This window comes from Capricornis sumatraensis, chromosome 7 (genome assembly GCF_032405125.1).
Source record: "Capricornis sumatraensis isolate serow.1 chromosome 7, serow.2, whole genome shotgun sequence".
Classification (NCBI taxonomy): Eukaryota; Metazoa; Chordata; class Mammalia; order Artiodactyla; family Bovidae; genus Capricornis; species Capricornis sumatraensis.
In genome coordinates, this window is record NC_091075.1 from 27,922,127 (window position 1) to 27,989,750 (window position 67,624).

General features: G+C 39.6%; 1 protein-coding gene across 1 annotated transcript; it reads left to right on the top strand.

Annotated features, from left to right (window-relative positions):
• Positions 1 to 10,864: 10,864 nt before the first annotated feature.
• Positions 10,865 to 29,754, top strand: LOC138082337 (alcohol dehydrogenase E chain). The gene is made up of 9 exons (XM_068975617.1): positions 10,865 to 10,996; positions 14,390 to 14,491; positions 15,265 to 15,403; positions 17,341 to 17,428; positions 17,525 to 17,744; positions 20,253 to 20,513; positions 25,700 to 25,835; positions 26,639 to 26,777; positions 29,469 to 29,754. Exons 1-9 carry the CDS (start codon positions 10,979 to 10,981, stop codon positions 29,491 to 29,493), a joined length of 1,128 nt encoding a protein of 375 aa, XP_068831718.1. The 5' UTR covers positions 10,865 to 10,978; the 3' UTR covers positions 29,494 to 29,754.
• The last annotated feature ends 37,870 nt before the right edge of the window (positions 29,755 to 67,624 follow it).

Sequence of the window (67,624 nt, forward strand, 5' to 3'; positions counted from 1 at the left end):
CACTCTTCCCTTGGGACCCAAAAGTCTTGAGGTCAAGCACCAAACCTTCCCTCACAATGGATTCAACAGAACTGAAGCAGTCCGCTTCAGCCAGCCTGCCTGTCACAGATAACCTTGACAGGGCTGGAGCCAAGGGTACAACTGGATGTGGCGGGTAGGTCCGAGAATTTCTTGGTTGACACAGGGGCTACCTGCTCTATCCTGACCTTCTACTCTGGAAGCGTCTTCTCCCAAACCTGTACCATTTTGCTACAGGAAAAAAAAAAAAAAAAACTACAAAAAGATTCTCCTGGGTACTTCTGTGTTGCTGGGACGAACAAATATTTCCCCACCAGTTTCTGGTGGCCTCTGAGTGCCTTACTCCCTTATTGGGAAGAGATCTCAACCTGCCTTTGAAATCTTGCAACTATTGCAGTCCTGATAGAAGATGGTTTAAAACTCTCTCAGGGGCAAACTATTTTTTACCAGTCATCAAGTGAAACAACTCCTGAATGGGAAAGGCCATTTATGGATGTCTGATCAAAGAATCCTCAGATAACAAGTAGGGCTGATGGAAAATCCAGGCCTTCCTATATCTCCTTGTGAGGTTCTTAACCCAGCCACCCTCTGCCTATCCCCAAGGACTCTCTCTCCTTTTAATCTTGCCTAAAAACTTTGGACCACTGGACAAACCCAGAGGGGGATTGTCAGAAAATCCTCTGACCAATCCTGAGGAAATCTGGTACACTGATGGGAGCAGCTTTGTCTTGGATGGGAAAAGAAGAGCTGGATATGCAGCAGTCTCCAATTTTGAGACCCTAGAGGCTAAACATTTGCCCCTAGGTACTTCAGCCCAGTTAGCTGAGCTCATAGCCCTGACTTGAGCTTTGGAGCTGGGAAAAGGAAAAAGAGTCACCATTTACACTGACTCCAAGTATGCCTTTCTGGTGCTACATGCACATGCTGCCATTTGGAAAGAAAGAGGCCACTTGACCACCCGAGGGTCCCAAATCAATCAAATCCTTAGGCTTTTGGAGGCAGTCCATCTGCCCACTGAGGTTTCAGTCTCCCATTGTAAAGCACACCAAAAAGTGAGCACGGAAGAGGCATGAGGGTACCAGGCAGCTGATCAGGCAGCTAAGAGCAGCATTACAGAACAATGACCTAATAGGGGTTGCCACCCTAGTTCCACAGACTAATTTTCCAGAAACTCCTTCATATACTGAAGGTGAGACTCTTAAAGCTAAAAGTGAGGGCTTTCAAGAAGATCAAATGGGGTGGTTCCTAAAGGAGGGACTCCTTTTTCTGTCTGGAAACCTCCAATGGAAGTTGGTTAACTCTTTGCATGCCACCATTTAGAGAAGAAGGTCCTCCAAAGGTTACTAAAAAGGTCCTTCAGAGGAACAGGCCTCCAAATGACTATAAGGCAAGTGGTCCTCTCTTGTCCCACTTGCCAATTAAACAACTCCCAAGGAACTCAAAGACCCCAGCTGGCCCAGCCCATCCAACGACATGGGACATACCTAGGAGAGGCTGGCAGATGGACTTCACCCAGATGCCAGTTTCTCAAGAGTATAAATACCTATTAGTCATGATAGATACATTCACAGAATGGATTAAAAGCTTTCCCACCTGGACTGAGAAGGCTGAGGAGATGGTTAAAAAAAAAAAACAAAACAAAACAGCTCCATGAAATCATTCTGAGATTTGGTCTGCCTAGGTCATTACAAAATGACAATGGAACATCATTTACTTCTAAGTTCACCCAAGAGGTCTCTAAAGCCTTGGGCATTATTTATTATCTCTATTGTGCCTGGAGACCTCACCCCACTCCAGTACTCTTGCCTGGAAAATCCCATGGGTGGAGGAGCCTGGAAGGCTGCAGTCCAAGGGGTCGCTGAGGGTCGGAAACGACTGAGCAGCTTCACTTTCACTTTTCACTTTCATGCATTGGAGAAGGAAATGGCAACCCATTCCAGTATTCTTGCCTGGAGAATCCCAGGGATGGGGGAGCCTGGTGGGCTGCCCCGAGTCTGGGGTTGGACAGAGTCGGACACAACTGAAGCAACTTAGCAGTAGTGGAGAGAGCCAACCAATTCTTAAAATCAGTGATAAAAAAGATAACCCAGGAGACCTCCCTGGGATGGAAGGAGGCTTTACCAATAGCTCTCCTCCACACCCGTATTGCCCCTAAAGAATAGGTTCATCTTAGTCCTTATGAGATGCTATATGGGAGACCTTTGGTTTATGTCAATGACCTCTTCCTAGATCCAGAGGCTCAGACCCTCTGGTCTTACACCATGGCCATTGGGCAATTCGAACAAGATATACGCTTATGGGATGTCAACCAGGACCCAAAAGATTCTAAAGAGTCACCACTATATGCTCCAGGGACTCTAAAGTCTGGAAAGATGGGTCCCCAAAGGCTCAACTCCAGCCCACATGGAAGGGCCCTTACCCTGTAATACTTTCTACCCCCACAGCAGTCAAAGCACCAGGACATGACTCCTGGGTTCACTGCTCATGAGTAAAGCATGAAAGAAAACAGAAGAAAACACTCAGTATACCTGTCAGCAAGCTACAACATGCAGTGCCGGTTCAACAAGGATACACAAGACTACAACCAGCCACAGAAAATACCACTCGCCCTTAGAGGGACACCAGTATAAGGACTCTGAGGCCTGATACTAGCAAGAGGGGGAGGTCCAATGCCCCTTGCCACCCGAGTTCAGCAGGAAGTAGCCAGAGAGACCTCGACACCCTTATTCCCAAAGAATTAGACCTCCCATCTCTTGAAGGGAGAATGTCAGGTAGTTAGAATAGGAAAAGGAAGTCCAGAATGGTGGTGGCTAAAAGGCAAAGCAGGGAAAAGCCCACAAAAATAAACAAAGGAAGCTCCAAGGACCAGAGTGAGACCCTCGGCTGAAGCAGACAGCCCTTCTGGCTAGCCCAATTTACATAGGGCAGGCTCAAGGGGAGGAGAAGAAACATATAAAAAGAGGAGCCAAAACTGAGCCTCAGGCCCCTCTTCTCTTTGTGTCTTTTGGATGGGGGGTGGAGCCCCACCCCTCATACCTGGAGGATGTGTTTTCCTTTGCTTGCCGAATAAAACTGAGCTGTAACACTGGTCCATCCATTTCTTCAAATTTTTGCTGTTGCAAGACAGAACCAAATAAACTACAAACTCCCCTGACAGAAGTGTTCTGGAAAACTTCTACTTGTTGACACATGGAGGGTGCACAGAACATTGCAGGTCAGGCCCATAGAAATCTGTCACGGGAAAGAGCAACTGGGCCTTGTTAGTCATCTCTAGGGGCTTCTCTGTTGACAATTCTAGGTCTTTGCCTTTCTTCTCACATCCGTTAAACACACTCATCCCAGTGCTTTCTGTTTCAACAAATTAAGACCATAAACAAGATATCAACTCAGTTGGCATTAACATTTATTTGAGGGTCTGCTTCTGGAATCAATCTTGGTGCCAAGAGCTGTATCAACGTGTCCAGTTAGGAAAACAGAAAACTCTACATTTCAAATAAAATGAATTTAATACAGAAAATGGGTTATAGGGTTGTCGGAAGCCTGCAAGGGCATACTGAGATCATTAAGCCTCAGAAGGGTTGGGAGAGTGAAAAAAAAAAAAAAAAATGCGGTAGGGTAGCCAGAATGGAAACCTGAGCAAAAGGGCCCCCCAGGATTGTGACTTAGGCCTCTGAAGACAGGGTGCAGCACAGTGGTTGCTCAGAAGACAAAGCTCACGCTCACTCTGCCAAGAAAGCTGCTCAACTGCTACTGCCGTTGCTGCCTCTGAGGCATGAAGCAAGCCTGGAGCCCCGAGCGCCTAAAAGCACCTGGCCAATGGACCCAACTGTGTGACACGTATAACAGTAATGAGAACTGGAAAAAAAGTCTCCTTCCCCTTTTCCTGTGTTCAGATCTCTGTGACAGAAACTTTAGAGAAGCTACATATCAAGGGACTTGGGGAAACTGATTTTGCAAAGGCACAGTCCCAATGTCACAGAGCAGACTATGAAAGTGTAAACTATGACAACAGATCAATATTAAAAGCAAAACTGTAGGGAATATGCTATGCACAGGCCTGTATTAACATGGCTTCCTTGAAAAGTAAGAATGACTTTCTCATCAACCGCAGGCAAAGAGCTGGGAGCAGTAAAAAGTACATCTTGGAAAGATGTCTTGAAAACAAGATGTTGAAATACTCATGTGACTGATGGAAAACCATTAGTGACTGTTCCCATAGCCAGAGTCTTGAGGGAGTTGCTGAGAAAGGGTGTCACTAGCTGAAGGACTAAACAAAGTTATGAAAGGCCTGAAGGTTTGACACTGAGGACTGTGCATTGTGTATCTTTATCCCCGATCTAAGATTGTAGAGAACAGATATCTCTAGAGCATGTACAGAAAGTAGATGTTAACAATAAAAGGCATGCTAGGATTAGGATTCCGGCTTTTGCCTATGAATGGCATCAGCCCCATGATCCCCACTTTATTTCTGAGTCTTATTTTTCTTTATTCTTTTGCAGCACCACTCCCTCAGGTCGGTTCGTTGCTGGGTTGGTCCCAACACAAAACATTTATACCTATTTAATGCCAAGCTCCACTCATCCCAACTTCCCTCTAGGAAAGGACAGGGCATCTCTCTGCATCTGCTCTGTCACTGCCCATCTGCTCTTGCATGCTGTCTGCTTTATCCAGGAGAGAGCTTAGCATCTTAAGCATAGCTGTTTTAAATTCACAGTCCAATAAGTCCAGTATCTTTGCCATATCTGAGTCTGCTTTTGAGGCTTACTCTGTTGCTTTCAGTACACTTTGTAATTTTTTCTTGATATCTGGACATGTTATATTGGGTAAAAAGGAACTGCTGAAAATAGGAATGCAGTGGTGAGGTGTGAGAGAGGGGAGGACTCTATGGTTCTACAGTCTTTCAGTGAGCCTGGGCCCCTGCACTGTGCACTTCATCAGGGCTTCTCAGCCCGCCTCTCAACCCCCCCCCCTTAGGTGGGACAAGATGGCCAGAGCTGGCTGGGGTTGGGTGTTTCCCTTTGCCCAGGTAATCTAGGCTCTCATGACAACCCCAGAAGGTTAGGCTTTGGTGAACTAGCTTCTCCTGAGGGAAGGCATTGTTCTTGTTGTTCAGTTGCCAAGTTGTCTCTTTGCGACCCCATGGACTGCAGCACGCCAGGCTTCCCTATGCCTCACTGTCTCTTGGAGTTTGCCCAAGTTCACATCCATTGAGTCAGTGAGGCCATCCAATCATCTCATCCTCTGTTGCCCTTCTCATGCCTTCAATCTTTTCCAGCACCAAGCTCTTTTTCAATGAGTCAGTTCTTCACATCAGGTGGCCAAAGTATTGAACTCATTTCCAGTGAGTTGGCTTTTTGCACCAGGTGACCAAAGTCAGCTTCAGCATCAGTCCTTCTAATGAGTATTTAGAGTTTATTTCCTTTAGGACTGATGGGTTTGATCTCCTAACTGTCCAAGGGATTCTCAACAGTCTTTTCCAGCACCAGTTCGCCTTCTGTATGGTCCGGGTCTCACATTAATACATGACTAGTGGAAAGATCACAGGCCTGTTAAGAAGAACAAAATATACTGGCCTATTTCAAAAAGGCTTTTCTCCCCTTGCAGGAAGCAGGAGTGGATTTTTCTCCTATAACTGAGAATCTGGACAAGATCCAGGAGGCAAAACTCACAAAAGTGTGGGAGTCTCCTTCTGACTGGATCCCCCCTGAAGTTGTTTAACTTCCTCAGTTTTTAACTGAGCCTCACCAATTCATCAGTTACAATTCAGGTCTTCTTACACAATGCTGGTTCCTGCAGAAGTTGCTACACCTGTAAGTTGTGATGCTTTGTACTCACCTGTTGATTTCTCCAATTTGGGGTGAACCATTCTGCCCTGAGACCTTATTTCTCTTATGGATCTATGAAGAGTTGATTTCTCAGTTTGTTCAACATTTTGCTTGCTGTTAGGATGGTGTGGTGACTTCCAAGCTTCTTGCATGACAGACTGAAAACCAGAAGTTCTCTGACCTCTCTTTGCATACTCTTTAAATCTATACACTGAGTCATTTTATATTGCCTATTACATTCCCAACTGGACATTCCTCTCAGAATATTTCAAGGTTATCTAGAATTCAACATGTTCAAATCAACTTCCCCTGTTAGTCAGTCAAACCACTTTCTCCCACACATTCGCACTGGAACACTGGAGTTTTTCAGATTTTATCACCTGTACTCTACTTTTTCCTTTGTAATTTCTCTTTTCATCCTTTGCTACTTTCACTAAGTCCTGGGACTCGAGCAGTAAACAGATGAGTGTGGACTTTGGAGCTGAATTGTTCAAATCCTGATTCTGCCCCATGCTGGCTGAAGAACTTGGTTTTGGGCCTCCATTTCGTCATCTGTAAAAAGGAATACAGCACTGCATAGGATTGATTTGAGAATTTTTAGTAAATATAAAGCACTTAGAATAGTGCCTGGCATATACAAAACATACATAATTGTTAACTACTAGTATTATCATTATTATTCTTTATTAAAAACTTTGGGGACTTGCTAGAGGTCCTTCCAATGCTGGGGGTGAGGATTAAGAGTTCCCTTTCCATCCATGGTTGGGAAGCTAAGATCCCACATGCCTCTTGGCCAAAAACCCAAAAGAGAAAACAGAAAAAATACTGTAACAAACTCAATAAACACTTAAAAAAAAAAGACCTTTGGAGAAAACTTCTTAGAGACTTATCTCAATCTTTTTTTTAAATTTAGTATCTTCAGTTACCTATCTACAAAAGGTGATGTATGATAATACTGTGCTAATAAAAATTAAACCAAACAATGTAAAGAAAGCACTAATAAAGTAATCACTCAATAAAAGTTGGCTATTATTAGTTATATAATGTGATGATCAATAAAAATACTATCCTGTGGAAAATCACCATAGAGTCTTCTTCATCATTAAACAACTGTTTTTAGTGTATAGATCACATCTTCCCCTGGTACATACTTTCATATTATTGAAGTGTGGAATTCATACTATTTCGCATTACTTTAAAATTTTTATATGATATCACTTATATGCAGAATCTAAAAACATGATACAAATGAACTTATTTACAAAACAGAAATAGACCCACAGACATAGAAAATAAACATGGTTACCAAAGGGGGATGGGGAAAGGGATAAATTAGGAGTTTGGGATTAATAGATACACACTATTATATATAAAGGAGGTAACCAACAAGGACCTACTATATAGCACAGGGAGCTCTCGGCAATATTTTGTAATAATTTACAAGGGAAAAGAATCTGAAAAAGAAAAGATAGATAGATATATATAACTGAGCCACTTTGCTGTATACCTGAAATTAACACAACATTGTAAATCAACTATACTTAATTTTTCAAAAATCATTGCTTAATATTTTTGTGTCTGTATCATCTCAAAAATTATATTTACATAGCATTTCAGCACACTGATCCACAATATTTCACTAAGACACCTACATATTAAGATCGTTCAAGTTTGGAACTCAGGGAAAACTGTCAAGAAAATCTGCATGGCTTTGCCTTAACACTTCTCTGAGATTATTTCCTAGCACTTTTCACAAGATCTATAAACAAATATTTTAAACATTCTCTACATGTTTTTTTAGGTCATGGTCAGGGGTCAAAGTTGCCAAAATATTTTCTAATTTGGGGGAAAAAGAGATAACTTTAACCCCTTCACTAACTTAGGCTTCAATGTCAAAGTAAAATATTAAGTAAATACTTGATTTATGGTATTGGATTTGAGCAGATTAAACATTTTGCCATAGCAACTTTAATGTTTGGCTGTTACTAATCTTTCTCTTTATCTGTTCAAACTCCACAATAGTTGAAGCTGTTAGATTATTTATGCAACAATGAGAAGTATTGTTATCTTTTTCCTTTCCAAATATCTTTTAAGTAAATATTGACCACATTGCTTTGCCAAGTCATTTGGCCTATAAAATAAGGAATTTGAATTGGATTTCTAATCTCCTTGCTAGATAAAGTATTCTTTCTCAGGCCTTATATAATGTGGGGGCTACCTTTTTGGACAGATAAATATCTTACTCAAACCCTGTTCTGCCCTGCTTTATTTTTATAAAGTAGTGGGGAAAATATAGGCTTCTGAATTGAACAGACTTGGCTAGGATTCTGCCACTGCCACTTTCCAACTTCATGATACTTAGAGATGGTATAACTTTACACCTGCTAAACCTCAACCCTCTGTTTTATACTGATTATTTCATGACTGGACACCTGATATAGACTGATGTTTGCATTCCCCAAAATTCATAAGTTTGAACCTAATCCCCAGTAGCTGGTATTTAGAGGCAGGGCCTTTGGGAGGTAATAAGGTCAGGAGGGTAGAGGTCTCAAGAGTGAGATTGGTGCTCTTATAAAAGAGGCCCTAGAGATTTTGTTTGCTCCTTAAACCATGTGAGGACACAGTGAAAAGATGGTCATCTGTGAACAGGAAGTAGGCTCTCCCCTGACATCGAATCTGCCAGCACCTTGACTTTGGACTCTCCAGCCTCCAGAACTGTAAAAAATTAACGTTTGCTGTTTAAACTACCCAGTCTATGATATTTTTGATACATTAATAGCAGCTAAGACAGACTAAAATACTACCTGACCCAACTGCTTGACAGAGAGACTTTAATTAAAAGACAGAAGCCAGGGCCAGGCTATGTTCAAAGAGAGAGGGAGAATCAAAGATGTGAAATAGTCATTTAGCCCTGATATTCCATATACAATTTACTTCTTGTCCTTTGATGCTTATGTGATTGTCTATTATATTTATACCCTAACACTCTTATTAATGGGCTTCCCAAGCAGTGCTAGTGGTAAAGAACCTCCTTGCCAATGTAGGAGACGTAAGAGATGCGGGTTTAATCCCTGGCTTTGGAAGATCCCCTGGAGGAGGGCATGGCAACCCAGTCCAGTATTCTTGCCTGGAGAATCCCATGGACAGAGGAGCCTGATGGGCTACGGTCCATAGACAGGGTCACAAAGAGTTGGGCACAACTGAAAGGACTTAGAATGCATTCATTCTTATTAACATCAGCCTGAGTATCTTGATGTTCTTGAAGCCAATATTTCTGATCTAGAAAGGATACTTAGGGACCTATAATTTCTGAGCTTCTCTTATTTAATCTATGAAATGGGAATAATAAGAGTATTTTCTTTGTAGAATTGCTCTGAGGATTGTAGGTGAGAATGCATGAAAAACTCCCAGGGGAGTTCTAGAAATATAGTAGATGCTCAGTTAATTGTGGCCTTTAGCTTCCTGCAAATTTATATCTCATAAATAAACCAACAGTTTATTAAGAATTTACATTATTCCCAATACCCTATCCTTCCATTATCCTATAAACAAGTCAAGCCAATGAGTCTTTTGAATTGCTTGGGACATATCAGCCCTTTGATACCACCCAGAATCTCTGAGAAGTGGTCAGACTCCCTTTTTTTGCACTGCTGTCCTTTACGAGTCAAGGTGAGTGAGAGCAGTGTGGTAGCCATTCCGTAGAATTGGTGTCACCATTCCATAGAAGAGGTGTCTAGTCAATGATTATAAGACCACAGTGAGACAGAAGACCTTTCGACCCTCTCTGCTGGGTGGACAGTGTAGCTGTACTATGGCTTTCCATATCTGCATATGTAAAGTTGGCAACAGACAATAGTGTTGTTCCCTTGACAATTCTAGAGAAACATACCCTTTTTGTTAACATATGTTGACAGACTAAATCTAATTAAGTAGTTGAATGCACCATATCCTCCAAGTGTTGGTAAAAGACTTGAGATTTAGTAAAAATCAAGCTCATATTCTCTTTCTCATACTCACTGCACTGAACAAATAACAATGGAAATTCACAGTGAGTTTTCTTGAATAATTGCCAAAATGATCATTATTTAGTTTCTAACTGAAAGGTCTACAAAGCCTCCTCTGAGTTCTTCAGACAGGATGCTCACTGTCTGATATAGAACATTACAGATCGTCTGACTTGGTTTGCTATGTCTTTTCCCCCCATAGATTATGAGTTTACTTTTATGGATGAACATTGTAGCTGATATTTATTAAAGGCCGTTCTATTTGTCAGGGTCCCTAAGTGCTTTAAGAAGATTAACTCATTTGTTCATCAAACAACCTTTCCAGGTGACACGACTGTTCATCTTCATTTTATAGATAAGGAAACTAAGGCCAAGGACAGTTAAATAACAAGTCCAATTCATACAGCTCGTAAGGACAGGGTCAGCTCAACTCCAAGGTCATGCTATAACCATGGCCTCATACTGCCTCTTGGCACAGGTAGAGGTCACATCTTATCCATCACTGTCACCCCACAGTACCCACTTGAATATCTGGAACAGGGAGGGTCCCAGTCAGTTTTGATTGATACTGTATGGGGCAGAAATGCCACTTTTGCTGTCACTGACTGGTGTCTGATTTCTCTGTTGTGAAGAGCAGGAGTGTGCTGGAACAAACACATTGCTCGAGCTTGTAGCTCTCTCTGTCCTATGCCTTTTGTGCTGCTTTCTTACCCTTCCTTCTTGCTAACTGTGTTATGTAGATTTGAAATTGGAGCTCAGTTTACACAAAGGGAAAACAGAACTCTGAACATCCTATGTGGGAATGAGAGAGGAGAAACATGTAATCCAGAAAAAAAAAAGTTACATATAAGAAAATATTTAACTAATGAAGTCAAGATGTTATTTGAAATTAGCATATTGCAAACAAAGTTAATGTTTGAGTGCTGGTTCAGTGCCCTGTTATTGTTGATTTGACTGGGTCTAAGAATGAGCTGATGGGCAGGGCTTAAAGATACCAGATCACATGTGGGGAACAGGGTGCTATTCAAGCATATAAAAAATCTGTGCAAGCTATCTCTTGTATGTACTTGAACAGGAAAGAGTCTGTAAGTCTGTAATTCACATCTCCTGCCAGCAGAGAAAAGAAGAAGCATGAGCACAGCAGGAAAAGTAAGGCAAATTTTTTTTTTCTAGAATTATTCCAATCAATGTAATACTCATGTTTGACTGCTCGAAAGGAAAATTTCCTTTATTCAGGAGGCCATCAACCTGTGTGTTAGCCGCTCAGTTGTGTCTGACTCTTTTGCAACCCCAAGGACTATAGCTTGCCAGGCTCCTCTGTCTATGGAAATTCCCAGGCAAGAATACTGGAGTGGTTTGCCATTTCCTTCTCCAGGGGATCTTCCCGGCCCAGAAACGGAACCCATGTCTCCTGCATCTCCTGCATTGGCGGGCAGATCCTTTACCACTGAGTCACCTGGGAAGCAACCACGTAATACATAGAGATACACTATTTAATGAATAACAAAATCCATATATAAATTAGAAATAATTTATAGTGAAATACAACTTAGGATCTATGCTTCAATATACAAAGTATATTAAACTACAATTGAGAAGGGCAGTACCTAAACATCTTTGAGAAATATGTAGAGCATCTATACCTACTAAAGTCTATATTTCCTATATTAAGTAAATGTGAAATAGTCATAGCCAATCATGAGTAATTTTCAAGTCTAAAGTTAGAAATGAAATGTTTTTATCAAGAAGTTATGTGTATTAAGATTTCGTAATATAAATGTGTTATTCTTTATCATATAACTTAAATAATATTATTATTTATAATATAAATGTTATTCTCTTTAATCATAATCATTCTTTTTATGAATACAGGAAAGCTAAATGTGACAAAACTTTTATTGCTCTCAAAGCATTAGAATCATCAAGGCTAAGCAAACCGATTGAGATGCAGACGTTGAAATGGACTTATGGACACAGCAGGGGACGGAGAGGGTGGGGGGACTTGGGAGAGGAGCCGCAGACACACCGCCGTGCGTGAGACAGGCAGCTGCCGTAAAGCGCGGGGAGCCGAGCTCAGTGCTCTGTGATGACCTAAAGGGGTGGGATGGGGGGCACGTAGTAAGAGGGAGATTCTGGAGGGATAGGATATATGTATATGTATAGCTGATTCACACTGTTGTACAGGAGAAACTAATACAACACTGTAAAGCAATTATACTCCAATCAAAAAACAAAAAATTTTTAAAGATAAAGCAAACCAGAATCAACATGCAAATTCTGATTTTAAAGGGTCCTATTATGGCACAATTTAGGGAATTCCCATAGAAATGTTGTCTTCATGCAAAAGCCAATGTGAATTTACTACTACTACTACTAATAATAATGCTGATACAGTTTGAACCACTATTTACACTGAGAACAGATTTATTTGTTTCTAAGCCTTCCACAGACTCGTGTTTATTTGTTCAATGTGCTTACAGGTACAGAGAAGATACACATGGTTGTTCAATACGATCAATTCATGTTGTTTAAATGCTTAATGGCAAAAGCCTGTGCAATTGTTTCTAGTAGGTTTGCTGTGTTAGGAGTGAACTGTGCAATATAATATCTTGCTACAATGGCAGGCCTATATAGTGTGGCTTTTATCAGGCCTATATATATAACAGGCCTATATCAATAAGGCTGGTTGGAAATCATACAGATGATCAGTTGGGAGTTTTCTTATTTTAACTTTATTTTCATGCATTACTGATTGGCATTTACAGTAGCATATTATATTCCAAATGAAGAATAGTTAAGAAAAAGAAAATTTTAATTTTTTAAAACTCAGAGTTCAGAGATCAAAAGGGTAGGCCAAATGCATTAATTAAATCTATAAATTACAGGCAATTAATCCCCCTTCCTCAGGTACAACATCAATAACTTTTAGCTATATAATAACACTTCACTTATGTTTAACCTTCTGGCATTATATTTTCTTCAAATGCTAAATGATAATAGTAATAATACCTACTTTCATAACATGGTTGTGAGAATTTAATAAACTAATACTGGAAAGCATTTAAAATAGTGCCTGGTACATAGAAATAACTCACTAAATATTAATCACTGCTATTACTGTTATCTAACTGCTAATCTTTTGTTAATCTTTTACTATCATCAAGTAGTGGAAGATAAAATGGTAGTCATTCTTCGGACACCCAGGTTTGTAACTTTGGGAAAAGTACTCATCAGTTATTGAGCCAGTCGAGCCTCAAGCTTTTCATCTGAAAAATAAAACTAATGATTCAGTAATACTACCCCGTGAAGTTTAAAAGTCAAACTCGTATTTCACCCAACACAGCCACTTGTGCCTGCTACATCATTGGAACCCCAATATTCAATACCTCTCTACCATTAGTGTATTATATCCAAGTACTCTTCTATTTACTGTGGCTTTGGCCATGATGAACACTTTGCAAAGTGGAAGGATTTGGTGCATGCTGCTGCTGCTGCTGCTAAGTCGCTTCAGTCATGTCCGACTCTGTGCGACCCCATAGATGGCAGCCCACCAGGCTCCGCCATCCCTGGGAGTTTCCAGGCAAGAGTACTGGAGTGGGGTGCCATTGCCTTCTCCGATTTGGTGTATACATAGTAAAAATAAATTATCAAATAAATTTCAATTTAATTTTTATCATGTGTGTAGTATGTTGTTAATTCTCTTTAGAAAAAACTCTCAATTACACAAGCTTTGTAAAAGTGAAGACAACCCTTATGTTACATTCCCAAGCACTAAACATATATGCTTAGCTTTTATTTGTAAGAACATCTGTAGGTAAGCTATGCTAGCTAGAAAGTCAAACACTGCTCTCCCATTTTTAAGTGTATGTGTGTGTGTGTGTGTGTGTAGTTTTAATCTCTACAATTTTAGGCTAAAATCCAATCTGAAAGAAATCTCTATTCATAAATTATATAACAAAACAGAGCTGCCAAATCTGACTTTCACATGAGTGATGCAAACAAGTAGCCCATAGAAGAAATAGAGAGAGAAATCAAAGGAGCAGGCAAATAGAGAAAGAAATTCTAGGCTGGGAGGCTTAGGAATTCTAAAGTCAAATCATTTTGGCTTAAGTGGAGAATTGAGCAAGAGGGAAATGAGTTTCATGTGAACAGACACTGAATCTGGTAGTAATATGATAGTGATTTAGAACTTCATGGACAAGACAACAGCTTTGGATAAACAACCAATTTCAGAACCACATTAGGAAATAGAACCTTTAAAGGGAAAAACAATGATGATCTGTCTTCACAGAAGAATATATTCCACTTTTATCTCAATGTCTTCCTATAGTTAATTCTGTTTCTCTTTCCTTGTGTTATTGCCTTACACATTTTTATAAAAAGTCACTATTATTCTTTTTGCAAATCAGAGGTTGTTTATGTTCATGGAACAATATTAAGTTTCAGACATGGGCCTAGATGGTACATGTAAAAAGATCAAAGGCACAATCCCTGAATTCAAGGCTGGGAGAAAATGGTGTCATCTTTCTGCTCAATTTTCAGGTAATAAAATGCAAAGCAGCTGTGCTGTGGGAGCTCAAGAAACCATTTTCCATTGAGGAAGTGGAGGTTGCACCCCCTAAGGCCCATGAAGTTCGTATTAAGGTAAAATTTTTTTCCATTTCTATTTAATCTTAGGTTTAAATTTTTCAGAATGTAACAATGAAAGTAACCAAAGTACTTGTAATATAGTCATCCAGATAGTGGAATTACATTTGTTGTCAAAGGAAGCTGTAAATCAAAACTGTTAAAAATTTTAAAAAGAGACCAAAGAGTTTGTACAGTATAATCCTAATGAAACGAAGAAGAACTTATGTGGTGGCTCAGCAGTAAAGAATCTGCCTGCCAACACAGGAAACATGGGTTCGATCCTTGCATTGGGAATATCCCCTGGAGAAGAAAATGGCAACCCACTCCAGTATTCTTGATTGGGAAATCCCGTGGACAGAGGAGCCTGGTGGACTACAGTCCATGGAATCGCCAAGAGTCAGATATGACTTAGCAACTAAATAACAACAACAACAAAAGTGCAAAGGAGTATATATCATTTAAAATCAATTAGCATTATGTGGTGGCACTTAAGTAACTTTATTTTCTTATCTGCATTTTCTGTCAAAAAGACTGCATATTATATGACTTCAATAGTTCAGAAACAATTATTTCACAGATTACTCTAAATTGTTTAATGCATAAAAGGAAAGTAGAGCGTTATCAGGCTGAATAACTTCAGGTACATTTGAAACTGTATTTGGAAGAGTAGAAATTATTAGCAAAATGCTTTAAAATTCTTCAATGCAATTTCAGGAAAATGAGTATGTTAAGTCCATCTGAGGGTCATAGTCTTATCTGAATCTAATCAAGCCCCCTTTACCCTATAGATGGTGGCCACAGGAATCTGTCGCTCAGATGACCATGTGGTTAATGGATCTCTGGTCACACGTCTTCCTGTGATATTAGGCCATGAGGCAGCCGGCATTGTGGAGAGCGTTGGAGAAGGGGTGACTACAGTAAGACCAGGTACAGAATTCACACTTAGGAAATGTGCCTTGGTTCAGGGCCCCAAGATGATGTAGCCTGGATAATGACACTGAAGTAATGAGAGATGAAAGAACATGTTTAAGGCTGAGCTGGGACAGAGCGCTCTTTCTTTTCCCCCTTCCTGCCTGACTCAGGCATGTATGCATCCATGCACTACTGTGTTCTCTACATCAGCAAGTATTTCTTGAAGACCTACTAGATGGCAGGCACCATGTTAGATCCTGGGAATACATGAGGATTGAAAGAGACCCAGTGTCTGCCAGGGTAGAGTTCATAATCAGTTATTTCCCATGTTAGTGTTGCCAAGCACTGTCTTCTACCAGGTCCAAAGAAAACTACTGATAAGACAGAAAAAACGTGTCTAGACATAGTGGAGACAAACATAATCAGTGTTTTGAACCTATTCAGTGCTGACTTCACACAGTGGGGATTGTGAGCTCTGGACTGAATCAACGTAATCTCTTCTCAGGTGGGAAGTGGAGCCCATTTACAGGTTTCCCCTTGGAATATATGGCCACTTTTCCTTAAACCATGATTAAACGTGACTGGTTACCAAGAACTGTTTTTCTTGAACATTTACTGTATCCTGTTATTATATATTAATACAGACAAATATTTTTAGAGGTAAACAGTGAATAAACAGAAAATTTCCATGCCATCATTGCATATAGTCTCTTAAATGTTATTTTTCTGAGTCTTTTGAATAAGCAGTATGGATGCTTAAAAATAAAAATTATTTTTAATTCTAAAAAATCACTTTAGCTAGTGGATTTGACCTCCCTACTTACAAAATGCTTAATTGACCTGTAAATTGAAAACAATAAAAGAAGTTGTCTGGTTTGAGTTTCAGCTCTTAGTATTTCCTTTAGTTAGAAATCTATTAATAACAAATGACACCCCTACTTTTCACCCCTGCTCCCTCCACCAGTAAAAATAAATTATCTATAAATCATCAGCTACAAACATTTGAAAGTCAGTTCCTATCCTAAAAGAAAGTGTAAAACTCATTACTGAGGGTTGAGGTTTTCAGAAGAATGTCTTAAATTCTTACTTGTCCTGTTTTTGTTTGTTTTCCTTTAAAAAGAATTAATTTTTTAAAAGAAGGATTCATTTCATAATAGAGATAAGCATAATCACTTTGAAAAGCCAGGAAATGGGTGTTGAGGTTCTTATTTTTATTGTATTATTATTACTATTAGGGTTACTGTACTATTACTATAAACTATTACCAGATTATCTAGTGGAACTATGGCAGACTGCTCACAACTTAAATATATATTTATACTTATATTAGTAGTAAGAATATTTAAGGTTTAACTGCTGCTGCTGCTGCTGCTGCTAAGTCGCTTCAGTCGTGTCCGACTCTGTGTGACCCCAGAGCCGGCAGCCCACCAGGTTCCCCCGTACCTGGGATTCTCCAGGCAAGAACACTAGAGTGGGTTGTCATTTCCTTCTCCAATGCATGAAAGTGAAAAGTGAAAGGGAAGTCACTCAGTCGTGTCCGACTCCTAGTGACCCCATGGACTGCAGCCTACTAGGCTCCTCGGTCCATGGGATTTTCCAGGCAAGAGTACTGGAGTGGGGTGCCAAGGTTTAACTACTAAATATTAAATGAAATCATATCTATAAAATCCCTAAGAGAAAGGGCACACAATAAAAGAGAAATATCAACACAGTGGAACTGCTTTTAAAAATCATGTTTTCCACATTTGCAATTTCTTTGGGCATCTTCAGCATATATAAACCCAAACCGATGACAATACTGACAGGTGATGACCAAGAAATCAAGCTGACAGGACCCTATTCTTGGAGACTTCTCAAAGTCAAGTGCCTCTAATACATAAGCGTAAGCGTTAAGTTCTTACTTAATTTCTTTAATTCTTGGTAAGAAGAATCTGTTTTATCCTCATCCCCAGGTGATAAAGTCATCCCACTCTTTGTTCCCCAGTGTGGAAAGTGCAATGTTTGTAAACACCCGGAAGCCAACCTCTGCCTGAAACTCGAGTGAGTATCTGTTACTCTCCTTAGCAGTGAAGGAATCTGCATGTTAGTTATGTGCCTGTCTTATACCCTCTTGTGTTTGTGTGTTGCACTGACCAGCCTGAATGAGCCTCAGGGGACCCTCAATGATGGTACCTGCAGGTTCACCTGCAGAGGGAAGCCCATCCGCCACTTCCTCGGCACCAGCACCTTCACCCAGTACACAGTGGTGGACGAGATGTCAGTGGCCAAGATCCATGCAGACTCACCACTGGAGAAAGTCTGTCTCATTGGCTGTGGATTTTCTACTGGTTATGGGTCTGCGGTCAAAGTTGCCAAGGTAGGAATAACAATGAGTAATTAAAACCAGCTACACTCAGACTGTCAGGAGCTAAAAGCAAAGCAGCTTCTCACAGGAATCTGAGATCATTCTTCACAGATTTATTGGAAGCTTTCCCCTCTTCTACCATAATAGCCTTGCTATGCTCCACAGAATTGAGGATATTGATTAAAAGTAGAAGATACCCTCAGAAGGAATTGAGGGCATGTCCTAGAAAATTTATCTGTTATCACAAATGAAAAGCTCTTGATAATTAAGAAAAAGTAAAGGTGTTTTCCATAATTATTCTTCTGTATATGTTCTTTGTGGTATTACTAAATTTTAGACCTAGGAGTTCATTTTATCATTCATTTATTGCCTACATGAGCCATGCACAGTAGGTTCTGCTAAGTTTTGAGGAAGCAAAAGTAAACAAAATGAAGGGGCTGACTATGAGGAGCATTTAGTTCATGGATCCTCTCCTCCCAGAATTAGGATCAACAGGAGATTCCAGAGCCTGACCTGATATCCTAATATACCTCCAAACTGAGGGTCACAAACATGCCCACTCTGTGTATCTCTATGAGGAAAGCAATAAAGCTTCAATGATGCATGAAGCATTTATTCCACTGCTCTACTTCCTCCCCAGCCACGAACAATACAGACTTCAACGTGGTAGGTTTTAAGGAGAAATTCTTTAAAGTCTCCTTTTCCTAAAAGGTTGGAAATCTAGTAGTATCCTTTTGTTTTATGAACTGACACCCAGAGACATAAAGCCATTTGCCCCAAATCTTACAGGTAGTTAACATGACAACTGCAAGTAGCCTCCTCAAAACTCCTACTGAATCACAAACCATAGTATATATTTACCAACACTTTTAAATCACAATCACAAGCCTCATATTTTTCTAAGGTAAAAAAGTGGTATCGTACCCCCACAGAAAGTTTTCTTGGGACGGGAGGAACATTTTACCCACAGTGAAGTCTGACTATAACAGACTAGGTTTATTAAACAGTCCCTTAGGTAAGTTAAACTATTGTAAGCATGTGTTTTCCAAATTTCTGTGACCTTAGCACTAAGTCCTTGTGCAACTACATCATCTGAACAGATTGTCTAATCCACCTGCACACAGAGTGGAATCGAAGGGTACCTGTGATAATGAATTTCATCCATTATTAAACTATAAACCAGCTTTTCATTGCATTATTTTTCATTTGTGTATTTTTTAAAGCAGGGATAAAGACCCATTAAGAACATGTTGGTCTCAAGCTGTATTATCTTAAAATTACCTGTTAAATTTCCCCTGTTGTTAAGTTTGCTTAAGCTGGGGATAACTCTTCTATGCTTCACAGCTTATTTCTGCTCTCATTATACGTCATGACTACTGAAAGTTATTGAACCAAGGTGTTAATTATTGAGGGTTCAGCTGGATTATTTTTGCAGTCTCCTCTCTTCCATTTATTATTTAATTTCCCTAGAATTGTGTTTATGTATGTGTGATGGACTGAAGCTGGCTATCAATAGATGTGAGCCACTAGATTTTCAAGAGGGGAGTTGCTAGCATCTAGAGCTCAATGGTCATCCAGTCCACTGGCTCCCAGCCTGGGTTTCCCACTGGAGTCGCTTGGAGACATGGTCTTGCCTGCAGAGTTGTTGTCGTTGTTTAGTCGCTAAGTCATGTCCTACCCTCTGTGACCCTATGGACTGAAGCTTACCAGGCTCCTCTGTCCATGGGAATTTCCAGGCAAGCATACTGGAGTGGATTGCATATCTTTTTCCACTTGCTGGCACAGAGTCTGATTTAATTGCTTATGGGCTGTGACCTGGGTATTGAGATTTTTTTAAAGCTCCCTAGGTGAGTCTAAGCTAAGCTAAGTCACTTCAGTCATGTCTGACTCTGTGCGACCCCATAGACGGCAGCCCACTAGCCTCTGCTGTCCCTGGGATTCTCCAGGCAAGAACACTGGAGTGGGTTGCCATTTCCTTCTCCAATGCATGAAAGTGAAAAGTGAAAGTGAAGTCGCTCAGTCGTATCCTACTCTTAGCGACCCCGTGGACTGCAGCCTAATCAGGCTCCTCCATCCATGGGATTTTCTAACGTCCCGGAAAATTAGAGAAACACTAATCTAATTCAAACCTGTCATTTCAAGTGTGAGGCAGCTAAAGTCAAAAGAGGTTTGACAAAAGGTTGACATAATTTGAGTAACTTCTGACAAGAAATAAAGCATGGCACTTTATACAATTTAGGCTCTTTCTAACAATTGTTTTGTTTATTGTTGTTTAGTTGCTAAGTCATGTCCGACTCTTTGTTAGCCCATGGACTGTAGCCCACCAGGCTCCTCTGTCCATGGGATTTCCCAGGCAAGAATACTAGAGTGTGTTGCCATTTCCTTCTCCAGGGGATCTTCCTGACCCAGGGATCGCGCTCACGTCTCCTGCATTGGCAGGCGGATTCTTTACCACTGAGGCACCTGGAAAGCCCTTAACAATCATTACTTAATCCATTTTCACATTTTCTGAAAACACAGGTCACCCAGGGCTCCACCTGTGCCGTGTTTGGCCTTGGAGGAGTTGGCCTGTCTGTTATCATGGGCTGCAAAGCAGCTGGAGCAGCCAGGATCATTGCAGTGGACATCAACAAAGACAAATTTGCAAGGGCCAAACAGGTGGGTGCCACTGAGTGCATCAACCCTCAGGACTACGAGAAACCCATCGAGGAGGTGCTGAGAGAAGTGAGTGGTGGAGGTGTGGATTTTTCATTTGAAGTCATCGGTCGGCTTGACACCATGGTATGTACTTTGAAATGTCTCAAGACATCAACTTCTGCATTCTAGAGTCTTCTTTAATGTGGTGGAGTATAAACATTATATATAAAGCGTATTTTAAAAACTATGATGATTTTCCATCTCCTATTTGTTACCTGGGTTGCTTAATTTATTATGATGAGGAATCTCATTCCATCAGTCAAAAAAAAATGCAAAAAAACATGTCATGAGTATCGTGTCCTTTTTAGAGAGGGAAGGGGGTTTTTACTGAGCCATCATAAATTTAATTTTTAGTTTCAAAAATTCAAACTCAAGTAAGTAGAAAGAATATGAATTCTGTTCTCAAGCTGGCAGGTTTGATTTTTCAACACATTCTTAACAAAAACATGATTTAACAATATTTGTATGTTTTAATGAATTCTATTTTTTCCAAAGACCATACTTTAACCAAAAAAAAAAAAAAAAACCCACAAAGAGCAACTTTAGGCTCCCTATCATTTTATTAACAGAAAATATGCCTCATTTTACCACAACAGACAGCACAGTGCCTGGTACATAAAAAGCATCCAAATCTGTGTGCTGAACTGAATAATTTAAAAGGTCAACAGGTTTTCCCACCAAAATTTTAAGTGATGTGTGTATTATAGTGTTGTTTGTGGATTAAACGAGATGACACATGTAACATATTTAGCAAGTGCCACCTGTCAGTGGTAAGCTCTTAATAAATGTTATCTGGTGTTGTCAAAAGGAAGTACCATTTCCAGTTGTGTAAAACTTGCATCAACTTTAAAATATACATGATATTTCCCTTCTCCAGGGGATCTTCCCAACCCAAGGATTGAACCCAGGTCTCCTGCATTGCAGGCCTTCTTTACCGTGTCACCATCAGGGAAACCTCATACATGATACTACTTTCAAATAATTACAGATATCATCAATTGCAACAGAGAACACGTCTCTAGCTATATTTCCCCTAACCAGAATTCTCTAGAATCCTAATGAAAACACCCCCAGAGACCAACACAGACAATCACCCTCTTTAGGTTCTCCTGTAAGTCCCAGCAGTGTTGGTAATAGGAAGCAGCACCTTAAGAGTAAAGCCTTTTGCAGCCTTGAGCAGGAACAATTTATTCCATAGATGATTGATGTTCTAAGGCTGTCGCTTTCCAAGGCTGTCACTTGCTCCTTATGCAATTTTTAATATGGTTTTTCCTTCATTTTCTCTTGTGGAATTGGATTATTTTAAGTATCTGATAGCCACATGTCCTGAGGTTCTCTGATTTTCCAAGTGTCATACTCCAAAATCAAAGGATCAATTACTATATATTTCTGGGGTTGGGGGGTGTTTTCCTAAACAACTTTCATACTACACACATGTCTAAAAACCTGACTGGAGGGAAAAGTCTTTCTTTTTAAGTTTCAGAGTAAAAATAAATAAATAAAAGCTCACAGAAGGTCAAAGCACATTTAAAACATGCCCATTTTGACCAACAGCTATATTGCTGTTTTGGCCAACAGGTTGCTCCTTGGAAGAAACGCTATGACCAACCTAGACAGCTTATTAAAAAGCAGAGACATTACTTTGCCAACAAAACTCCATCTAGTCAAAGCTATGGTTTTTCCAGTAGTCATGTATGGATGTGAGAGTGGGACTATAAAGAAAGGTCAGCATGGAAGAATTGATGCTTTTGAACTGTGGTGTTGGAGAAGACTCTTGAGAATCTCTTGGACTGCAAGGAGATCCAACCAGTCCATCCTACAGGAAATCAGTCCTGAATATTCATTGGAAGGACTGATGCTAAAGCTGAAACTCCAATTCTTTGGCTACCAGATGTGAAGAACTTACTCATTAGAAAAGACCCTGATGCTGGGAGACATTGAAGGCAGGACGAGAAGGGGATGACAGAGGATGAGATGGTTGGGTGGCATCACCGACACAATGGACATGAGTTTGAGTAGGCTCTGGGAGTTGGTGATGGACAGGGAAGCCTGGCATGCTGCAGTCCCTGGGGTCGCAAAGAGTCAGAAATGACTGAGCAACTGAACTGAACTGAACTGAACATCATTAATTAGAAGGGAAAACAAATCAAAATCTCAAAGGGATTATTGCCTCATACTTGTTCGAATGAATATTATTTTAAAAAAAAAAGCAATAGCAAGTGTTGAAGAGTGTGTGGAAGAAAGGGAATTTTGTGCACTGTTGGTGGGAATGTAAAATAGCCACTATGAAAAGCGGTATAATTGCTTCTCAAAAGATTTAAGATAGATGTTTTATCATATGATCCAGCAATCCCACTTCTGGGAATATATACAAAGAAAATAAACTCACTATCTTAGACATGTGCATCCCCATGTTCATTGCAGCATTATTCATAATAGCCAAGATATGGAAACAACCTAAATGTCCATATGGATGAATAGATAAAGAAATTGTGAGGCATGTGTGTGTTTGTGTGTGTATATACATGTGAATTGTATACATGTATATATGTATATATATGAATGAATATTATTTGGCCATAGAAAAGAAGTATTGACATTTGCAAAAACTTGGAAAAATCTGGAGGACATTATGCAAAGTGAAACAAGCCAGACACAGAAAGACAGTATTGTATGATCTTTCCTATATGTGCAGTCTAAAAAAAATCAAATTCTTAGAACCACTGAGTAGAACAGTGGTTGCCAGCAGCTGGAGGAAATAGGGGAGGAATAATGGGTAAATGTCAGAGAGTACAAAGTCTCAGTTATGAGCAAGTTCTGGAGACATCCACGTACAGCATGGCTCAGTTCAGTTGCTCAATCATGCCTGACTCTCTGCGACCCCGTGTATCACAGCACGCCAGGCCTCCCTGTCCATCAACAACTCCCGGAGTTCACTCAGACTCGCGTCCATCGAGTCAGTGATGCCATCCAGCCATCTCATCCTCTGCTGTCCCCTTCTCCTCCTGCCCACAATCCCTCCCAGCATCAGAGTCTTTTCCAGTGAGTCAACTCTTCACATGAGGTGCCCAAAATACTGGAGTTTCAGCTTTAGCATCATTCTTTCCAAAGAAATCCCAGGGCTGATCTCCTTTAGAATGGACTGGTTGGATCTCCTTGCAGTCCAAGGGACTCTCAAGAGTCTTCTCCAACACCACAGTTCAAAAGCATCAGTTCTTCGGCCCTTGGCTTTCTTCACAGTCCAGCTCTCGCATCCATACATGACCACAGGAAAAACCATAGCCTTGACTAGACGGACCTTTGTTGGCAAAGTAATGTTTCTGCTTTTCAATATGCTATCTAGGTTGGTCATAACTTTCCTTCCAAGGAGTTTGCATCTTTTAATTTCATGGCTGCAGTCACCATCTGCAGTGATTTTGGAGCCCCCCAAAATAAAGACTGACACTGTTTCCACTGTTTCCCCTTCTATTTGCCATGAAGTGATGGGACCAGATGCCATGATCTTCATTTTCTGAATGTTGAGCTTTAAGCCAACTTTTTCACTCTCCTCTTTCACTTTCATCAAGAAGCTCTTTAGCTCTTCTTCACTTTCTGCCATAGGGTGGAGTCATCTGCATATCTGAGGTTATTGATATTTCTCCCGACAATCTTGATTCCAGCTTGTGCTTCATCCAGCCCAGCGTTTCTCATGATGTACTCTGCATAGAAGTTAAATAAGCAGGGTGACAATATACAGCCTTGACGTACTTCTTTTCCTATTTGGAACCAGTCTGTTGTTCCATGTCCAGTTCTGACTGTTGCTTCCTGACCTGCATACAAGTTTCTCAGAGGAAGGTCAGGTGGTCTGGTATTCCCATCTCTTGAAGAATTTTCCACAGTTTGTTGTGATCCACACTGTCAAAGACTTTGGCATAGTCAATAAAGCAGAAATAGATGTTTTTCTGGAACTCGCTTGCTTTTCCAATGATCCAGTGGGTGTTGGCAGTTTGATCTCTGGTTCCTCTGCCTTTTCTAAAACCAGTTTGAACATTTGGCAGTTCATGGTTCATGTATTGCTGAAGCCTGGCTTGGAGAATTTTGAGCATTACTTTACTAGCGTGTGAGATGAGTGCAATTGTGTGGTAGTTTGAGCATTCTTTGGCATTGCCTTTCTTTGAGATTGGAATGAAAACCGACCTTTTCCAGTCCTGTGGCCACTGCTGAGTTTTCCAAATTTGCTGGCATATTGAGTGCAGCATTTTCACAGCATTATCTTTTAGGATTTGAAATAGCTCAACTGGAATTCTATCACCTCCACTAGCTTTGTTCATAGTGATGCTTCCTAAGTCCCACTTCACTTCGCATTCCAGGGTGTCTGGCTCTAGGTGAATGATCACACCATCGTGATATCTGGGTCATGAAGATTTTTTTTGTACAGTTCTTCTGTGTACTCTTGCCGCCTCTTCTTAATATCTTCTGCTTCTGTTAGGTCCATACAATTTCTGTTCTTTATTGAGCCCATCTTTGCATGAAATATTCCTTTGGTATCTCTGATTTTCTTGAAGAGATCTCTAGTCTTTCCCATTCTATTGTTTTCCTCTATTTCTTTGCACTGATCTGATGCTTATATCTCTCCTTTTCTCCCTTGCTTTTCATTTTTCTTCTTTTCATAGCTATTTGTAAGGCCTCCTCAGGCAGCCATTTTGCCTTTTTGCATTTCTTTTTCTTGGGGATGGTCTTTAGGGTAAATGTACATAAATTAGGAAAAAAGTGCCCCTTAGAAATGGGCAGTAGAAATATGGATCCATTAGAAAGGGAGACCATCAAGAGGAGAGGAGAGAAATATTAATGATGTAACTGACCATGTATCTGGTTCACCATCAAAATACCTAGTTCAAAGTACTGAGTGCAAGATATCTACTTAATAATTAAATGAGTTAACCATTTCAGATTGCTCTGGCATCACATGATGATAAGCGTTACCTTTATTTGAAGAATTAGATTATATATATGTAATGATATTTGCATCTTTATTATTTTTCTAAAAAAGAGTTAAGTACATAAAACATACAATTTCATTCATCTACTGTTTCATTCAAAAATATTTTCTGGACATCTTCTAAAGCCACGTGTAGTGGCTTTAGGAAATAATGGGAAGTGAAGAAAAAGCTAATCTCTTCCAGCCACACATTCACAATTTAACTAGATCCATAGCACATGATACTGTGTATCACAAATGGGGACTACCAGAGAATCCACTTTAATGATGCTACATATTAATTTTATTCCAGATGTCTGCCTTGCTCTGCTGTCAAGAAGCATATGGCGTAAGCGTCATTGTCGGAGTACCTCCGCATGCCCAAAATATCTCTATGAACCCCATGTTGTTGTTGACTGGACGTACCTGGAAAGGAGCTATTTTTGGTGGTACGTTGTGAGGCTTGAGGGCCAAATTCTTACTAACGTCAGGAATTCTTTCCTTTTGCAAGTGACAAGGCCAGGCTGGTGCATGGTGATGACCCAGAGTGATGTTATGGGGAGGGAGGTGGGTGGGGCGTTCATGTTTGGGAACACATGTACACCTGTGGTGGATTCATGTCAATGTATGGCAAAACCAATACAGTATTGTAAAGTAAAATAAAGTAAAAAAATAAATAAATAAAAATAAAAATAAAATAAAGTTACCGTAAATATTTTTTTAAAAATGCAATGTAGTTTAAAAATACGCTAAGATTCCTTTATATCTATAGGCTCCAAATCAACTAGATGTGGAACTAATGTACCCAAAAAGTCCCAAGGTAGATTTTAATGGTGTCCCCATAAACTGACTAGGATCTTTCAGCATCATTTTTTTTGATACTGGTGACTGCATAATACACTGAGATACCTAGGAGGATCCAGGAAACCCATAGCAACAATTTATGTCTGCACTCACTGCCCAGATGTAGACAACTGCTAAATTTTCTTCTTGACTCTGAGAATAACCATCTAAACTATAGTTTCTCTATGAGGGAACTAATAACTAAAGGCTCTGGTTTGTTGGGTGGAGAGATTTTTTAAAAAGTCAAATCGTTTCAAAAGGATATTGAAACACACTCTCTTATTAACCTCAGCAACAGTAGTCTGTGGACATTTTATAAACTTTCATTTAAATTTTATGTAGAAAGTCTTGTGTCTAATCCTCTATTTATATCTGGATGAATCTAACATTGATGACACTTTCTTTTCAGGCTTCAAAAGTAAGGAATCTGTCCCCAAACTTGTGACTGATTTCATGGCTAAGAAGTTTCCACTGGATCAGTTAATTACCCATGTTTTACCATTTGAAAAAATAAATGAAGGATTTGACCTGCTTCGTTCTGGAAAGAGGTAGATTTTAAGTTTTAATGGGGTTTGACTAACAGAGAAAAAAAGGTAGAAGGATGAGAGAAAGGCCAGGATGGAGTGCCTTGGTTTTCCATTCCCAGCTCAGTCTCTGCACATAGAACACATAAGATCATATTGCAAGAAACTAAAATGCTTTGCATTTCCTGTTCTGCTGAAGCCAAATTATGTTGGTTGGTCACAGCAAATCTGAATAATCAGACCCTATCTTCACAAGAGATTCTCTGCTTTGCAAGGAAAAAGAGTCAGAGACACATAGTCATATAACATGGAGTTATCCCAGTCCCTGCCTGGCCACTTAAAATGGTTGACTATTAATAGCTACAAATTTAAATTAAATTCCAGACATCCCAGAAACTCATTATGGAAGTCAATGGAGCTATATAGGCATCATTTTCTATGCATATATTACTTTTTTCAAAAAATGCTGACTTATTTTTACTCTTTTTTTCTATTTACAAAGGATTTTTCACAAATAAAAATTATTGCAAAGAGGAAGGGTACAAAATGCTATTTTAAATGTTTAAATCTACATTTTCTTCAAAACTTACAAAATCAAGTCAGTTCTATTTTCTACCTCTAATATTAATTTTTTACAAACACCTAAAAAGAAGAATTTCATCACTTGCATTTATAAATGAGACACAGTTAGTTATAGGCAGTTTTACCTAACTCCCACCTTCTTGTTCCATAGTCTCTGCTCTCTCTGTGACTTCACACTTCTTCTCTTGAGGTTTTTTGGTTTTAAACACTATTTCTTAAACAGTCATACACATAACATGTACTAGACATTTAGTCTGATAAATATTATTGAAGAAGGAAAGAAACTAACATCCAAACAGTACCAGATCACATCCTTTCTAAAAAGCAGTTTGGTCATGTGGATTAGTTCAGTTCAGTTCAGTTCAGTCGCTCGGTCGTGTCCGACTCTGCGACCCCATGAATCGCAGCACACCAGGCCTCCCTGTCCATCACCAACTCCCGGAGTCCACTCAGACTCACGTCCATCGAGTCAGTGATGCCATCCAGCCATCTCATCCTCTGTCGTCCCCTTCTCCTCCTGCCCACAATCCCTCCCAGCATCAGAGTCTTTTCCAATGAGTCAACACTTCGCATGAGGTGGCCAAGAACTGGAGTTTCAGTTTCAGCATCATTCCTTCCAAAGAACACCCAGGGCTGATCTCCTTTAGGATGGACTGGTTGGATCTCCTTGCAGTCCAAGGGACTCTCGAGAGTCTTCTCCAACACCACAGTTCAAAAGCATCAGTTCTTCGGTGCTCAGCTTTCTTCACAGTCCAACTCTCACATCCATACATGACCACTGGAAAAACCATAGCCTTGACTAGACAGACTTTTGTTTAAGAAACCTCAAAAAAAGAGACTTAGATCCTATGTCCCAGCAATTACATTTCTGAGAATCTATTCTACAGAAATTATGAGATATGCAAATGTACATATGTTTAAGCATGTTTATTATCTATAACAGCAAAAATTGGAAACATCCTAAAAGCTGAACATCAAAGGAACAATTAAATAAATTCCAAACATTACTTGAAATTAATTAAGCCATTTAAAACGAAATGATTTCATTACATTGGGAAATTCTCCTGATGTGATTTTAGGTTATAGAGTAGAGAATACAGAACTTATATATACAATACAGTTCCAAGTTTTCAATCAGAGCAATAAAAACTTACTTATGTTTAGAAAAAAGATAATCAAAATTCAAGAAAATATTAACAATGATTATTTCTAAATTGTGGGATTACAGGTTATTTTTGTTTTTTTTATATTGTCCTTTAGTTTCTAAATTATCTATATACATTTTTCATATAAATGTATATATATACACACATATATACTAATATATTAATAATTTTTTAAGATACATAGATCATCTTTTTCTAAAGCATTTATCCATCAGAAGATGGTTTTTAGAAAGGACATTATTTCCAGTAAAATGTTACATTTCTGATCTTCCAAAGAATAAAATCTCTCCAAACACAAATTAACTTTTTTTCTCCTTTTAAGTCTTCTTAAGCATTTCTTTATCTAAGCTCCGTTAAAATTTCAACATGGTCTTAACTTTATTACATTATCAACACTTTTAGGCACATTATCTATCATCTTGTAATTTGTGCAACTTTATATTTGGATTTAAATCCCAGGAGCCCACACTAGATGTATGTTTGAAAGTAAGGTACAAATCTCTCTAAGTCTCTGTATCTATCATCTCTAAAACGGAAATAATATTAGAACCTGCCACATAGTGTTGTTTAAGTAGAGGTTTAAATGATAAAATACATGATGAGCATCTACAGGATGACAGATAGCATGAACTTATTATATGTAATTATAATTGTTGTTTTGTGTTTGTTATTATATAAGGAATGTAGACTTTCAAAATGATATTTTGAAAATCTAATACATAATGAAGCCTAAATGACAGTCGTACTCAGAATGTTATAACTGAGGTTCAGGTTGGAGAAAGACAACAGAAAGAAAAGATGAGCTGAACTTTTACTTGACTTGAGTGCATTAGGGATGGGAATGGAATAGCAGGAAAAAAAGATAGCTTTTCAAAGAGACAAACTGAATGCTCTTTGTACTTTCACATGGAAGAGTGCATATTATCTAAACACTAAAACAATTTCTATCTCTTATTTTCTGTTTCAGTGTCCGTACCATCCTGACATTTTGAGACCATACACACACCTTCACTTGTAGCAGTCTTCTGCCTCCTCTATCATCTGAAACATCACCCAAACATCATCAATAATTCTGTTCTTCAGAGGTACTACCAACAAATTGCACGTGGGAGCTTTCCAAAAGAAATAAAAATCAATGTGAAATCATTTTTCAAGCAAATTTTAAAAATTTAAGTGAGAGCTAGATAAACCATCATATGTGTAATTGAGTCTAATAAAGTCTCCTTAATCGTTCTACTCATGTTGAATCATGTCATCTTCAGACTGAGGAATGATATTTCTTTTGACTTCGTACTTTTTGTGTCTTGGCCACCCTCAGTCTTTTAGCCTTAGTCATTGAGAAGGACCTCATTATACTTGCCCTCAACATACATGTGATGGGGTATTGTACTCAAAATCTTCTACCTGTACTTCCACTGTCTGTATTTTCCTCTTTAGGAAATGTAGCAAAACCCTATAGTAAAAACTATAGTTTGAAAAAGAATAGACTCTGATTTATAAATGGAGAAGGTCCAGAAATTCTAAATGCAGGAAATTTTTTAAGGTAAATATCACACATGTTTAAGGTGAAGGGAAGTGTTTTTATACTGCAGTTTCACACCACATGTGATAAATGTGAGGTTTGAATACTAAATCTGAAAACTGAACTATTCTTAGAATCATATTCCAAAAAGTCTAATTTTTACTCAAGAAAGTAGTTTATTGGTTAAAAGATCTTAATTATTATCATTGTCAGTTCAGTTCAGTCTCACAGCCGTGTCCAACTCTTTGCGACCCCATGAATCGCAGCACGCCAGGCCTCCCTGTCCATCACCAACTCCTGGACTTCACTCAGACTTGCGTCCATCGAGTCAGTGATGCCATCCAGCCATCTCATCCTCTGTCGTCCCCTTCTTCTCCTGCCCCCAATCCCTCCCAGCATCAGAGTCTCTTCCAATGAGTCAACTCTTCGCGTGAGGTGGTCAAAGTACTGGAGTTTCAGCTTTAGCATCATTCTTTCCAAAGAAATCCTAGGGCTGATCTCCTTCCGAATGGACTGGTTGGATCTCCTTGCAGTCCAAGGGACTCTCAAGAGTCTTCTCCAACACCACAGTTCAAAAGCATCAATTCTTCGGCACTCAGCCTTCTTCATAGTCCAACTCTCACATCCATACATGACTACCAGAAAAACCATAACCTTGACTAGATGGATCTTAGTTGGCAAAGTAATGTCTCTGCTATTGAATATGCTATCTAGGTTGCTCATAACTTTTCTTCCAAGGACTTTGCGTCTTTTAATTTCATGGCTGCAGTCACCATCTGCAGTGATTTTGGAGCCCAAAAAAATAAAGTCTGCCACTGTTTCCACATCTATTTCCCATGAAGTGATGGGACCAGATGCCATGATCTTCGTTTTCTGAATGTTGTCATTGTAACTGTAGTTAACTGAAAATGAGCCATAAGGTAGCTAAAAAGTAATATGGCAACTTGAAGTCTAGGGATGGGAATAAAGCAGCTGTGGACACAGCATGTAGAATGGGTAACTAAGAAATGGCACAAACATCCAAAGCAATAGATTTTCTATGTACATACACATATAGATGTACGTTTTTGCAAAAATATCTTTGAACAAGAACTCTTCTATTAACTACCATGACTTAAGTCTGCAACCCTGAAATATTTCATCGTTTTGAACATGTGAAAGCCTATGGTACCCACTCATTAATACTTTCTCTAGGGAAGATTTACATTTTGAGCTTCATCTCTAAATGTGTAATGAAAACTTATTCATGTAAAGAATTTTAGCTATCTTGAAAACATGTGACTTGCTTCGATGTTGTAGAAAGTACTCTAGACTTAGAGCAAGTAATCTACCACTTGTTTGTGACCTTCAGTAAATTACTCACCCTCTCTAAGCCCATTTTATCCTTTGTTTTAAGAAATTATGAACCAGTTACAGCTTCACAGAAAATCAGATGGAATGATGCTAGTGAAAAGGCTTTGTCAACTATGAACTGCCATGTAAATGTAGGGAACAGTTTCATTGTCTTCTCAGAGACATTGAAGGAGATATTTAGGGTTGGAGGAGCTTTCAGAATGTCCCTAAGTTTTCAGAATCTCCTAACATCACGAAACACTATGTTCTCGTTTTGATGGGTGCTCCAGTGCTTTTATATTGGTGCTGATAATGTGAGATACTGAGGACAAAGAGATGGTTCTAAAGGCCCATGTCACATAGTGGGCATAAAATCCTGCTGGTTGCACAGAGGTCTGCATCCAGTTCCTTCCTCCCAGGCTGTGGAGCGCAGGTGGAGCGCAGGTTGGTGAGCATATCAGTGTTCTCACAGAGGGGCACGATGCTCCATGACGTGTATGAGAGGGAGGTAGGGGTGCCTTCTGCACCCAAGACTTCCTCTTCATTCACGTTGACATTGGCAGGGAAGCGGACATTGAAATCAAAGGAGAAAAATGGAACCACAGAGTGGCTGGATGCTGTAATGGCACACATGGTCAGTGTGTCCTGCTGGCCTTCAGCAATAATTTTGACTCTAGAATCAAGAATTTCCATAGTTGCTGGTTTCCTTTAAAAACTGTTAACTATGAATATATATAAGATTGCACTCACTTTCAGCCAACCACAAAATGCTTAGTCAAAATGAAGAAAATTTTCAGAATTTGTAGAAAAGTAATTTCATGTTGATGGTTTAATAGCATTGATACAGTGACTTAGCTCCTCCAAAAATAGTAAATAAAAAGTAATATAATTAAATTATATAGTATAATAATATAATAAAATTAATCCTTTGCTACTTTACAAATCACACAAGCTACTCTAGAATTAGAAAGTCATTTTGACAGAAGCATTCAAAAATTACTCACAAGTTAAAGTAGAGTAAGAGCAGCTATGTATTTAATAATTATATTCTTAGACACCTGACTACTCAATTCCATTAGCAAATGATTATTGAATGAATAACCTCTACTAAGTAGTCCCCCCAAAATGTTAAATTGATAATTTTATTGAAGTAAATAAAATTACATTTATCTGAAAAAATACCCAGCAATGTTCAGGAAACGGGACATTGCATAGGAAGAGAAACCAAACTCAGTGTGGCAAGAATAAAACTAGAATGAGTACACTATACTCACTCAAGGCCAAACACCATTTTGACTAAATTAATGGTCGTACATGTGTCCTTGTTCTGCTCATTTCATCCACTTTGGATTCAAGGTCCAGAAGATCATCTGTATAATATTATCTCAGTCATCAAAAGAAACTAGAGGTTTCTTTTGCTGAATAACTCACAAGGTAATAAATTAGTCACAACAAAGGAATTACAGGGGTTTCCTTGTCCAGTCTTGCTCTTTGAAGTATTTGCCATGTCAGCAAATAACTTAGTAGATTTATTATGAACAACCAGTCAGAAATCATCAGATAATTCTTACCTAAAAATGATATTTAACTACCATTCACCAACAAACCAATAATTTACGGTGTTTGGGAGATGCCTAATTGCCTTAAAGGGTTATAACTACAACTTTGAAGCGAAGAGAAATTTAGTACATTCTAAATTTAAATAATGAGTGTTTCCGAGCTAATTTCAAATTTCAGAATGGGTGAGAGAGAGATTGGGAAAAAAACTTGAGGGCTGAATATTTCTTTTGTTACTGACTTTTAATTGTGATGAGTACCTTTATGGTTTATCCTCCTAGCAACTTTCAAAAATATATTACAATATTATCAGCTTTATTCTCTATGCTGTATATTACATCAGGATATCTTTAAACTGAAAGCTTGTACTTTTTATCCTTATACCTATTTCACCCACCCCCAACCTCCACCCGTGGTAAACATTCTGTTCTTTATATCTTTGTGTTTAGTTTTTTGAATTTCCATGTGCAAATGAGACTATTTCAGGCAGTTCAGTTGCTCAGTTGTGTTCAACTCTCTATGACCTCATGGACGGCAGCACACCCAGGCTTCCATGTCCTTCACTGTCTCCTGGAGCTTGCTTAAACTCATGCCCATCAAGTTGGTGATACCATCCAATCATCTCATCCTACGTTGTCCCCTTTTCCTCCTGCCTTCAATCTTTTCCAGCATCAGGATCTTTTCCAGTGTGTCAATTTTTCTCATCAGGTGACCAAAGTACTGAGTTTCAGCTTTCGCATCAGTCCTTCCAATGAATATTTAGGACTGATCTCCTTGCAGTCCAAGGGACTCTCCAGAGTTTTCTCCAATACCATAGTTCAAAAGCATCAACTTCTTCAGGGATCAGCTTTCTTTATTGTCCAACTCTCACATCCATACATGACTACTGGAAAAACCATAGCTTTGACTAGATGGACCTTTAGAGGCAAAGTAATGTCTCTGTTTTTTAATATGCTGTTGAGATTGGTTATAGCTTTTCTTCCAAGGAGCAAGCATCTTTTAATTTCATGGTGGCAGTCACCATCTGCAGTGATTTTGGAGTCCCCCAAAATAAAGTCTGTCACTGTTTCCATTGTTTCCCCATCTATTTGCCATGAAGTGATAGGACTGGATGCCATGATCTTTGTTTTTTGAATGTTGAATTTTAAGCCAACTTTTTCACTCTCCTCTTTCACTTTCATCAGGAGGCTCTTGAGTTCCCCTTTGCTTTCTGCCATAAGGGTGGTGTCATCTGTATATCTGAGGTGATTGATATTTCTCCTGGCAATCTTGATTCCAGCTTGTGCTTCCTCCAGCCCAGCATTTTGTGTGATGTACTCTGCATATAAGTTAAATAAGCAGGGTGACAATATACAGCCTTGACATACTCCTTTCCCAATTTGGAACCAGTCTGTTGTTCCATGTCCAGTTCTAACTAATGCTTCTTGACTTGCATACAGATTTCTCAAGAGGCAGGTAAGGTGGTCTGGTATTCCCATCTCTTTTAGAATTTTCCAGTTTGTTGTGATCTACATAGTCCAAGGCTTTAGTGTGATCAATAAAGCAGAAATAGATGTTTCTCTGGAAATCTCTTGCTTTTTCAGTGATCCAGCAGATGTTAGCAATTTGATCTCTGGTTCCTCTGTCTTTTCTAAATCCAGCTTGAACATCTGGAAGTTCATGAGGTTCATCTGGAGGTTCACAGAATATTGAAGCCTGACTTGGAGAATTTTGAACATTACTTTGCTAGCATGTGAAATGAGTGCAAATTGTGTGGTAGTTTGAACATTCTTTGGTGTTGCCCTTCTTTGGGATTGAAATGAAAACTGACATTTTCCAGGTCAAGGCCACTGCTGAGTTTTCAAAATTTGCTGGTATATTGAGTGCAGCACTTTCACAGAATCATCTCTTAGGATTTGAAATAGCTCAACTGGATTCCATAACCTCCACTAGCCTTGCTCATAGTGATGCTTCCTAAGGCCTTCTTGACTTCACATTCCAGGATGTCTGGCTCTAGGTGAATGATCACACCATTGTGGGTATTTGGGTCATGAAGATTTTTTGTGTGTAATTCTTCTGTGTGTTCTTGCCATCTCTTCCTAATATCTTCTGCTCCTGTTAGGTCCATACCATTTCTGTCCTTTGTTGTGCTCATCTTTGCATGAAATGTTCCCTTGGTATCTCTAATTTTCTTGAAGAGATCTCTAGTCTTCCCATTCTATTTTTTTTTTTCCTCTATTTCTTTGCATTGATCACTGAGGAAGGCTTTCTTATCTCTTCTTGCTCTTTTTTGGAACTCTGCATTCAAATGGGTATATCTTTCCTCGTCTCCTTTGCCTTTAGCTTCTCTTCTTTTCTCAGCTATTTGTAAGGCTTCCTCAGACAACCATTTTTCCTTTTTGCATTTCTTTTTCTTGTGGATGGTCTTGATCACTTCCTCCTATACAATGTCACGAACCTCCATCCATAGTTCTCAGGCACTCTATCAGATCTAATCCCTTGAATCTATTTGTCACTTCCACTGTATAATCATAAGGGATTTGATTTAGGTCATACCTGAATGGTCTAGTGGTTTTCCCTACTTCCTTCAATTTGAGTCTGAATTAGGCAATAAGGAGACTATTTAGTATCTGCCTTTCTCTGTCTGACTTATTTCACCTAGGTTAACGTCCCTGTGGTCCATCCATGTTGTCACAAGTGGCAAGTATTCATTCTTCTTTAGAGTTTCTTTATAGCTGAATAAAATTCCACTATATATACATAGTAGAGTATATATTATTGATTCACACTTAGGTTTTTTCTATGCTTGGCTATTATAAATAGTACTGCAATGAACATGTAGGTGGATGTATCTTTTCCAGTTAGTGCTTTTGTTTTCTTCAGCTAAATACCGAGAAGTAGAATTACTGGACCATATGATAGCTCTATTTTAAATTTTTGAAGAACCCCCATACTATTTTCATAGTGGCTGCATCAGTTTCTACATTCCCACAAACACTGTGCAAGCATTCCTTTTTCCCATATCCTTGCCAATACTTGTTTTTGCTGTTGTTGTTCAGTCACTCATTTGTGTCTGACTCTTTCCAGTCCCTAGGACTGCAGCATGCCAGACTCCCTGTCCTTCACCATCTCACAGAGCATGCTCAAACTCATGTCCATTGAGTTGGTGATGCCATCCTTTGTTTTCCCCTTCTCCTCCTGCCCTCAGTCTTTCCCAGAATCAGGGTCTTTTCCAATGAGTTGGCTCTTTGCATCAGGTGTCCAAAGTATTAGAGCTTCAGCTTCAGCATCAGTCCTTCCAATGACTCTCCAGGGTTGATTTCCTTTAGGATTGACTGGTTTGATCTCCTTGCTCTAGAGGACTCTCTAGAGTCCTCTCCAGTACCATAGTTCAAAAGCATCAATTCTTTGGTGCTCAGCCTTCTTTATGGTCCAACTCTCATACTGTACATGACTACTGGAAAAACCAAGCTTTGACTATATGGAACTTTATCAGCAAAGTGATGTCTCTGCTTTTTAATACACTGTCTAGCTTTGTCATAGCTTTTCATCCAATGAGCAAGAGTCTTTTAATTTTATGACTGCAGTCACCGTCCACCATGATTTTGGAGCCCAAGAAAATAAAGCCTGTCACTGTTTCCATTTTTTTCCCCATTTATTTGCCATAAAGTGAAAGGACTAGGTGTGATGATCTTAGTTTTTTGAAAGCTGGATCTTAAGCCTGTTCTTTTATTTCTTGTCTTTTTGGTAATAGTCGTTCTAACAAGTGTGAAGTGATATCTTACTGTGGTTTTGATTTCATTTACCTGATGATTAGTAATATCAAGCTCCTTTTCATGTGTCTGTTGGGCATTTGAATGTCTTCTTTGGAAAAATTTTTCTTTATGTTCTCTGAACATTTTTAATCCAGTTGTTTGGTTTTTTGCTATTGAATTGTACGAGTTCTTTATATCTTTACTTGGATAGTAAAGCCTTATTAGATAGATTTGCAAATATTTCCTTCCAAACAGCAAGTTGTTTTTTCATTTTTCATTATTAGTCTCTTTGTTGTGGAGGGTTTTTAGTTTGATGTAGCTCCACTTGTTTATTTTTAATTTTATTACTTTTGCTTTTGGTGTCAAACACACATACACAGATCATCACCAAGTTCAATGTCAAGGAGATTACTGCCTATGTTTTCTTCTATTTTTATGGTTTTAGGTAAAGGATGCTGTTTTCTTTTTCTTTCTGTTAGTTCATTATTTAGTTCAGTAGAGTTCAGTCTCTCAGTTGTGTCCGACTCTTTGCAACCCCATGAATCACAGCACACCAGGCCTCCCTGTCCATCACCAACTCCCAGAGTTCACTCAGACTCACGTCCATCGAGTCAGTGATGCCATCCAGCCATCTCATCCTCTGTCGTCCCCTTCTCTTCCTGCCCCCAATCCCTCCCAGCATCAGAGTCTTTTCCAATGAGTCAACTCTTCGCATGAAGTGGCCAAAGTACTGGAGTTTCAGCTTTAGCATCATTCTTTCCAAAGAAATCCCAGGGCTGATCTCCTTCAGAATGGACTGGTTGGATCTCCTTGCAGTCCAAGGGACTCTCAAGAGTCTTCACCAACACCACAGTTCAAAAGCATCAATTCTTCGGCGCTCAGCCTTCTTCACAGTCCAACTCTCAAATCCATGCATGGCCACTGGAAAAACCATAACCTTGACTAGATGGACCTTTGTTAGCAAAGTAATGTCTCTGCTTTTCAATATGCTATCTAGGTTGGTCATAATTTTTCTTCCAAGTAGTAAACGTCTTTTAATTTCATGGCTACAATCACCATCTGCAGTGATTTTGCAGCCCAAAAAAATAAAGTCTGCCACTGTTTCCACTGTTTCCCCATCTATTTCCCATGAAGTGATGCGACCAGATGCCATGATCTTCGTTTTCTGAATGTTGAGCTGTAAGCCACCTTTTTCACTCTCCTCTTTCACTTTCTTCAAGAGGCTTTTTAGTTCCTCTTCACTTTCTGCCATAAGGTTGGTGTCATCTGCATATCTGAGGTTATTGATTTTAGTTGAGGTGATTGATTTTAGTTGAGGTTAGTTCATTATAACTGTATGTAAATGTAACAGATTTCTGTATATTGATTTTATATCCTGCATATTTACTGTATTTATTCTAACAGTTTTATGATAGAGTCATTAGGGTTTTCTGTATAGACTATCATCTCATTTGCAAATAGTGACAGTTTTACTTCTCCCTTTATAATTTAGATGACTTTTCTTTTTCTTGCCTAATTGCTCTGGCTAGGTCTTCCAATACTGTGTTGAATAAAAGTGGCAGTAGTGGGCATCCTTGTCCTGTTTCTGATCTCCAAGGAAATGTTTTCAGATATTCACTGCTGAGTATTGTGTCACTGGGTTTGTCATTTGTGGCCTTTATTGTGGTACATTCCCTCTATACCCACTCTGTTGAAAGTTTTTTTTTTTTTAATCATAAATAGATGTTGAATTTTATCAAATGCTTTTTCTGCATTTGTTAAGATGTTTATATAATTTTTACCTTGCATTTTGATAATGTAGTATGTCACATTGATTGATTTTTGAATGTTGAACCATCCTTGTATCTCTGGAATAAATTTCGTTTGATTGTGGTATATGATACTTTTATATATTTTTGAATTCAGTTTACGAATATTTTGCTAAGGATTTTTGCATCTATATTTACCAGGGATATTGGCCTGTAATCCCCTTTTCTTGTGGTATCCTTGCCTGATTTTGGTATCGGAGTAATGCTGGCCTCATAAAATGAGCTTGGAAGTGTTCCCTTCTATTTTTAGGGAGAGTTTGAGAAGGATTGCTATTAGTGCTTGAATGTTTGGTAGAATTCATCAATGTAATTGTCTGGTCCTGGACTTTTCTCATAGGGAGGTTTGTGATTATTTCTTTTTTCACGGTATATGATTCTTTTAATGTACAGTTCAATTCGGTTTGCTAATATTCTGTTGAGAATTTTTGTATTTTTTAAATCAGGTATATTGGCCTGTATTTTTTTTTTTTTCCTTGTAGTGTCTTTATCTGGTGTTGGTATCAGGGTAATGTTGGTCTCATAAAATGAGTTTGAAAGTGTTCCCTTCTCATCAGTTTGTTTTTTTAACTTTTTATTTTATATTGGAGTGTAGCCAATCAACAGTGCTGTGATAGTTTCAGGTAGACAGCAAAGGTGTTCAACCATACATATACATGTATCCATTCTCCCCAGACTCCAGGAGGCTTGTGATTATTCATTCAACCTCTTTACTAGTAATCAGTCTGTTCAGGTTTTCTATTTCTTCCTGATTTAGTCCTGGGGGATAGTATGTTTCCCCAAATTTACCCATTTCTTCTAGGTTGATAATTTGGTTGGTATATGAGTATTCCTAGTAGTCTCTCATTATCCTTTGTATTTCTATGTTTATTTATTTGAGCCCTTTCTTGTTTTCTTGTTAAGTCTAGCTAAAGGTTTGGTATATGAGTATTCCTGGTAGTCTCTCATTATCCTTTGTATTTCTATGTTTATTTATTTGAACCCTTTCTTGTTTTCTTGCTAAGTCTAGCTAAAGTTTTGTCAATTTTGCTTGTCTTCTCAAAGTACCAGCTCTTGCCAGATACAGATTCTTTTCAAGTGCATATGGAATATTCTCTAGTATTAACCACAGACTAGGGCACAAAACAGGCCTTGACCAATTTAAGAGTATAGAAATTATTTCAAGCATCTTTTCTGACCACAATGGCATGAAACTACATGCCACAGAAAATCAAACACAGATAAAGAAATGAGAAAAACAATTGCATGGAGACTAAAAAAAATCAATGGGTCAAAGATGAACTCAAAGAAGAAATTGAAGAATACCTTGAGACAAATAACAGTGAAAACACAGCCACACAAAATCTACAGAATGCAGCAAAAGCAGTTCTTAGAAAGACATTCCTATTGATTCAGGTGTCTTTAAAACAAACAAGAGTCTCAAATAAACCACCTAACCCAGTACCTAAAGGAATTAGAAAAAAAGAACAAACAAAACCTAAAGTCAGCAGAAAGAAGGAGATACAAAAGGTCAGAGAGGTAATACATAAAATAGAGATTTTTAAAAATAGAAATAATCAATAAAACCAAGAACTGTCAAAAAATTGACAAACCTCTGGCCAGGCTCACCAAGATTAAGAAAGAGAAGACCCAATTAAACAAAATAAGAAACAAAGAGGAGTAATAATAATAGATGCTGTAGAAATACAGAAAAAAATCATAAGAGAATACCTAGAACAATTATAACAATTATATGCTAACAAATTTGGCAACCTCAAAGAAATGGACAACCTCCTAGAAACATACAGCCCACCAAAACTGAACAAAGAAGAAATAGGTAATTTGAACAGCCTGATCAGTAGAAGTGAAACAAGATTGCAATTTTAAAACTCCCTACAGGATCTAACTTGGGCTAGCAAACCAGACTGTGGGATAGCTACCACGCGAAAAGCTCGAATATAAGACACCGCCAGGACCGCGCACAGAACAAAGGACTGAACGGACATAGCCGCTGCAGACCATCCCCGCCAGGGACAGGCAGCCAGAGCCGTAAGGGCTGGAAAGGGGCAATTGCAGCCCCGGAGAGACTCTACCTACCAAACTGCAAGCAGGCTTCTTTGTTAAGACTTCTGGGGGTGCTGGACAGTCACCATCTGCCTCACAAGGGGCACCATTGGTACACCCAGAAAACTGAGCAGCAGAGACAGAAAAGGTGACTAGTTGCAGCGATGGCACTCGCCAAACTCCTGAGCTACTCGGTCCTGGGAAGGGCACAAAACGCAGTTCCAACCGAATCTGAGCCTCGGAGGGCTACCTGAGCACCGAACCTGAGCAGCTTAGACCGGGGAAATGCACGCAGCCTAGGGCTGGCCTCAGACGGTTCCCGGCTGAGCATCGTAGAACCGGAGCGGTTTGTGCGCCGCGAGAAGGGACAGGTCCAGCGGGGCTGAGACACTGTGTGCACACGACAGTGCTATTTGTTTGCAGCATCCCCCTCTCCCCATAGCGCGACTGAACTACTGAGCCTAAAAGACCAGCAAACAGAAGAAGTTAAACAGAGGGAACCGCCTTGGAAGTGACCCCACACTGCCCATCAGAGAAGGGCCAGATATATCTTTACTATTTTTACAATCATTCCTTTTTCTTCCCCCCACCCCTTTTTTTTCCTTTTTTTTTCTTGCGTTTTTTTCCTAACTTTTTAAAAAATTATTGTCTTCTATTTCTCCTCTAATTTTTATTTCTATAACCTACTATTACTTTTCAAAAAAAAAGACTATTTTTTTAAGGCAAATACCATATATAGTCTTTATGTGGTGTGGTTGGAGTTTTTAAAAAATTCTTGTGGCTTTTTTTTTCTTTCTTTTTCCTTTTTTCCTTCTGCTTCTTCTTTTTTTTTTTTAATATTGTATTTTTGAAAATCCAACCTCTACTCTAGATTTTTAAACTTTGCTTTTTGGTTTCTGTTGTCAATTTTGTACATTTAAAAATCCAAACTTCACTACCCAATTTTACCTGAGAGCAAGATTACTGGCTTGACCACTCTCTCCTCCTTTGGACTCTCCTTTTTCTCCACCAGGTGGCCTCTGTCTCTTTCCTCCCCCATCTCTTCTCTATCTAACTCTGTGAATCTCTGTGTGTTCCAGATGGTGGAGAACACCTAAGGAACTGGTTACTGGCAGGATTTGTCTTTCTCCTTTTCATTCCTCTCTCTTATCCTCCTGGCCACCTCTGTCTACTTCCTCCCTCTCCTCTTCCCCGTATAACTCCGTAAATACCTCTGAGCGGGCCAGACTATAGATCGCACATAAGGAAGGGACTACTGGCTAGCTTGCTCTCTCCTCTTTTGATCTCACCGCATCTCATTCCAGTTACCTCTAACTACCCCCTCCATCTTCTCTTCTCCTTGTAACTCAGTGAACCTCTCTGAGTGTCCCTCAATGTGGAGAAACTTTTCATCTTTAACCTAGATGTTTTATCATCGGTGCTGTATAGATGGAGAAGTCTAGAGGCTACTGTAAAAATAAAACTGAAAACCAGAAGCAGGAGGCTTAAGTCCAAAGCCTGAGAACATCAGAGAACTCCTGAATTCAGGGAACATTAAGCAATAGGAGCTCATCAAACACCTCCATACCTACACTGAAACCAAGCTCCACCCAAGGGCCAACAAGTTCCAGAGCAAGACATATCATGCAAATTCTCCAGCAACACAGGAACACACCCCTGAGCTTCAATATACAGGCAGCTCAAAGCTACTCCAAAACCTTTGACGTCTCATAGCCCATTACTGGTCACTCCACTGCACTCCAGAGAGAAGAAACCCAGCTCCACCCACCAGAACTCCAACACAAGCCTCCCTAACCAGGAAACCTTGACAAGCCACTGATACAACCCCACCCACAGTGAGGAAGCTCCATAATAAAGAGAACTCCACAAATTACTAGAATATTAAAAGAACACCCCAAACGCAGCAATATAAACAAGATGAAGAGATAGAGGAATACCCAGCAGGTTAAGGAACAGGAGAAATGCCCACCAAACCAAACAAAAGAGGAAGAGATAGGGAATCTACCTGAGAAAGAATTCCGAATATTGATAGTGAAAATGATCCAAAATCTTAAAATCAAAATGGAATCACAGACAAATAGCCTGGAGACAAGGACTGAGAAGATGCAAGAAAGGTTTAACAAGGACCTAGAGAAATAAAAAAGAGTCAATATGTAATGAATAATGCAATAAATGAGATCAGAAACACTCTGGAGGCAACAAATAGTAGAATAACGGAGGCAGAAGATAGGATTAGTGAAATAGAAGATAGAATGGTAGAAATAAATGAATCAGAGAGAAAAAAAGAAAAACGAATTAAAAGAAATGAGGACAATCTCAGAAACCTCCAGGACAACATGAAACGCTCCAACATTCGAAGTATAGGAGTCCCAGAAGAAGAAGACAGAAAGAAAGACCATGAGAAAATCCTTGAGGAGATAATAGTTGAAAACTTCCCTAAAATGGGGAAGGAAATAATCACCCAAGTCCAAGAAACACAGAGAGTTCCAAATAGGATAAACCCAAGGCGAAACACCCCAAGACACATATTAATCAAATTAACAAAGATCAAACACAAAGAACAAATATTAAAAGCAGCAAGGGAAAAACAACAAATAACACACAAGGGGATTCCCATAAGGATAACAGCTGATCTTTCAATAGAAACTCTTCAGGCCAGGAGGGAATGGCAAGACATACTTAAGGTGATGAAAGAAAATAACCTACAGCCCAGACTACTGTACCCAGCAAGGATCTCATTCAAATATGAAGGAGAAATCAAAAGCTTTACAGAGAAGCAAAAGCTGAGAGAATTCAGCACCACCAAACCAGCTCTCCAACAAATTCTAAAGGATATTCTCTAGACAGGAAACACAAAAAGGGTGTATAAACCCGAACCCGAAACAATAAAGTAAATGGTAACGGGATCATACTTATCAATAATTACCTTAAATGTAAATGGGTTGAATGCCCCAACCAAAAGACAAAGATTGGCCGAATGGATACAAAAACAAGACCCCTCTATATGCTGCTTACAAGAGACCCACCTCAAAACAAGGGACGCATACAGATTGAAAGTGAAGGGCTGGAAAAAAGATATTCCACACAAATAGAGACCAAAAGAAAGCAGGAGTGGCAATACTCATATCTGATAAAATAGACTTTAAAACAAAGGCTGTGAAAAGAGATAAAGAAGGCCACTACATAATGATCAAAGGATCAATCCAAGAAGAAGATATAACAATTATAAATATATATGCACCCAATATAGGAGCGCTGCAATATGTAAGACAAATGCTAACAAGTATGAAAGGGGAAATTAACAATAACACAATAATAACGGGAGACTTTAATACCCCACTCACACCTATGAACAGATCAATTAAACAGAAAATTAACAAAGAAACGCAAACTTTAAATGATACATTAGACCAGTTAGACCTAATTGATATCTATAGGACATTTCACCCCAAAACAATGAATTTCACCTTTTTCTCAAGTGCTCATGGAACCTTCTCCAGGATAGACAACATCCCGGGCCATAAATCTAACCTTGATAAATTTAAAAAAATCGAAATCATTCCAACCATCTTTTCTGACCATAATGCATTAAGATTAGATCTCAATTACAGAAGAAAAACTATTAAAAATTATAACATATGGAGGTTGAACAACACACTTCTGAATAACCAACAAATCACAGAAGAAATCAAAAAAGAAATCAAAATATGCATAGAAACTAATGAAAATGAAAACACAACAACCCAAAACCTGTGGGACACTATAAAAGCAGTGCTAAGAGGAAAGTTCATAGCACTACAGGCATACCTCAAGAAACAAGAAACAAGTCAAATAAATAACCTAACTCTACACCTAAAGCAACTAGAAAAGGAAGAATTGGAGAACCCCAGAGTTAGTAGAAGGAAAGAAATCTTAAAATTAGGGCAAAAATAAATGCAAAAGAAACAAAAGAGACCATAGCAAAAATCAACAAAGCTAAAAGCTGGTTCTTTGAAAGGATAAATAAAATTGACAAACCATTAGCCAGACTCATCAAGAAGCAAAGAGAGAAAAATCAAATCAATAAAATTAAAAATGAAAATGGAGAGATCACAACAGACAACACAGAAATACAAAGGATCATAAGAGACTACTATGAGCAATTATATGCCAATAAAATGGACAACGTGGAAGAAATGGACAAATTCTTAGAAAAGTACAATACTCCAAAACTGAACCAGGAAGAAATAGAAAATCTTAACAGACCCATCACAAGCACGGAAATTGAAACTGTAATCAGAAATCTTCCAGCAGACAAAAGCCCAGGTCCAGATGGCTTCACAGCTGAATTCTAACAAAAATTTAGAGAAGAGCTAACACCTATCCTCCTCAAACTCTTCCAGAAAATTGCAGAGGAAGGTAAACTTCCAAACTCATTCTATGAGGCCACCATCACCCTAATACCAAAACCTGGCAAAGATACTACAAAAAAGGAAAACTACAGGCCAATATCATTGATGAACATAGATGCAAAAATCCTGAACAAAATTCTAGCAATCAGAATCCAACAACACATTAAAAAGATCATACACCATGACCAAGTGGGCTTTATCCCAGGGATGCAAGGATTCTTCAATATCCGCAAATCAATCAATGTAATTCACCACATTAACAAATTGAAAAATAAAAGCCATATAATTATCTCAATAGATGCAGAGAAGGCCTTTGACAAAATTCAACATCCATTTATGATAAAAACTCTCCAGAAAGCAGGAATAGAAGGCACATACCTCAACATAATAAAAGCTATATATGACAAACCCACAGCAAACATTATCCTTCAGTGGTGAAAAATTGAAAGCATTTCCCCTAAAGTCAGGAACAAGACAAGGGCGCCCACTTTCACCGCTACTATTCAACACAGTTCTGGAAGTTTTGACTATAGCAATCAGAGAAGAAAAAGAAATAAAAAGAATCCAAATTGGAAAAGAAGAAGTAAAACTCTCATTGTTTGCAGATGACATGATCCTCTACATAGAAAACCCTAAAGACTCCACCAGAAAATTACTAGAGGTAATCAATGAATATAGTAAAGTTGCAGGATATAAAATCAACACACAGAAATCCCTTGCATTCCTATACACTAATAATGAGAAAGTAGAAAAAGAAATTAAGGAAACAATTCCATTCACCATTGCAACGAAAAGAATAAAATACTTAGGAATATATCTACTTAAAGAAACCAAAGACCTATATATAGAAAATTATAAAACACTGGTAAAAGAAATCAAAGAGGACACTAATAGATGGAGAAATATACCATATTCATGGATCAGAAGAATCAATATAGTGAAAATGAGTATACTACCCAAAGCAATTTAGAAATTCAATGCAATCCCTATGAAGCTACCAGCCATACTTTTCACAGAACTAGAACAAATAATTTCAAGATTTGTATGGAAATACAAAAGAAACCTCAAATAGCCAAAGCAATCTTGAGAAAGAAGAATGGAACTGGAGGAATCAACTTGCCTGACTTCAGGCTCTACTACAAAGCCACAGTCATCAAGACAGTATGGTACTGGCACAAAGACAGAAATATAGATCAATGGAACAAAATAGAAAGCCCAGAGATAAATCCACACACATATGGACACCTTATCTTTGACAAAGGAGGCAAGAATATACAATGGAGTAAAGATAATCTCTTTAACAAGTGGTGCTGGGAAAACTGGTCAACCACTTGTAGAATGAAACTAGATCACTTTCTAACACCGCACACAAAAATAAACTCAAAATGGATTAAAGATCTAAATGTAAGACCAGAAACTATAAAACTCCTAGAGGAGAACATAGGCAAAACACTCTCAGACATAAATCACAGCAGGATCCTCTATGATCCACCTCCCAGAATTCTGGAAATAAAAGCAAAAATAAACAAATGGGATCTAATTAAAATTAAAAGCTTCTGCACAACAAAGGAAACTATAAGCAAGGTGAAAAGACAGCCTTCGGAATGGGAGAAAATAATAGCAAATGAAGCAACTGACAAACAACTAATCTCAAAAATATACAAGCAACTTATGCAGCTCAATTCTAGAAAAATAAACGACCCAATCAAAAAATGGGCCAAAGAACTAAATAGACATTTCTCCAAAGAAGACATACGGATGGCTAACAAACACATGAAAAGATGCTCAACATCACTTATTATCAGAGAAATGCAAATCAAAACCACAATGAGGTACCACTTCACACCAGTCAGAATGGCTGCGATCCAAAAATCTGCAAGCAATAAATGCTGGAGAGGGTGTGGAGAAAAGGGAACCCTCCTACACTGTTGGTGGGAATGCAAACTAGTGCAACCACTATGGAGAACAGTGTGGAGATTCCTTTAAAAATTGCAAATAGAACTGCCATATGACCCAGCAATCCACTGCTGGCATACACACCGAGGAAACCAGAATTGAAAGAGACACATGTACCCCAGTGTTCATCGCAGCACTGTTTATAATAGTCAGGACATGGAAACAACCTAGATGTCCATCAGCAGCTGAATGGATAAGAAAGCTGTGGTACATATACACAATGGAGTATTACTCAGCTGTTTGAAAGAATACATTTGAATCAGTTCTGTTGAGATGGATGAAACTGGAGCCGATTATACAGAGTGAAGTAAGCCAGAAAGAAAAACATCAATACAGTATACTAACACATATATATGGAATTTAGAAAGATGGCAATGATGACCCTGTATGCAAGACACCAAAAAAGACACAGATGTGTATAGCGGACTTCTGGACTCAGAGGGAGAGGGAGAGGTTGGGATGATTTGGGAGAATGGCATTGAAACGTGTATACTATCATGTAAGATTCGAATCACCAGTCTATGTCCGATGCAGGATACAGCATGCTTGGGGCTGGTGCATGGGGATGACCCAGAGGGATGTTGTGGGGAGGGAGGTGGGAGGGGGGTTCATGTTTGGGATCGCATGTACACCCGTGGTGGATTCATGTCAATGTATGGCAAAACCAATACACTATTGTAAAGTAAAATAAAGTAAAAATAAAAATTCAAAAATAAATAAATAAATAAAACTCTCTACAAACTAAAGTCCAGGACCTGATAGCTTCACTGGGAAATCCTACCAAATGTCAAAGAGGAAGTTATACCAATCCATCTCAAACTCTTCCAAAAGATTGGAGAGGAAGGAATATTCCCAAAGACATTCTACAAAGCCACCGTCACTCTGATACTAAAACTAGACAAAGACACTACCGAAAAGAAAACTACAGGCCAATATCTTTGATAAATATAGGTGCAAAAATTCTCAACAAAATATTAGCAACCAAATCCAATGACACATAAGTAAGGTCATACACCATGACCAAGTTGAATTAATCCCAGGGTCACAAAAATGGCTCAACATATGCAAATCAATTAATGTGATACACTACATAAATAAAAAAAGGACAAAAACCACATGATCATCTCAATAGATACAGAAAAAAGCATTTGACCAAGCTAAACATCCATTCATGATAAAAACCGTTATGAAAGTGGGTAGATGGAACATATCTCAACATAATAAAATTTATTTATGACAAACCCACAGCCAATACAGTACTCAACAGTGAAAAGCTGAAAGCCTTCCTGCTAAAATCTGGAACAAGACAAGGATGCCTACTTTCATCACTTCTCTTCAACATAGTATTGGAAGTCCTAGCCACAGCAATCAGAAAAGAAAAAGATCTAAAAGGTATTCAAATTAGTAGAGAAGAGGTAAAATCGTTATCATCAGCAGATGACATGATAATATATGTAGAAAACCCTAAAGACTCCACACAAAAACTACTAGAACTGATAAACTCAGAAAGGTAGCCGGATACACAATTAACATACAGAAATCAGTTGTATTTTTTATGCTAATGATGAAATATCAGAAAGAAATGTAAGCAGTGTTTTAAAATTGCACCCCCCAAAATAAAATATTTAGGAATAAACCTCACCAAGGGAGATGAAAGAATTATATGCTGAGAACTACAAAATATCAATAAAGGAAATTAAAGATGATTCAAAGAAATGGAAAATTATCCTATGCTCTTGGATTGGAAGAATTAATGTTATTAAAATGGCCATACTTCCCAAAGCAATCTACAAATTAAATGTGATCTCTATTAAATTACTTATGACATTTTTCACAGAAATAGAACAAATAATACTAAAATTTATTTGGACCCATAAAAACAGCCATAATTACCAAAGCAATTCTGAGGAAAAAGAGCAAAGCAGGAGGTATAATCCTTCCAGACTTCAGACAATACCACAAGGCTACAGTAATCAAAATAGCATGGTATTGGTACAAAATTAGACATACAGATCAATGGAACAGAACAGAGAGCCCAGAAATAAACCCACACACCTATGGACAATTAATTTTTGACAAAGGAGGCAAGAATATACAGAAAGAAAGAAGGTGTTGGCAAAGCTGGACAGCTGCATGCACATCTTCACACCATACACAAAATTAAACTCAAAATGGCTCAAAGGACATCTAAATATAAGACAAGATTCCACAAACTCCTAAAATAGAATGTAGGTGAAACATTCTCTGACACAAATCATACCAATGTTTCCTTTCTTCAGCCTCCCAAGACAAAAACCAAAAATAAACAAATGGGACCTAATCAAACTTACAGTCTTTTGGACAGCAAAGGAAACCATAACAAAACAAAAAGACAGCCCACTGACTGGGAGAAAATATGTGCAAATAATACAGCCAAGAAGGGCTTATTCCAAAATATACAAAGAGCTCATACAACGGAAAAAAAAAAAAAATTACCCAATCCAAAAATGGGCAGACGAGTTTTATAGAAGGATAACTGGACTTCCCAAACAGAGGGTTCAGCATTAAAGAGCAGAATGTAAGCATTTTCAGTCATGTAAGCATTTAATAGTATTGCTAACCTACAAACGTCACACTGGGAAATGTCTAAGGCCAGGTAGTAGTGACTTCCTTGGATATCTCATGGTTAGCACAAGCTTGCTGTAAGGTAACTAAGCGCAAGAACTCAATAATTATTTATTAAACATCTATTGCATACATGCTACTAAATGTCATTGAGAACATAAATGAAATTTAAGAAGGTCCCAGACCAGAAATTTCCAGTAGAATAAGTAATTGATCTCTATATCAAATATAGAAAGCAATAGGGAAAAAAAAAATAGGCCCCTCTATAGCACAGGAGCTCTGCTCTTATGTGGCATCCTGGATAGAAGCAGGGTTTGGGGGAGAATGGATATATGCAAATGCATGGCTGAGTCCCTTAGATGTTCACCGAAAATTATCACAACATTGTTAACTGGCTATGCATGCTAAGTCATTTCAATGTCTTTGACTGACTCACTGTGATCCCGTGGATTATAGCCTGCCCAGCTCCACTGTTCATGGAATTCTCCAGGCAAGAATATAGGCACGAGTTGCTATTTCCTTCTCTAGGGGATCTTCCTGAACCAGGGATCAAACCTATGTTTATCAGTTATACCCCAACACAAAATTAAAAGCTCAAAACAAAAAATGTTTCTCATATGACACAAGAGTATTGCTGATGCTGACAAGATGACTATGAAATAGAGCTAACAAATCTACATAGAAGGCCCCTTTGACCTCAGTCTCAAGATTTGGGTAGGATTTGAATGGTTTCCATTGTGGCTCAGTTGGTAAAGAATCCACCTGCAATGCGGGAGACCTGGATTCGATCCCTGAGTTGGGAAGATCCTCTAGAGGAGGGCATGGCAACCCATTCCAGTATCCTTGCCTGGAGAATCCCCATGGACAGAGGAGCCTGGCAGGGGAGGGGGGGTGGGGAGCTATAGTCCATGGGGTTGGGGGGGGGGGAGCTATAGCCCATGGGGATGCAAAGAGTTGGACACAACTGCGTGACTTTCACTTTGAATAGACCAAGAGGACAGAAAAGAGAATAAGGAAAATGATGGGTAAGGGTTAAATGAGGAATGGGTTTCTGTTTGGGGTATAATAATAAAAGCTTTATAAAGAACATAGGTGCTGTATTGGAGAGTAGGAAGGGGTAAGGTGGATGAGAAGGTTAGCATCAGATTATGAAGGACCTTGTACACCGAACACAAGATCTGGACTTTCTTCTTTCCTTCAGACCCTTCTAAACTGGAAGCAACTTGAAATTGTACGACCACCCTTGCCTCTCTGGTGCATGAATGTTCCTCGGTTCTCAGTCTTTTCTCAGCAACTACACAATTAAAGCTTATTTACATGGCAAAGAACTAGTCATGAAATTATTCCCTTAGTGATTCTAGGGAAATGTGTTCTTTTCATTGATTTATCCACATTGACAGAATGTGCTGTGCTGTGCTGTGCTTAGTTGCTCAGCCGTGTCCGAATCTTTGCAGCTCCATGGACTGTAGCCTGCCAGGCTCCTCTGTCCATGTGGATTCTCCAGGCAAGAATACTGGAGGGGGTTGCCATGCCCTCCTCCAGGGGATCCTCCCAACCCAGGGATTGAACCCAGGTCTCCTGTATTGCAGACGATTCTTTACTGTCTGAGCCAGCACGGAAGTTTCCTCAACATTTCTAGGGAAATATGTCCTTTTTGTTGATTTATTCACATTGACAGACAACCTCGAATTAAATAGCTGACTGTGTGATGGATTGTATGAGGCTTCCAAACGTGGACAGAAGAAAAATCAAAGTCCTATTCTCTGGAAACCATACACATACTGCTTACACTGAACAAAGGGCAATAGAAATGACCCAGTGAGCATTCTTTCTGTTCTCCAAGATTATTTAAAGTCCACCTCAAACATCAGCTCCTCTACCAAGCTTCCTGAGCCCTCCACTCAGAATGCCACCTCCTCCTCTGCTTCCAAAGCACTAGTTTATACCCATGATACAGCACTTCCCAGACAGGCTGATACATACACGACTTGATTGTCTGCCTGTCTTCCCTCCCATAGATTATAAGCTTGTTTTTATCACTGTGGCTAATGTTTATTGAGGATTCTCCTATCCGTCAGCCTCCTGGATAAGTGCTTTAAAAGGATTACCTCATTTGTTCACCCCTCTTTTTGTAGATTAAAAACAGACAAAGATAGTTAATACTTCCAAGTTCACATAGATAGTAAGCATAAGATCTTCCCCAATCTATATCTGTGTTATAACTACTGCCCCATACTGCCTCCTGGCATAGGTAGAGGCCAACTCTTATCCATCATTGTCACTCTGCTGAACCCACCTGAGTGCCTGAAATGAGGAGGTGCTCAGTCAATGCTGATTGGTATTGAGTGGAGGAGAAATGCCAGGGATGCTGGGACCTCCCTGGTGGTTCAGTGGTTAAGAATACAACTTGCAATGCAGGGGACATGGGTTCAATCCCTGGTCTAAGATCCCACATGCTCCAGAGCAACTACGAAGCCCAGGCACCACAACTAGAGAGTGCACGCTGCAACAGAAGATCTCGCATGACACAGCGAAGATCCCTGGTGCCACAACTAAGACCTGATGCAGCCTAATTAATTAATTAATATTTTAAAAAATGAAAGAGATACTGGGGAAGGTGAGCATCTTTGCTGACTGATTGGTGTCTGACTGCTGTGCTGTGAAGAGGAGGAGAGTGCTGGAACAAGTGCCAGTCTCTTTACAGATATATTTTGACAGATAACAGCTCTACGAGGTGAAATAGAGATTGATATGAAAGATCGATAATGATGGAATTGAATAGAAATCAACTTAACTTAATACTGATATTCAAGATTAAAAATATCTAAGCAAATTTAATCCCTAAAAATAACCATCATTAAACTGTCGTGGGTAAAGATTCAAATCCAGTTCTCCTAATAGAAGAGGAAGAGGAGGAAGAAAAAGGGAAGAAGAAGAAAAGTTTTACTCTACAGTTTTGACTTCTGAATTTCTTGACTCAAGTCTAATCCAGAGAGTAGTCTCCACCCATAAAACAGACAACAAAAAAGAGTGTATGTGCTAAATTCCAAATGAATTATACAAACAAAACCCTTGTTAGTGAAAGGTTGTTGCTGAACCACAAAAGACGCCAGGGTTCTTGGCCTCTGGAGGAGAAGAATTCAATCCGGGGCCAAAGACAAGGCTTGATTGCTCAGAGCTTTGTGTAATAAAGTTTTATTAAAGTATAAAAGAGATAAAGCTTCTGACACAGACATCAGAAGGGGGCAGAAAGAATACCTGCCTGCTAGTTTTTAGCTGGTTGTTATATAGTTACTAGTAGTCTGTTAATGAAAGAAAGGAATATCTTAAAACTCAGAGAATGGCACCAGGCCCCTCATGCATAAGACATATTTTGGGATAATCTTGGCACCAGATGAGTCATCCTGGGTCCTAAAACAATTGACTTGAATCTTGTATAAAGGCAGATTACCAAATAGTAATTACAGATTACAAATAGTTTTGTTTATGTAGATTGGGGGAACAATGTCTGAGTATAACATACTGGTTTCTCAAGTCGGTTCTGAGTCATTAGGTAGAACCCACTTGAAGACAGAGCCTGGGGTAAATGCATAGTTCATTAACATAGCTTAAGATAAACATTTCCATAAGAAAAATGCATTGGTTAGCTCAAGGTTTGAGATTAGTTAAGTTCAAGTGGAACCAGGTGTCATGGCAACACAGTATTTTAAGAGAAACCTCTTTTTAAATTTGTATAGAGAAGGGGGGGAAATATATCACTAGTTTGTTACTTCCTGCTGCTTAAGAGAGAAATAAAATATGTCTGACACTTGCAGCCTATTTTCTCCATTTGGAAACTACTGGCCTTCCTGCCTGTTACCCTCTCATTAGTTATATGGATAGAGAGAGAAACAAGAATGGAGTACAAATGATCCCTAGTGGTCCAATAGTTAAGAATCCTCCTGTCAATGCATGGAACACAGGTTCAGTTCCTGGTACTGGAAGATCCCACATGGTGAGCGCAACTAAGTTTGTGCACCACAAGTACTGAAGCCCACACACTCTAGAGCCCATGCTCTGAAATAAGAGAAGCCACCACAATGTGAAGCCTGAGCGCTGCAGCCAGAGAGTAGCTCCTACTCGCCACAACGAAAGAAATTGCAGAAGAAAGATAACTGTGGATGAAACACAATAAAGCCACTAAAAGTTAAGCTTTGGAAGAATACTTAAAAACATGGGAAGGAGTCATAATGTAATTGTAGATTTTTAAGCTGCAGAACACAAATATATATATATGGGCTTCCCTGATGATTCAGACTGTAAGAAATCCACCTGCAATGCGGGAGACCTGGGTTTGATCACTGGCTCAGGAAGATCCCCTGGAGAAAGGAATGGCAACCACTCCACTATTCTTGCCTGGAGAATCTCATGGACAGAGGAGCCTGGAGGGCTACAATATATGGGGTCACTCAGAGTTGGACACGACTGAGCGACTAACACTTTCACTTTCATATATATATATATATATGGAGAGAGAGTCAACTATAGGACTCCCCAGGTTGTGGAAGAGGTAAAAACCTGCCTGCCAATGCAGGAGAGGTAGGAGACTTGGGTTCGATCCCTGGATTGGGAAGATCTCCTGGAGGAGGGCATGGCAACTCACTCAAGTGTTCTTGCCTGGAGAATCTCATGGACAGAGGAGATTGGTGGGCTACAATCCATGGGGTTGCAAAGGGTCAAACATGACTGAAGCAATGTACCACACAGTCAACTATATATATAAGATAGTCAACTTTGAAAAAATAAAATGTATATATGTGTAGAAAATTTTCTAAAATATTTATAGTGATTAATAATTGATGAGATTATAAGAATTATTTTTTCTTTATGCTTCCTATATTTTATAAATATTCTAAAGTACACATATATCACTTTTAATAAGAAAAAGTATTACTTTAATAAAGAAAAATAATAAGCATCTTGTTTAAAAGTTATATACATACACAAAAGATAATGGTTTAGAAAGAGAAAATATGAAAAAACAATCCCAAGGGAAACATTTCATATCTAATCTCCTTAAGTTGGAGGGCAGACCATAGCTGAGATTCAGGTCTAAGACTTAGTAATAGAGGTACTGGAGCTCCAGGGAAGGATGAATTCTCAACCTTAGCAAGGCTGCTCTGCCAAGTCAGAAAACTCGATGGTAACACTTAATGGCTAAGAAGAGAAGGATGAAACATTAAAAAAAAATCAGAAAAGAGATAGTCAAATACGATAGAAAAAATTCAGGAGAGTGTTGAGGCAAGAATTCAAAGGAAGAGTTTCAAGGAGTGATTGTTAGGACCACGCTGAAGCCAGGACAGGCTCTAAGGGGCAGGCTAGGCCTGAGGTTTAGTCTCTAGGAAAGCTGAGGCACTGGGAACTCCCGCAGGCAGTGTAGCTCGACCAATCAGAAAAAATCCCTGTAGCCCCCTGCCCACGCCAGACCTGAGCCAATCCAGATAGGGATGTGAGGTTTAAAAGTCCCACGCACGCATACGGTTTAACCAATCAGCTATGCTGTTACAGGAACAAAGAACCGTCTATATAAAAGTAGATGTGATTCAGAGCTCGGGGCTCTCCTCAACACCCCACTGTGCTGGATGAGACTTGAGCCCTAGCTCGAGCTAGCAATAAACCCCTTTATGCTTTTCCATTGCTGTGGATGTCTTATTCTCTCAGTTTTGGGGACTCAGACACTGGGCATAACATTTGGGGGCTCGTCCAGGATCCCTTCAACTGGGAAGAACAACACTCTCCCTGCAGAAGGGGTTTCCTCACTAGGAGGAGAGATCTCTGAACACCAGTGTTAATTCTGGTAAAGTCCAGCATAAGGCCAAGGCCCAGTATTGTGCTGGGGAGGCGGGTGGCTCTGTTTTCTGGTAAAGTCCAGCGTAAGGCTGAGGCCTGGCATCATGCTGGGGAGGCGGCTGGCTCTGTGGACGTCCTGCCGGTAAGATACTCTCAAGGGGGAAAAGTGTTAAAAAGAGGGGCCCAGGAAGACCTAGTGCTGTGTTCTCGGCCGATGTGTATTTGTTATCTGTTTGTCATGTCTGTGTGAGTGCCAGCATTGTCTCTGCTCTTTGTGTGTTCATTTTGTCTCCTGTGTTCTTCTCTGTAATCATGGGGCAAGCGACTTCTACTCCTTTGTCCCTTATGACTGACCATTTTTCTGATTTCAAATCTAGGATGCAAAATCTATCATTATTGGTGAAAAAGCCGAGACTGACATCCTGACCACTCAGGGTACTCAGGGGTCCCTGGTCTCCTGACACAGACAACTGGCCAGAGTGCCCTGACTGGTAAGGAACAAGAGACTTTATTGACCTCTCTCCCCTCCCCTCTCTCTTTCCTCTCCTTAACCCTTCCTATCCTTCCCTGTTGTTCTAGTCCCTCCCCTGGTCCTGGACGCAGAAATCTGGTCGAAGGGCCCTCAGCCTGAGCTGAGGATTGGAGACTGATCACCTCCTCTTGGCAGAGAACTCGAATTCTGGTTCTGATTTCTGGTAGGGCCGAGTTCCAGTCCTCCCTTCTCTGGAGGCCCAGGGAAAAGTCCCGTAAGGCCTGGGCATCTGTAGGTGGCAGGAGACGTTTGTAAGGCCACCCCTTTTGCCCCCCTCTCCTGCCTCCTCCCCCTTCTTCTTTCAACCTGGCTTCCTTTTCTCCCTTGAAATCTTTGATGTTAGTACTTAGATCTGAAGTTCTGAGTCTCTATAGGAGGTTTCCTGAGAGACTATATTTTTGCATTTAAGGGCTTACATGGTGGAGCCGAGGTTAAAGCACCTACCTGTAATATGGGAGACCTGGGTTCGATCCCTGGGTCGAGAAGATCCCCTGGAGAAAGAAATTTTGCTTTGTCTGGCCACCATGTGGTTTAGACCTGCCGCCGTTTTGTTAGAACTTGATTTTCTTTCCCTGTGCTTGAGACCAGGGCTCTCAGGAACACTTATCTAGACCATCTCTAACTCCTGACACTGAAAAGAAAAAAAAAAAAAAAAAGGCTTAAAGCTAGATCTTGCACTGTGTCTGTCTAAATATGTCTTGGTAATATTTTTGTGGTTAATATGTATATGAGCTCTATTTATTTGGCTTAAAAAAAGGGGGGGTAAGCTCTTACAAATCAAGTAATTCTAAATTAAACAATAGATTCCAGGTTCATGTGAACTGGGAAATATTCAGTGTTAAATACCTGATATTAATGTTTGTTTGTTGACATATCTAATATAGACATGTCTTAAAATAATTAACGTTAAGTAAAATATTTTCATTGTACCTAGGATTAATATAAGTTAAATATTGTATCTGTTACAAGTTTGTCAATAAGGAAATTACTTCAAGTGAAAAAACTTCTAAAAATGTAAATGAGATATGAGATTTTATATCTTTAGCTAACTTTGGGGTACTTCAGAGGGCCCCTGGAACATCCCAAGGAGAGATATTAAACTGTGTTTATTTGGTTGGTTAAATTGCATGGAAAAGATTATCAAATGAATAATACATCTGCTCATGTTATAATGTATGATAAATTAACTAATACAGATATCCTAAAAATGATATGGAGTTTTTAACATTCTGATATGCCCTGGTATTTTAATGGAAAACCTGATGACTTCACAAAAGTTAACAAAAGGACTGAATGAACCAGTAAATATGCTTATAACTTTTATGGTTTCTATCTTAAAAATTATGGGTTTGAATCTTATGTTTTCAGGGAGTAGGGAAAATCTTCCTCTCAAACTAATTATGACAATACTTTGGTAAAATTAAACATTATAAACAAAACAATTATATTTTCTGACTCCTCTAAAAAATGGGAGTTCTTAGGTTTCCAGTAAGTTTATCAAAAGAGTTAGGAAGGTTATCTCATGGGTACAAAAATCTCAATAAATTTTTGAGACCTTAAAAGGGAAAAATTCACCTAGATTTGTTAGGCAGAATCTGTGATAAGCCTTTGGTGTGAGTTTCCCAGCCCTGTTTTATTTTAAAAGTTCAGTCTGAGACTCTATAAATGTTTCAGCAAAATAAAAAGCCTATAATCAATTATGGTTATAAAAAATCATCAGACCAAAATCAGTGAGAACAGACCTATTTTGCAAATAAACTAGCCTTAATTTGGTTATATTTAATAAAAATAAGGGTAACTATAAGAAAAAAAAATTTCAATACACTAAATCCCAGTTTGTTAATGGAGGTCTGCATCTAGTAAGACTCATCTCTTAGATAGTTCTTTGCTGTTATGTGATATTGATGTAAAATTTAATTAAATTCTTAAAAAACACCCTAAGTTTGTTTCTGAAGCTTATCTCAGTAATCTATCTTTGGATGAAGATCAGATGCCTCATGACCTGCAACCAGGATTTAAAAAAGACATAATTTAAGGGACTGTCTCCAACATGGATGGAAGGACTTTTTTATCAGGAGAAACTACACTACACCAGGATGAGAAGATGACAACATCAGAGGTAGACAGCTTCCCCAAGATGCTGGACCTGATTCGTATGATCATTTATGTTTTCCTGACTTCTTAGACCTTTGCATATAAGTCAAATGCTTTTCTATCATAGGCCTGATCCTATACTAGTTTTAAAAATCAATCCAATTGTTGGGTTTGTAGCCAATTACCTGTGTCTAGTTCTGGGTTACCTTGGTAAATTTCTCTACTACCAGACTCTAACTGGTTGGCCCTGAGAAAATTTACTTAAAAATTGTAGTCATATTCAGGTAGTAATACTATGGTATTACTAGATAGGATCCCCTCACCGGGCCAATTAATAATGCCTGCTCTGACTCTGCCTATAAATTTGAGCTTTTTTCTACTACCCAAGCTCAATCAGAACAAAAAAGTTTCCACAAAGAAGGGAAAAAATCTCCCACAATTATGGGATGGATTTATATAAATAATACCAGGCTACAATAATTTAGGTTTAAAGTCTCCTCTGTTAAAAAAAATAAATAAATAAGTAAATCATACTAAAGATAAGAGGTCTAGTAACACTAAAAAACTGGGCTATGTGCCTTATAGATGGTGCCAATATATAATTTCCCTGGAAGATAAAGATTCTACAGGACAGACTGAGTCAGATGACCTGAAGATATACTGGGCTACATCTAATGGAAGTTCTTAACATAAGTCTTACTTGTGACTTTACTAATACTGCTGGCTATGTTATTTGTATTTCCCCTGTCTTACAAAATTGCTGTTTCTTACACTGTCAAATGTGTGTATGAGGCCTCTAACAGAATAATATATAGTCCCATATAAAATTGATGATGGTAACAGTGTAACTCTAGATATGGCAAGAAGCAACAAGAGGGAATATTTTCCTGGACCAAGAAGCTAATAAGACAGGTGGTCCAGAGAATTTTAGATACTGTTTTATGGCCTAATCCAGTAACAGCACATTGAGTGGCCTGTCAACAGAATCTTTTCCAAACGTGAGAATGGACATTCTCAGCACCATGGGATAAAATGGTCATGAACTGCCCCCCTCATAATCATGATCAAGTTTATGAGCAAAAAGGGGCTCTGCCAACTGAAGACTGACACTCGCCATCTGCATCTACAAAGATTAAACCATGGCCGCTGCAACTGCTGACTTTCAATGCCCCTGAAAAGAGTTCAGGGTAAAAATCAAGAATGAGACACTCTGTGCTCTGGGAAAAACTGGCAGAACAGGCCATCAGATAGTTAGATCTTTTCAGGAAAAGATTTTATGAGTCCCAATTCTTGCATCTTCTCATATCTAGAGAAACACTGACATCATTAACAGTGAAATCTGCTTTGGCTATTAAAAAATAGTTTACAATTAAAAGTCAAAATAGAGTAGCTACGGTTCAGATATCCTAGAAAATAACTAGGTGATGCTATGGGTGTACTTCCAGATTAGAGCTTGTATTGCTCCAAGCTGGGGCAGTCCTATGCCCCATTTTGACAGGAAGTTATCATAGTCATTGTTGCCTAGTTCCCTAAAATTAAAACTGAGCGGGACTCTGTGGGGCTCTGGAGTACAGATCTGCTCTGTGTTCTCCATTTCTTATCTGTAGGATATAGACTTTGTTCAGCCTCCTTGGCCTTCCCTGAATTCCAAAGCATGGATTCAAACAATTGCTAATCAGGGAAGGGAGGGGATACAAAAACAGAAACAATCAAAGGTTGGTACAGCCTCCAGACAGAGTCCTGGTTCCTACTCAAAAAAATATGCATAACAATGTCTTTGAGCCCCTACCCAGGTAGAAGATGGTAACTTCAGACTAAACATAGGATTCTTGGAGCACTGCTCTGTTGCCGCACCACCAACCAATCAAAAGGGGTCACAAACCCTGTAACCCTCACCCCAAATGTTGCCTTCTGTTTCTGGGGACCAGAGATGACCATCCTGTTAGGTCTCTTGTTTGGCCCTTGTCTATTTCATCTCTGAGAGGGGCCAACTAAATTGCTGCAACTACAAGGGTAGAAGCTGGTTTCAGATGTAGAAAACCCCAACTTAGATCAGGTACAGAGACTTCTGCTCTGCTAGGCAGGCCTATGCCTATGCACAGCAGGAAGAAGTTACAGAAAAAAGAGACCCCCACCCCAATTCCCAAAAAGTATCTTGAGTATGAAGTCTCTCAGGGGGCCTATGTGCTGTGTTAGGGGAGGAACGTTGTTTTCATGGAAATCATTCAGGGATAATCAGGGAGTCCCTGGCCAAGATAAGAGAAGGGCTAAATCAAAAAGAAAAAAAATGTCTCAAAATTGATTTGAGTCCTGGTTCCAACAGTCCGGGTGGTTAACAACGCTAATTTCCACCCTGGTGAGCCCTCTAATAGTGCTACTATTAATACTTACTTTTGGTCCATGCATAATAACTAAGCTTGTTGCCTTTGTAAAAGACTGTGTCAATACCGTCCAACTGATGGTACTGAGGCAACAGTATCAGGCCCTGCCCCAAAATAAAGAGGAAGATTCCTCTATGTAGCTGAAGACAGGGGAAAATGTTAGGACCAAACTGAAGCCAGGACAAGCTCTAAGGGGCAGGCTAGGCCTGAGGTTTAGTCTCTAGGAAAGCTGAGGCACTGGGAACTCCCGCAGGCAGTGTAGCTCGACCAATCAGAAAAAATCCCTTAGCCCCCTGCCCGCGCCAGACCTGAGCCAATCCGGATAGGGATACGAGGTTTAAAAGTCCCACGCACGCATACGGTTTAACCAATCAGCTATGCTGTTACTGGAACAAAGAACCGTCTGTATAAAAGTAGATGTGATTCAGAGCTCGGGGCTCTCGTCAAGACTCCGCTGCGCTGGATGAGACTTGAGCCCTAGCTCAAGCTAGCAATAAACCTCTTTATGCTTTTGCATCGCTGTGGATGTCTTATTCTCTCAGTTTTGGGGACTCGGACACTAGGCATAACTTGATCAGTCGTACTGAACTGTCAGGACGACTGCTGAAAATGTTCCTTGGCTTTATTAAAATGGACAGCAGTAATAAGATTAAATAATAGCTCTTTCCGGGGAGTGTTAGGGATATAAAACACAAAGGCATGTTTGAAGGACTGAGAGGAAGGTGAGGAAAAAGAGACAATGAATACAAAGGGTCTTTTTCTTAAATTGTGTCTTTTCTTAGACAATATGACCCTGGTATATTGCTGGCTATAAAGTAACTGCCTGACACCACTATAGAAACTCCCCAAAGCTGCAAAGTCCAAATTACAAAGTCAAGTTATAAATGGGTATCCTTTTTTAAATCAAATTCAAGTTATTCAAATTGAAAAGTCAATCACTATTTAGTCAGATTGAGAAGTTCCAATTACTTCACTACAACTGTTCTTTCTCATGGCCGGTCAACAGAAGCCCAGATTAGTAGTGCTTGGCTTGGAATTCCTCGCCCTCGCTTCAGACAGCCACATGCACATCCATCTTGATTCCCAGTGGCAGCTGGAAAGAGATTCGGGGCAATGGAAAGCTTGTTTCTGCTTTCCTTTTCAGTGGTAGAGTGTGTTAAAAAGCTGACAAACCACATCGAGAGAAGACATCAATAACATCACGCTTCACAAGTGGAGACAGGCGATGAGGAAGGAGAGTAGGATGAGCGCAGATGCAGACACATGACTAGCAACAGGCCTAAAGGGGGGCCCCTCTGATAACATCCACTCTAAACCATGTAATCAATACTTCTGTATCAGGCACCTTTCCAGATACTTGGAGTAGAGAAAAACAGCAGGAGATTCAAAGCCTCTGTTCTTCTAGGAACTGTAGGGATATAGACATTAAACACTAACAAATTAGGGAAATGCATCAGAGACAGAGCTGGCAGAGCTTTTAGTAGATTGGGTATAAAGAGGGAAAGGTTTTTGCCTGAAGCAACTGGGTGACTTTTCAGGATGTGTTGTAAGCTTTCTCACGAGAGGAATGGGGATGGAGGAAAATGGGCAGGGATGGGGGCATGATGGTCAGATGTTTGGTACGAGTATTGCAAGAGGGACAGTTATCTCAGGAAACTGGACAACAAGTTGGTTAGGGAAAACTGGATTGCCACGCAAAGCTGACATCTCATTTGTCTTGGTGATCATACTTCACAGTGGAACCAATCTGCCCTGTGATTTTCCCTGTTGATCTTCCCTGTTCACCCTCAGCTGCTCAGGGATGTCAGCCTGGCTGTGATCATAGCTAACAAGTTCTTTTCCAACCTACAACTCTCGCCAGTTTTCCTTGGTCCAGGAGTGAACACCCAACCCAAGCTAAGCAAAAAGAACCTTTCTTTCATTTTTGGACTTGAGAGAAATCTGAACTCTCTCATTGCAGCTGTTAGATTTCATAACCATGGGTGGTTTTTTTTGTGGCATATTCCCCAAAAGCAAGGGCGTGCTAAGAAAATGAAATAATATCCTGGGAGACACTGTATTATTAATGGATAACACTTACAGAAAGGCAGCGCTATGTGCCTGCCACAGTTCCAAGCATTTGCTGCATGTTGGCTCTCTTAATGTTTAAAGCAAACCTATGAAGTAGGAACTCTATGATCATTTTCATTTTATTTATGGGGAAACTGAAGGACAGAGAAGTTGGATTTCTTACTGACATAAGGCATGTAGGACATGGAACTAAGATTGGAATGTAAGTCTGTTAGTGTTAGTATCCATGCTTTTAACCACTGCACTGTACTGCCTCATGTAACAGAGAGGGAAAATCCTACTGAGGTGGAATTGATCCGAGTTTCTGCTCCCAGTTGCAGTCCTACCCTTGACCTTGTTTGGCTGTTTGCTTAGGGCTCAGAATATACACCCAATAAAGCTCTAGATTTAGGCAACAGGGTAGGAAACAAATGACTGTTGTTTTGGTCTTTAGCAAGATCCTATGGGAGAGACAAGCCCAAGCTGGACCTTCTGATTGTTCATGCCAGACTTCATTTCAAGTCAGCGAGCCCAAGCCTTGCTGAATAGGAATAATGTATACATTCTAAGAGTAGATGCATTGGTGCAGAAAGCTTAGAGATCAGGGTATTATTTAAAAAGAGAGAAATGAACAAGACTAAGTCCCTTCAATCCCGTTCAGACACCTCCACTCTCATACCTTCTTGCCTATATGAGTGATAGCTCCCTAAATAAAGCATAGGCACTTGGAATGTCTCCTAAGAGCATTCTCCTGAGCTTGTAAGCCAGCCCTCTCTGCCCAGCCCAGTTTCTCACCCAAGTCTTGAGATTCGAGCTTCAATAATTACTAGGGAGAACAAGAGAGAAGCAGTATTAGGGCAAGACCCTGAGAAAATGAAATAGCAGTTATGAAACCCTTACGAAAGAAAACAAAGTTATGAACATGTGATTAGGGGGTTAGGAGAGTTCTTTTGCTAGAAACGCTCCAAGCCTAGAGACATGCAATTATTGAATCTAGTTTCAAACTATTCTCTCACACCTACTGATACCTAAATTACTCACACCTCATGGCGTCTGCGAACTATAAAGGTTTTCATCAAAGAAGCTGTTTCACAGACTTCCTCGAGGGAAGCTTTGAAGGACAGTGAATCAATCGTGTCTAAGGGATGTGAATCAGGGGCTGCCAGAGTGACCAGCCAAGAACTCACATTCCTACTCTGCAAGTTAATAAACAGTGCCCTTGGTGTTTTCTGATCTAATATTTGCCTTAGTATCTATCTCTAGCAGAAGCCAACTATCAAGCCAAATATCATCCTTATTAACAGGAGCAGAAGCTTCATCAGCAGCAGCAGCATTACTCCAAGCCCACATTACACAGTTTCACTTTACCTTGATTGAGCTGAACCCCCTATTAGTGGCTCAGTGTGTCCAACTCTGTGCGACCCCACCAGGCTCCTCTGTCCATGGAATTCTCTAGGCAAGAATACTGGAGTGGGGTGCCATGCCCTCCTCCAGGGGATCTTCCCAATCCAGGTATCGAACCCAGGTCTCCTGCATTGCACGTGGACTCTTTACCATCTGAGCCACCAGGGAAGCCCCAAAGAGCCTGTTGCCTCCCCACCAGGGAACTTCAGTCTCCCAAGTGACAGACAGGGATACTCACCATGATAGAAACAAGGACAGCAAGTCTCATCTGAATCTCATCTCTCATCATTCATAATGACCTCACATTGTCATCTTTTTGTCATCTATTTGTCTTTGTCATGTCCTTGTCATCACTTATCTCTCAGCTTTTAAACAGTATTTTGTATTATTACTTGTGCTTTTCCATCTCTTTGACTCTTGGAGACCCAGTGTTATACTGGTATCACCTGTGTCTAGCAATTCCTGGCCTTAATTGATACTCCAGAAATTCTTATGAACTAATTATGAGCTGATCTTTCTCTTAGTTCATTCACTTTTTTTACACTCACTTCATTGCCTTTTCATCTATTGCTTCTCTGCAAACTCTTTCTTCCCAATAGAGCTTCCTTGTTGTTGACACCCTCCTGAATCATTCCCTCATATCCCTTGCTGTCCTTCACTTTCACATATTTGCCAACCATTCACCTCTCTGGTTTCCCCATGTTGTTGGGTCATTCAGTTCAGTTCAGTCACTCAGTCGTGTCCGACTCTTTGCGATCCCATGAATCGCAGGACGCCAGGCCTCCCTGTCCATCACCATCTCCCAGAGTTCACTCAGACTGACGTCCATCGAGTCAGTGATGCCATCCAGCCTTCTCATCCTCTGTCGACCCCTTCTCCTCCTGCCCCCAATCCCTCCCAGCATCGAAGTCTTTTCCAATGAGTCAACTCTTCGCATGAGGTGGTCAAAGTACTGGAGTTTCAGCTTTAGCATCATTCCTTCCAAAGAAATCCTAGGGCTGATCTCCTTCAGAATGGACTGGTTGGATTTCCTTGCAGTCCAAGGGACACTCAAGAGTCTTCTCCAAAACTACAGTTCAAAAGCATCAATTCTTCGGTGCTCAACCTTCTTCACAGGCCAACTCTCGCATCCATACATGACCATTGGAAAAACCATAGTCTTGACTAGATGGACCTTAGTCGGCAAAGTAATGTCTCTGCTTTTCAATATGCTGTCTAAGTTGGTCATAACTCTTCTTCAAAGGAGTAAGCGTCTTTTAATTTCATGGCTACAGTCACCATTGGCAGTGATTTTGAAGCCCCAAAAAATAAAGTCTGCCACTGTTTCCCCATCTATTTGCCATGAAGTGATGGGACCAGATGCCATGATCTTCGTTTTCTGAATGTTGAGCTTTAAGCCACCTTTTTCACTCTTCTCTTTCACTTTCATCAAGAGGCTTTTTAGTTCCTCTTCATTTCTGCCATAAGGGGTGTGTCATCTGCATATCTGAGGTTATTGATATTTCCCCCAGCGATCTTGATTCCACCTTGTGTTTCTTCCAGTCCAGCGTTTCTCATGATATACTCTGCATATAAGTTAAATAACAGGGTGACAATATACAGCCTTGAAATACTCCTTTTCCTATTTGGAACCAGTCTGTTGTTCCATGTCCAGTTCTAACTGTTGCTTCCTGACCTGCAGACAGGTTTCTCAAGAGGCAGGTCAGGTGGTCTGGTATTCCCATCTCTTTCAGTATTTTCCACAGTTTATTGTGATCCACACAGTCAAAGGTTTTGGCATAGTCAATAAAGCAGAAATAGATGTTTTTCTGGAACTCCCTTGCTTTTTCCAGGATCCAGCGGATGTTGGCAATTTGATCTCTGGTTCCTCTGCATTTTTGAAAACCAGCTTGAACATCAGGGAGTTCATGGTTCACGTATTGCTGAAGCCTGGCTTGGAGAATTTTGAGCATTACTTTACTAGCGTGTGAGATGAGTGCAACTGTGCGGTAGTTTGAGCACTCTTTGGCATTGCCTTTCTTTGGGATGGGAATGAAAACTGACCTTTTCCAGTCCTGTGGCCACTGCCGAGTTTTCCAAATTTGCTGGCATATTGAGTGCAGCACTTTCATAGCATCATCTTTCAGGATTTGAAATAGCTCTACTGGAATGCCATCACCTCCACTAGGTTTGTTCATAGTGATGCTTTCTAAGGCCCACTTGACTTCACATTCCAGGATGTCTGGCTCTAGGTGAGTGATCACACCATCGTGATTATCCAGGTCGTGAAGATTATTTTTGTACAGTTCTTCTGTGCATTCTTGCCACCTCTTCTTAATATCTTCTGCTTCTGTTAGGTCCATATAATTTCTGTTCTTTATCGAGCCCATCTTTGCATGAAATGTTCCTTGGTATCTCTAATTTTCTTGAAGAGATCTCTAGTCTTTCCCATTCTGTTCTTTTCCTCTATTTCTTTGCACTGATCGCTGAAGAAGGCTTTCTTATCTCTTCTTGTTATTCTTTGGAACTCTGCATTCAGATGCTTATATCTTTCTTTTTCTCCTTTGCTTTTTGCTTCTCTTCTTGTCACAGCTATTTGTAAGGCCTCCCCAGACAGCCATTTTGCTTTTTTGCATTTCTTTTCCATGGGGATGGTCTTGATCCCTGTCCCCTGTACAATGTCACAAACCTCATTCCATAGTTCATCAGGCACTCTATCTATCAGATCTAGGCCCTTAAGTCTATTTCTCACTTCCACTGTATAATCATAAGGGATTTGATTTACGTCATACCTGAATGGTCTAGAGGTTTTCCCTACTTTCTTCAATTTCAGTCTGAATTTGGCAATAAGGAGTTCATGATCTGAGCCACAGTCAGCTCCTGGTCTTGTTTTTGCTGACTGTATAGAGCTTCTCCATCTGTGGCTGCAAAGAATATAATCAATCTGATTTCGGTGTTGATCATCTGGTGATGTCCATGTATAGAGTCTTCTCTTGTGTTGTTGGAAGAGGATGTTTTCTATGACCAGTGCATTTTCTTGGCAAAACTCTATTAGTCTTTGCCCTGCTTCATTCCACATTCGAAGGCCAAATGTGCCTGTTACTCCAGGTGTTTCTTGACTTCCTACTTTTGCATTCCAGTCCCCTATAATGAAAAGGACATCTTTTGGGGGTGTTATTTCTAAAAGGTCTTGTAGGTCTTCATAGAACCATTCAACTTCAGCTTCTTCAGCATTACTGGTTGGGGCATAGACTTGGATTGCTGTGATATTGAATGGTTTGCTTTGGAGACGAACAGAGATCATTCTGTCGTTTTTGAGATTGCATCCAAATACTGCATTTTGGACTCTTTTGTTGACCATGATGGCTACTCCATTTCTTCTGAGAGATTCCTGCTCGCAGTAGTAGATATAATAGTCATCTGAGTTAAATTCACCCATTTCAGTCCATTTTAGTTCACTGATTCCTAGAATGTTGACCTTCACTCTTGTCATCTCCTGTTTGACCACATTCAATTTGCCTTGATTCATGGACCTGACATTCCAGGTTCCTATGCAATATTGCTCTTTACAGCATCAGACCTTGCTTCTATCACCAGTCACATCCACAGCTGGGTATTGTTTTTTCTTTGGCTCCATCCCTTCATTCTTTCTGGAGTTATTTCTCCACTGATCTCCAGTAGCATATTGGGCACTTACCGACCTGGTGAGTTCCTCTTTCAGTATCCTATCATTTTGCCTTTTCATACTGTTCATGGGGTTCCAAGGCAAGAATACTGAAGTGGTTTGCCATTCCCTTCTCCAGTGGACCACATTTTGTTAGACCTCTCCACCATGACCCACCCGTCTTGGGTTGCCCTGCGGGCATGGCTTAGTTTCATTGAGTTAGACAAGGCTGTGGTCCTAGTATGAT

Coding starts and splice junctions, on each gene's coding strand:
- LOC138082337 (XM_068975617.1), top strand. Junction 17,429..17,524: donor AACCTCTGCCTGAAACTCGA/GTGAGTATCTGT, acceptor TGCACTGACCAG/CCTGAATGAGCCTCAGGGGA. Junction 17,745..20,252: donor CTGCGGTCAAAGTTGCCAAG/GTAGGAATAACA, acceptor CTGAAAACACAG/GTCACCCAGGGCTCCACCTG.